The sequence below is a fragment of the Lissotriton helveticus genome, chromosome 6, assembly GCF_964261635.1.
Source record: "Lissotriton helveticus chromosome 6, aLisHel1.1, whole genome shotgun sequence".
NCBI lineage: Eukaryota > Metazoa > Chordata > Amphibia > Caudata > Salamandridae > Lissotriton > Lissotriton helveticus.
Window position 1 is genome coordinate 1,129,353,016 of NC_136067.1, and position 72,089 is coordinate 1,129,425,104.

Consider the following 72,089-nt stretch of genomic DNA (forward strand, 5'->3'; position numbering starts at 1 on the left):
AAAAATGACTTTAAACACACTTATTTTAGTTGGAAAAAGTCATAATTCATATCCAACAGTCATTTAGAGTAAAAAGATTAAATGTTAAAATTTCATCCATATTGACCATTTTGGGAACGTTCGAAAGGTCCGGAGTCATCGTTTTTCATCAGAAAAATGATTTTTTGGACTGTTCCAAAAAAGATTCAAAATGTCAATTGGATCGTGCCTCATGTTGAATAACCACTTTTTAAAATCTCACAGTAACCAAAATTGCCAATTTTTACAGAGTTGTCCTTACTCAAAAGCTACAATTTTGACCAATTTCAGGCACAGAAATGACTTTAAACACACTTATTTTAGTTGAAAAAGTCATAATTTGCACCCAACAGTCATTTACAGTCCAAAAATTAAATGTTAAAATTTCATCCATATTGACCATTTTGGGAACGTTCGACAGGTCAGGAGTCATTGTTTTCTCATCAGAAAATTGATTTTTTTGGACTGTACCAAAAAGGATTCAAAATGTAAATTGGATTGTGCCTCATGTTGAATAACCACTTTTTAAAGCCTCACAGTGACCAAAATTTCCATTTTTACAAAGTTTTGCTTACTCAAAAGCTTCAATTTTGACCAATTTCAGGCACAGAAATGACTTTAAACACACTTATTTTAGTTGAAAAAGTCATAATTCACATCCAACAGTCATTTAGAGTCAAAACATTAAATGTTAAAATTTCATCCATATTGACCATTTTGGGAACGTTCGACAGGTCCGGCCGGAGTCATCGTTTTTCATCAGAAAATTGATTTTTTGGACTGTACCAACAATGATTCAAAATGTCAATTGGATTGTGCCTCATGTTGAATAACCACATTTTAAACACTCACAGTGACCAAAATTGCCATTTTTACAGAGTTGTCCTTGCTCAAAAGCTTCAATTTTGACTAATTTCAGGCACAGAAATGACTTTCAACACACTTTTTTAGTTGAAAAAGTCATAATTTGCACCCAACAGTCATTTACAGTCCAAAAATTAAATGTTAAAATTTCATCCATATTGACCATTTTGGGAACGTTCGACAGGTCCGGAGTCATCGTTTTTCATCAGAAATTGATTTTTGGGACTGTATCAAAAATGATTCAAAATGTAAATTGGATCGTGCCTCATGTTGAATAACCACTTTTTAAACCCTCACAGTAACCGAAATTGCCATTTTTACAGAGTTTTGCTTACTCAAAAGCCTCAATTTTGACCAATTTCAGGCACAGAAATGACTTTAAACACACTTATTTTAGTTGAAAAATTCATAATTCACACCCAACAGTCATTTAGAGTCAAAAGATTAAATGTTAAAATTTCATCCATATTGACCATTTTGGGAACGTTCGACAGGTCCGGCCGGAGTCATCGTTTTTAATCAGAAAATTGATTTTTTGGACTGTACCAAAAATGATTCAAAATGTCAATTGGATCGTGCCTCATGTTGAATAACCACTTTTTAAACACTCACAGTGACCAAAATTGCCATTTTTACAGAGTTGTCCTTGCTCAAAAGCTTCAATTTTGACCAATTTCAGGCACAGAAATGACTTTAAACACACTTTTTTAGTTGAAAAAGTCATAATTTACACCCAACAGTCATTTACAGTCCAAAAATTAAATGTTAAAATTTCATCCATATTGACCATTTTGGGAACGTTCGACAGGTCCGGAGTCATCGTTTTTCATCAGAAATTGATTTTTGGGACTGTATCAAAAATGATTCAAAATGTAAATTGGATCGTGCCTCATGTTGAATAACCACTTTTTAAACCCTCACAGTAACCGAAATTGACATTTTTAAAGAGTTTTGCTTACTCAAAAGCGTCAATTTTACACAATTTCAGGCACAAAATGACTTTAAACACAGATATTTTAGTTGAAAAAGTCATAATTCACATCCACCAGTCATTTAGAGTCAAAAGATTAAATGTTAAAATTTCACCCATATTGACCATTTTGGGAACGTTCGACAGGTCCGGAGTCATCGTTTTTCATCAGAAAATTGATTTTTTGGACTGGATCAAAAATGATTCAAAATGTCAATTGGATTGTGCCTCATGTTGAATAACCACTTTTTAAACCCTCACAGTGACCAAAATTGCCATTTTTACAGGGATTTGCTTACTCAAAAGCTTCAATTTTGACCAATTTCAGGCACAGAAATGACTTTAAACACACTTATTTTAGTTGAAAAATTCATAATTCACACCCAACAGTCATTTAGAGTCCAAAAATTAAATGTTAAAATGTCATCCATATTGACCATTTTGGGAACGTTCGACAGGTCCGGAGTCATCGTTTTTCATCAGAAAATTGATTTTTTGGACTGGATCAAAAATGATTCAAAATGTCAATTGGATTGTGCCTCATGTTGAATAACCACTTTTTAAACCCTCACAGTGACCAAAATTGCCATTTTTACAGGGATTTGCTTACTCAAAAGCTTCAATTTTGACCAATTTCAGGCACAGAAATGACTTTAAACACACTTATTTTAGTTGAAAAATTCATAATTCACACCCAACAGTCATTTAGAGTCCAAAAATTAAATGTTAAAATGTCATCCATATTGACCATTTTGGGAACGTTCGACCGGTCCGGAGTCATCGTTTTTCATCAGAAAATTGATTTTTTGGACTGTACCAAAAATGATTCAAAATGTCAATTGGATTGTGCCTCATGTTGAATAACCACTTTTTAAACCCTCACAGTGACCAAAATTGCCATTTTTACAGGGATTTGCTTACTCAAAAGCTTCAATTTTGACCAATTTTAGGCACAGAAATGACTTTAAACACACTTTTTTAGTTGAAAAAGTCATAATTTGCACCCAACAGTCATTTACAGTCCAAAAATTCAATGTTAAAATTTCATCCATATTGACCATTTTGGGAACGTTCAACAGGTCCGGAGTCATCGTTTTTCATCAGAAAATTGATTTTTTGGACTGTACCAAAAATGATTCAAAATGTAAATTGGGTCGTGCCTCATGTTGAATAACCACTTTTTAAACCCTCACACTGACCAAAATTGCCATTTGTACAGGGTTGTGCTTACTCAAAAGCTTCAATTTTTACCAATTTCAGGCACAGAAATGACTTTAAACACACTTATTTTAGTTGAAAAAGTCACAATTCGCATCCAACAGTCATTTACAGTCCAAAAATTAAATGTTAAAATTTCATCCATATTGACCATTTTGGGAACATTCGACAGGTCAGGAGTCATCGGTTTTCATCAGAAAATTGATTTTTTTGGACTGTACGAAAAATGATTCAAAATGTAAATTGGATCGTGCCTCATGTTGAATAACCACTTTTTAAACGCTCACAGTGACCAGAATTGCCATTTTTAAAGAGTTTTGCTTACGCAAAAGCATCAATTTTGAACAATTTCAGGCACAGAAATGACTTTAAACACACTTATTTTAGTTGAAAAAGTTATAATTCGGATCCAACAGTCATTTACAGTCAAAAAATTAAATGTTAACATTTCATCCATATTGACCATTTTGGGAACGTTCGACAGGTCCGGAGTCATCGTTTTTCATCAGAAAAATGATATTTTGGACTGTTCCAAAAATGATTCAAAATGTCAATTGGATCGTGCCTCATGTTGAATAACCACTTTTTAAACCCTCACAATGACCAACATTGTCATTTTTACAGAGTTGTCCTTACTCAAAAGCTTCAATTTTGACCAATTTCAGGCACAGAAATAACTTTAAACACACTTTTTTAGTTGAAAAAGTCATAATTTGCACCCAACAGTCATTTACAGTGCAAAAATTAAATGTTAAAATTTCATCCATATTGACCATTTTGGGAACGTTCGACAGGTCCGGAGTCATCGTTTTTCATCAGAAAATTGATTTTTTGGACTGTACCAAAAATGATACAAAATGTAAATTGGATCGTGCCTCATGTTGAATAACCACTTTTTAAACCCTCACAGTAACCGAAATTGCCATTTTTACAGAGTTTTGCTTACTCAAAAGAGTCAATTTTGAACAATTTCAGGCACAGAAATGACTTTAAACACAGTTATTTTAGTTGAAAAAGTCATAATTCACATCCAACAGTCATTTAGAGTCAAAAGATTAAATGTTAAAATTTCACCCATATTGACCATTTTGGGAACGTTCCACAGGTCCGGAGTCATTTTTTTTCCTCAGAAAATTGATTTTTTTGGACTGTACCAAAAATGATTCAAAATGTCAAATGGATTGTGCCTCATGTTGAATAACCACTTTTTAAACCCTCACAGTGACAAAAATTGCCATTTTACAGGGTTGTGCTTACTCAGAAGCTTCAATTTTGACCAATTTCAGCACAGAAAAGACTTTAAACACACTTATTTTAGTTGGAAAAAGTCATAATTCACATCTAACAGTCATTTAGAGTAAAAAAGATTAAATGTTAAAATTTCATCCATATTGACCATTTTGGGAACGTTCGAAAGGTCCGGAGTCATCGTTTTTCATCAGAAAATTGATTTTTTGGACTGTACCAAAAATGATTCAAAATGTCAATTGGATCGTGCCTCATGTTGAATAACCACTTTTTAAACCCTCACAGTGACCAAAATTGCCATTTTTACAGAGTTTTGCTTACTCAAAAGCTTCAATTTTGACCAATTTTAGGCAATGAAATGACTTTAAACACACTTATTTTAGTTGAAATAGTTATAATTCGGATCCAACAGTCATTTACAGTCAAAAAATTAAATGTTAAAATTTCATCCATATTGACCATTTTGGGAACGTTCGACAGGTCCGGAGTCATCGTTTTTCATCAGAAATAGATTTTTTGGACTGTATCAAAAATGATTCAAAATGTAAATTGGATCGTGCCTCATGTTGAATACCCACTTTTTAAACCCTCACAGTGAACAAAATTGCCATTTGTACAGGGTTGTGCTTACTCAAAAGCTTCAATTTTGACCAATTTCAGGCACAGAAATGACTTTAAACACACTTATTTTAGTTGAAAAAGTCATAATTCACATCCAACAGTCATTTAGAGTCAAAAGATTAAATGTTAAAATTTCACCCATGTTGACCATTCTGGGAACTTCGACAGGTCCGGAGTCATCGTTTTTCATCAGAAAATTGATTTTTTTGGACTGTACCAAAAATGATTCAAAATGTCAATCGGATTGTGCCTCATATTGAATAACCACTTTTTAAACCCTCACAGTGACCAAAATTTCCATTTTTACAAAGTTTTGCTTACTCAAAAGCTTCAATTTTGACCAATTTCAGGCACAGAAATGACTTTAAACACACTTTTTTTAGTTGAAAAAGTCATAATTCACATCCAACAGTCATTTAGAGTCAAAAGATTAAATGTTAAAATTTCATCCATATTGACCATTTTGGGAACGTTCGACAGGTCCGGCCGGAGTCATCGTTTTTCATCAGAAAATAGATTTTTTGGACTGTTCCAAAAAAGATTCAAAATGTCAATTGGATCGTGCCTCATGTTGAATAACCACTTTTTAAAATCTCACAGTAACCAAAATTGCCAATTTTTACAGAGTTGTCCTTACTCAAAAGCTTCAATTTTGACCAATTTCAGGCACAGAAATGACTTTAAACACACTTATTTTAGTTGAAAAAGTCATAATTTGCACCCAACAGTCATGTACAGTCAAAAAATTAAATGTTAAAATTTCATCCATATTGACCATTTTGGGAACGTTCGACAGGTCCGGAGTCATCGTTTTTCTTCAGAAAATGGATTATTTGGACAGTACCAAAAATGATTCAAAATGTAAATTGGGTCGTGCCTCATGTTGAATAACCACTTTTTAAACCCTCACAGTGACCAAAATTGCCATTTGTACAGGGTTGTGCTTACTCAAAAGCTTAAATTTTGACCAATTTCAGGCACAGAAATGACTTTAAACACACTTATTTTAGTTGAAAAAGTCATAATTCACATCCAACAGTCATTTACAGTCCAAAAATTAAATGTTAAAATTTCATCCATATTGACCATTTTGGGAACGTTCGACAGGTCAGGAGTCATTGTTTTCTCATCAGAAAATTGATTTTTTTGGACTGTACCAAAAAGGATTCAAAATGTAAATTGGATTGTGCCTCATGTTGAATAACCACTTTTTAAAGCCTCACAGTGACCAAAATTTCCATTTTTACAAAGTTTTGCTTACTCAAAATCTTCAATTTTGACCAATTTCAGGCACAGAAATGACTTTAAACACACTTATTTTAGTTGAAAAAGTTATAATTCACATCCAACAGTCATTTAGAGTCAAAACATTAAATGTTAAAATTTCATCCATATTGACCATTTTGGGAACGTTCGACAGGTCCGGCCGGAGTCATCGTTTTTCATCAGAAATTGATTTTTGGGACTGTACCAAAAATGATTCAAAATGTAAATTTATCGTGCCTCGTGTTGAATAACCACTTTTTAAACCCTCACAGTGACCAAAATTGCCATTTTTACAGGGATTTGCTTACTCAAAAGCTTCAATTTTGACCAATTTCAGGCACAGAAATGACTTTAAACACACTTATTTTAGTTGAAAAATTCATAATTCACACCCAACAGTCATTTAGAGTCAAAAGATTAAATGTTAAAATTTCATCCATATTGACCATTTTGGGAACGTTCAACAGGTCCGGCCGGAGTCATCGTTTTTCATCAGAAAATTGATTTTTTGGACTGTACCAAAAATGATTCAAAATGTCAATTGGATTGTGCCTCATGTTGAATAACCACTTTTTAAACACTCACAGTGACCAAAATTGCCATTTTTACAGAGTTGTCCTTGCTCAAAAGCTTCAATTTTGACTAATTTCAGGCACAGAAATGACTTTCAACACACTTTTTTAGTTGAAAAAGTCATAATTTGCACCCAACAGTCATTTACAGTTCAAAAATTAAATGTTAAAATTTCATCCATATTGACCATTTTGGGAACGTTCGACAGGTCCGGAGTCATCGTTTTTCATCAGAAATTGATTTTTGGGACTGTATCAAAAATGATTCAAAATGTAAATTGGATCGTGCCTCATGTTGAATAACCACTTTTTAAACCCTCACAGTAACCGAAATTGCCATTTTTACAGAGTTTTGCTTACTCAAAAGCCTCAATTTTGACCAATTTCAGGCACAAAATGACTTTAGACACAGATATTTTAGTTGAAAAAGTCATAATTCACATCCACCAGTCATTTAGAGTCAAAAGATTAAATGTTAAAATTTCACCCATATTGACCATTTTGGGTACGTTCGACAGGTCCGGAGTCATCGTTTTTCATCAGAAAATTGATTTTTTGGACTGTACCAAAAATGATTCAAAATGTAAATTTATCGTGCCTCGTGTTGAATAACCACTTTTTAAACCCTCACAGTGACCAAAATTGCCATTTTTACAGGGATTTGCTTACTCAAAAGCTTCAATTTTGACCAATTTCAGGCACAGAAATGACTTTAAACACACTTATTTTTGTTGAAAAATTCATAATTCACACCCAACAGTCATTTAGAGTCAAAAGATTAAATGTTAAAATTTCATCCATATTGACCATTTTGGGAACGTTCGACAGGTCCGGAGTCATCGTTTTTCATCAGAAAATTGATTTTTTGGACTGTACCAAAAATGATTCAAAATGTCAATTGGATTGTGCCTCATGTTGAATAACCACTTTTTAAACCCTCACAGTGACCAAAATTGCCATTTTTACAGGGATTTGCTTACTCAAAAGCTTCAATTTTGACCAATTTCAGGCACAGAAATGACTTTAAACACACTTATTTTAGTTGAAAAATTCATAATTCACACCCAACAGTCATTTAGAGTCCAAAAATTAAATGTTAACATTTCATCCATATTGACCATTTTGGGAACGTTCGACCGGTCCGGAGTCATCGTTTTTCATCAGAAAATTGATTTTTTGGACTGTACCAAAAATGATTCAAAATGTCAATTGGATCGTACCTCATGTTGAATAACTACTTTTTAAACCCTCACAGTGACCAAAATTGCCAATTTTTACAGAGTTGTCCTTACTCAAAAGCTTCAATTTCGACAAATTTCAGGCACAGAAATGACTTCAAACACACTTATTTTAGCTGAAAAAGTCATAATTTGCACCCAACAGTCATTTACAGTCCAAAAATTAAATGTTAACATTTCATCGATATTGACCATTTTGGGAACGTTCGACAGGTCCAAAGTCATCGTTTTTCATCAGAAAATTGATTTTTTGGACTGTACCAAAAATTATTCAAAATGTCAATTGGATTGTGCCTCATGTTGAATAACCACTTTTTAAACCCTCACAGTGACCAAAATTTCCATTTTTACAGAGTTTTGCTTACTCAAAAGCTTCAATTTTGACCAATTTCAGGCACAGAAATGACTTTAAACACACTTATTTCAGTTGAAAAAGGCATAATTCACATCCAACAGTCATTTAGAGTCAAAAGATTAAATGTTAAAATTTCATCCATATTGACCATTTTGGGAACGTTCGACAGATCCGGAGTTATCGTTTTTCATCAGAAAATTGATTTTTTGGACTGTACCAAAAATGATTCAAAATGTAAATTGGGTCGTGCCTCATGTTGAATAACCACTTTTTAAACCCTCACACTGACCAAAATTGCCATTTGTACAGGGTTGTGCTTACTCAAAAGCTTCAATGTTTACCAATTTCAGGCACAGAAATGACTTTAAACACACTTATTTTAGTTGAAAAAGTCACAATTCGCATCCAACAGTCATTTACAGTCCAAAAATTAAATGTTAAAATTTCATCCATATTGACCATTTTGGGAACATTCGACAGGTCAGGAGTCATCAGTTTTCATCAGAAAATTGATTTTTTTGGACTGTACGAAAAATGATTCAAAATGTAAATTGGATCGTGCCTCATGTTGAATAACCACTTTTTAAACGCTCACAGTGACCAGAATTGCCATTTTTAAAGAGTTTTGCTTACGCAAAAGCGTCAATTTTGAACAATTTCAGGCACAGAAATGACTTTAAACACACTTATTTTAGTTGAAAAAGTTATAATTCGGATCCAACAGTCATTTACAGTCAAAAAATTAAATGTTAACATTTCATCCATATTGACCATTTTGGGAACGTTAGACAGGTCCGGAGTCATCGTTTTTCATCAGAAAATTGATTTTTTGGACTGTACCAAAAATGATACAAAATGTAAATTGGATCGTGCCTCATGTTGAATAACCACTTTTTAAACCCTCACAGTAACCGAAATTGCCATTTTTACAGAGTTTTGCTTACTCAAAAGCGTCAATTTTGAACAATTTCAGGCACAGAAATGACTTTAAACACAGTTATTTTAGTTGAAAAAGTCATAATTCACATCCAACAGTCATTTAGAGTCAAAAGATTAAATGTTAAAATTTCACCCATATTGACCATTTTGGGAACGTTCCACAGGTCCGGAGTCATTTTTTTTCCTCAGAAAATTGATTTTTTTAGACTGTACCAAAAATGATTCAAAATGTCAAATGGATTGTGCCTCATGTTGAATAACCACTTTTTAAACCCTCACAGTGACAAAAATTGCCATTTTACAGGGTTGTGCTTACTCAGAAGCTTCAATTTTGACCAATTTCAGCACAGAAAAGACTTTAAACACACTTATTTTAGTTGGAAAAAGTCATAATTCACATCTAACAGTCATTTAGAGTAAAAAAGATTAAATGTTAAAATTTCATCCATATTGACCATTTTGGGAACGTTCGAAAGGTCCGGAGTCATCGTTTTTCATCAGAAAATTGATTTTTTGGACTGTACCAAAAATGATTCAAAATGTAAATTGGATCGTGCCTCATGTTGAATAACCACTTTTTAAACCCTCACAGTGACCAAAATTGCCATTTTTACAGAGTTTTGCTTACTCAAAAGCTTCAATTTTGACCAATTTTAGGCAATGAAATGACTTTAAACACACTTATTTTAGTTGAAATAGTTATAATTCGGATCCAACAGTCATTTACAGTCCAAAAATTAAATGTTAAAATTTCATCCATATTGACCATTTTGGGAACGTTCGACAGGTCCGGAGTCATCGTTTTTCATCAGAAATTGATTTTTTGGACTGTATTAAAAATGATTCAAAATGTAAATTGGATCGTGCCTCATGTTGAATACCCACTTTTTAAACCCTCACAGTGACCAAAATTGCCATTTGTACAGGGTTGTGCTTACTCAAAAGCTTCAATTTTGACCAATTTCAGGCACAGAAATGACTTTAAACACACTTATTTTAGTTGAAAACGTCATAATTCACATCCAACAGTCATTTAGAGTCAAAAGATTAAATGTTAAAATTTCACCCATATTGACCATTCTGGAAACTTCGACAGGTCCGGAGTCATCGTTTTTCATCAGAAAATTGATTTTTTTGTAGTGTACCAAAAATGATTCAAAATGTCAATTGGATTGTGCCTCATATTGAATAACCACTTTTTAAACCCTCACAGTGACCAAAATTTCCATTTTTACAAAGTTTTGCTTACTCAAAAGCTTCAATTTTGACCAATTTCAGGCACAGAAATGACTTTAAACACACTTTTTTTAGTTGAAAAAGTCATAATTCACATCCAACAGTCATTTAGAGTCAAAAGATTAAATGTTAAAATTTCATCCATATTGACCATTTTGGGAACGTTCGACAGGTCCGGCCGGAGTCATCGTTTTTCATCAGAAAATAGATTTTTTGGACTGTACCAAAAATGATTCAAAATGTCAATTGGATTGTGCCTCATGTTGAATAACCACTTTTTAAACACTCACAGTGACCAAAATTGCCATTTTTACAGAGTTGTCCTTGCTCAAAAGCTTCAATTTTGACTAATTTCAGGCACAGAAATGACTTTAAACACACTTTTTTAGTTGAAAAAGTCATAATTTGCACCCAACAGTCACTTACAGTCAAAAAATTAAATGTTAAAATTTCATCCATATTGACCATTTTGGGAACGTTCGACAGGTCCGGAGTCATCGTTTTTCTTCAGAAAATGGATTATTTGGACAGTACCAAAAATGATTCAAAATGTAAATTGGGTCGTGCCTCATGTTGAATAACCACTTTTTAAACCCTCACAGTGACCAAAATTGCCATTTGTACAGGGTTGTGCTTACTCAAAAGCTTAAATTTTGACCAATTTCAGGCACAGAAATGACTTTAAACACACTTATTTTAGGTGAAGAAGTCATAATTCACATCCAACAGTCATTTACAGTCCAAAAATGTAATGTTAAAATTTCATCCATATTGACCATTTTGGGAACGTTCGACAGGTCAGGAGTCATTGTTTTCTCATCAGAAAATTGATTTTTTTGGACTGTACCAAAAAGGATTCAAAATGTAAATTGGATTGTGCCTCATGTTGAATAACCACTTTTTAAAGCCTCACAGTGACCAAAATTTCAATTTTTACAAAGTTTTGCTTACTCAAAATCTTCAATTTTGACCAATTTCAGGCACAGAAATGACTTTAAACACACTTATTTTAGTTGAAAAAGTTATAATTCACATCCAACAGTCATTTAGAGTCAAAACATTAAATGTTAAAATTTCATCCATATTGACCATTTTGGGAACGTTCAACAGGTCCGGCCGGAGTCATCGTTTTTCATCAGAAAATTGATTTTTTGGACTGTACCAAAAATGATTCAAAATGTCAATTGGATTGTGCCTCATGTTGAATAACCACTTTTTAAACACTCACAGTGACCAAAATTGCCATTTTTACAGAGTTGTCCTTGCTCAAAAGCTTCAATTTTGACTAATTTCAGGCACAGAAATGACTTTCAACACACTTTTTTAGTTGAAAAAGTCATAATTTGCACCCAACAGTCATTTACAGTCCAAAAATTAAATGTTAAAATTTCATCCATATTGACCATTTTGGGAACGTTCGACAGGTCCGGAGTCATCGTTTTTCATCAGAAAATTGATTTTTTGGACTGTACCAAAAATGATTCAAAATGTCAATTGGATTGTGCCTCATGTTGAATAACCACTTTTTAAACCCTCACAGTGACCAAAATTGCCATTTTTACAGGGGTTTGCTTACTCAAAAGCTTCAATTTTGACCAATTTCAGGCACAGAAATGACTTTAAACACACTTATTTTAGTTGAAAAATTCATAATTCACACCCAACAGTCATTTAGAGTCAAAAGATTAAATGTTAAAATTTCATCCATATTGACCATTTTGGGAACGTTCGACAGATCCGGAGTTATCGTTTTTCATCAGAAAATTGATTTTTTGGACTGTACCAAAAATGATTCAAAATGTCAATTGGATCGTACCTCATGTTGAATAACTACTTTTTAAACCCTCACAGTGACCAAAATTGCCAATTTTTACAGAGTTGTCTTTACTCAAAAGCTTCAATTTCGACAAATTTCAGGCACAGAAATGACTTCAAACACACTTATTTTAGCTGAAAAAGTCATAATTTGCACCCAACAGTCATTTACAGTCCAAAAATTAAATGTTAACATTTCATCCATATTGACCATTTTGGGAACGTTCGACAGATCCGGAGTTATCGTTTTTCATCAGAAAATTGATTTTTTGGACTGTACCAAAAATGATTCAAAATGTCAATTGGATCGTGCCTCATGTTGAATAACCACTTTTTAAACCCTCACAGTGACCAAAATTGCAATTTTTACAGAGTTGTCCTTACTCAAAAGCTTCAATTTTGACCAATTTTAGGCACAGAAATGACTTTAAACACACTTTTTTTAGTTGAAAAAGTCATAATTTGCACCCAACAGTCATTTACAGTCCAAAAATTAAATGTTAACATTTCATCCATATTGACCATTTTGGGAACGTTCGACAGGTCCAAAGTCATCGTTTTTCATCAGAAAATTGATTTTTTGGACTGTACCAAAAATGATTCAAAATGTCAATTGGATTGTGCCTCATGTTGAATAACCACTTTTTAAACCCTCACAGTGACCAAAATTTCCATTTTTACAGAGTTTTGCTTACTCAAAAGCTTCAATTTTGACCAATTTCAGGCACAGAAATGACTTTAAACACACTTATTTCAGTTGAAAAAGTCATAATTCACATCCAACAGTCATTTAGAGTCAAAAAATTAAATGTTAAAATTTCATCCATATTGACCATTTTGGGAACGTTCGACAGATCCGGAGTTATCGCTTTTCATCAGAAAATTGATTTTTTGGACTGTACCAAAAATGATTCAAAATGTCAATTGGATCGTGCCTCATGTTGAATAACCACTTTTTAAACCCTCACAGTGACCAAAATTGCAATTTTTACAGAGTTGTCCTTACTCAAAAGCTTCAATTTTGACCAATTTTAGGCACAGAAATGACTTTAAACACACTTTTTTAGTTGAAAAAGTCATAATTTGCACCCAACAGTCATTTACAGTCCAAAAATTAAATGTTAAAATTTCATCCATATTGACCATTTTGGGAACGTTCGACAGGTCCGGAGTCATCGTTTTTCATCAGAAAATTGATTTTTTGGACTGTACCAAAAATGATTCAAAATGTAAATTGGGTCGTGCCTCATGTTGAATAACCACTTTTTAAACCCTCACACTGACCAAAATTGCCATTTGTACAGGGTTGTGCTTACTCAAAAGCTTCAATTTTTACCAATTTCAGGCACAGAAATGACTTTAAACACACTTATTTTAGTTGAAAAAGTCACAATTCGCATCCAACAGTCATTTACAGTCCAAAAATGAAATGTTAAAATTTCATCCATATTGACCATTTTGGGAACATTCGACAGGTCAGGAGTCATCGGTTTTCATCAGAAAATTGATTTTTTTTGGACTGTACGAAAAATGATTCAAAATGTAAATTGGATCGTGCCTCATGTTGAATAACCACTTTTTAAACGCTCACAGTGACCAGAATTGCCATTTTTAAAGAGTTTTGCTTACGCAAAAGCGTCAATTTTGAACAATTTCAGGCACAGATATGACTTTAAACACACTTATTTTAGTTGAAAAAGTTATAATTCGGATCCAACAGTCATTTACAGTCAAAAAATTAAATGTTAACATTTCATCCATATTGACCATTTTGGGAACGTTCGACAGGTCCGGAGTCATCGTTTTTCATCAGAAAAATGATATTTTGGACTGTTCCAAAAATGATTCAAAATGTCAATTGTATCGTGCCTCATGTTGAATAACCACTTTTTAAACCCTCACAATGACCAACATTGTCATTTTTACAGAGTTGTCCTTACTCAAAAGCTTCAATTTTGACCAATTTCAGGCACAGAAATGACTTTAAACACACTTTTTTAGTTGAAAAAGTCATAATTTGCACCCAACAGTCATTTACAGTGCAAAAATTAAATGTTAAAATTTCATCCATATTGACCATTTTGGGAACGTTCGACAGGTCCGGAGTCATTTTTTTTCCTCAGAAAATTGATTTTTTTGGACTGTACCAAAAATGATTCAAAATGTCAAATGGATTGTGCCTCATGTTGAATAACCACTTTTTAAACCCTCACAGTGACAAAAATTGCCATTTTACAGGGTTGTGCTTACTCAGAAGCTTCAATTTTGACCAATTTCAGCACAGAAAAGACTTTAAACACACTTATTTTAGTTGGAAAAAGTCATAATTCACATCTAACAGTCATTTAGAGTAAAAAAGATTACATGTTAAAATTTCATCCATATTGACCATTTTGGGAACGTTCGAAAGGTCCGTAGTCATCGTTTTTCATCAGAAAATTGATTTTTTGGACTGTACCAAAAATGATTCAAAATGTCAATTGGATCGTGCCTCATGTTGAATAACCACTTTTTAAACCCTCACAGTGACCAAAATTGCCATTTTTACAGGGTTGTGCTTACTCAAAAGCTTCAATTTTGACCAATTTCAGGCACAGAAATGACTTTAAACACACTTATTTTAGTTGAAAAAGTCATAATTCACATCCAACAGTCATTTAGAGTCAAAAGATTAAATGTTAAAATTTCACCCATATTGACCATTCTGGGAACTTCGACAGGTCCGGAGTCATCGTTTTTCATCAGAAAATTGATTTTTTTGGACTGTACCAAAAATGATTCAAAATGTCAATTGGATTGTGCCTCATATTGAATAACCACTTTTTAAACCCTCACAGTGACCAAAATTTCCATTTTTACAAAGTTTTGCTTACTCAAAAGCTTCAATTTTGACCAATTTCAGGCACAGAAATGACTTTAAACACACTTTTTTTAGTTGAAAAAGTCATAATTCACATCCAACAGTCATTTAGAGTCAAAAGATTAAATGTTAAAATTTCATCCATATTGACCATTTTGGGAACGTTCGACAGGTCCGGCCGGAGTCATCGTTTTTCATCAGAAAATAGATTTTTTGGACTGTACCAAAAATGATTCAAAATGTCAATTGGATTGTGCCTCATGTTGAATAACCACTTTTTAAACACTCACAGTGACCAAAATTGCCATTTTTACAGAGTTGTCCTTGCTCAAAAGCTTCAATTTTGACCAATTTCAGGCACAGAAATGACTTTAAACACACTTTTTTAGTTGAAAAAGTCATAATTTGCACCCAACAGTCATTTACAGTCAAAAAACTTAAATGTTGAAATTTCATCCATATTGACCATTTTGGGAACGTTCGACAGGTCCGGAGTCATCGTTTTTCTTCAGAAAATGGATTATTTGGACAGTACCAAAAATGATTCAAAATGTAAATTGGGTCGTGCCTCATGTTGAATAACCACTTTTTAAACCCTCACAGTGACCAAAATTGCCATTTGTACAGGGTTGTGCTTACTCAAAAGCTTAAATTTTGACCAATTTCAGGCACAGAAATGACTTTAAACACACTTATTTTAGTTGAAAAAGTCATAATTCACATCCAACAGTCATTTACAGTCCAAAAATTAAATGTTAAAATTTCATCCATATTGACCATTTTGGGAACGTTCGACAGGTCAGGAGTCATTGTTTTCTCATCAGAAAATTGATTTTTTTGGACTGTACCAAAAAGGATTCAAAATGTAAATTGGATTGTGCCTCATGTTGAATAACCACTTTTTAAAGCCTCACAGTGACCAAAATTTCCATTTTTACAAAGTTTTGCTTACTCAAAAGCTTCAATTTTGACCAATTTCAGGCACAGAAATGACTTTAAACACACTTTTTTTAGTTGAAAAAGTCATAATTCACATCCAACAGTCATTTAGAGTCAAAAGATTAAATGTTAAAATTTTATCCATATTGACCATTTTGGGAACGTTCGTCAGGTCCGGCCGGAGTCATCGTTTTTCATCAGAAAATAGATTTTTTGGACTGTACCAAAAATGATTCAAAATGTCAATTGGATTGTGCCTCATGTTGAATAACCACTTTTTAAACCCTCACAGTGACCAAAATTGCCATTTTTACAGGGATTTGCTTACTCAAAAGCTTCAATTTTGACCAATTTCAGGCACAGAAATGACTTTAAACACACTTATTTTAGTTGAAAAATTCATAATTCACACCCAACAGTCATTTAGAGTCCAAAAATTAAATGTTAAAATTTCATCCATATTGACCATTTTGGGAACGTTCGACCGGTCCGGAGTCATCGTTTTTCATCAGAAAATTGATTTTTTGGACTGTACCAAAAATGATTCAAAATGTCAATTGGATCGTACCTCATGTTGAATAACTACTTTTTAAACCCTCACAGTGACCAAAATTGCCAATTTTTACAGAGTTGTCTTTACTCAAAAGCTTCAATTTCGACAAATTTCAGGCACAGAAATGACTTCAAACACACTTATTTTAGCTGAAAAAGTCATAATTTGCACCCAACAGTCATTTACAGTCCAAAAATTAAATGTTAACATTTCATCCATATTGACCATTTTGGGAACGTTCGACAGGTCCAAAGTCGTTTTTCATCAGAAAATTGATTTTTTGGACTGTACCAAAAATGATTCAAAATGTCAATTGGATTGTGCCTCATGTTGAATAACCACTTTTTAAACCCTCACAGTGACCAAAATTTCCATTTTTACAGAGTTTTGCTTACTCAAAAGCTTCAATTTTGACCAATTTCAGGCACAGAAATGACTTTAAACACACTTATTTCAGTTGAAAAAGTCATAATTCACATCCAACAGTCATTTAGAGTCAAAAGATTAAATGTTAAAATTTCATCCATATTGACCATTTTGGGAACGTTCGACAGATCCGGAGTTATCGTTTTTCATCAGAAAATTGATTTTTTGGACTGTACCAAAAATGATTCAAAATGTCAATTGGATCGTGCCTCATGTTGAATAACCACTTTTTAAACCCTCACAGTGACCAAAATTGCAATTTTTACAGAGTTGTCCTTACTCAAAAGCTTCAATTTTGACCAATTTTAGGCACAGAAATGACTTTAAACACACTTTTTCAGTTGAAAAAGTCATAATTTGCACCCAACAGTCATTTACAGTCCAAAAATTAAATGTTAACATTTCATCAATATTGACCATTTTGGGAACGTTCGACAGGTCCAAAGTCATCGTTTTTCATCAGAAAATTGATTTTTTGGACTGTACCAAAAATGATTCAAAATGTCAATTGGATTGTGCCTCATGTTGAATAACCACTTTTTAAACCCTCACAGTGACCAAAATTTCCATTTTTACAGAGTTTTGCTTACTCAAAAGCTTCAATTTTGACCAATTTCAGGCACAGAAATGACTTTAAACACACTTATTTCAGTTGAAAAAGTCATAATTCACATCCAACAGTCATTTAGAGTCAAAAGATTAAATGTTAAAATTTCATCCATATTGACCATTTTGGGAACGTTCGACAGATCCGGAGTTATCGCTTTTCATCAGAAAATTGATTTTTTGGACTGTACCAAAAATGATTCAAAATGTCAATTGGATCGTGCCTCATGTTGAATAACCACTTTTTAAACCCTCACAGTGACCAAAATTGCAATTTTTACAGAGTTGTCCTTACTCAAAAGCTTCAATTTTGACCAATTTTAGGCACAGAAATGACTTTAAACACACTTTTTTAGTTGAAAAAGTCATAATTTGCACCCAACAGTCATTTACAGTCCAAAAATTAAATGTTAAAATTTCATCCATATTGACCATTTTGGGAACGTTCGACAGGTCCGGAGTCATCGTTTTTCATCAGAAAATTGATTTTTTGGACTGTACCAAAAATGATTCAAAATGTAAATTGGGTCGTGCCTTATGTTGAATAACCACTTTTTAAACCCTCACACTGACCAAAATTGCCATTTGTACAGGGTTGTGCTTACTCAAAAGCTTCAATTTTTACCAATTTCAGGCACAGAAATGACTTTAAACACACTTATTTTAGTTGAAAAAGTCACAATTCGCATCCAACAGTCATTTACAGTGCAAAAATTAAATGTTAAAATTTCATCCATATTGACCATTTTGGGAACGTTCGACAGGTCCGGAGTCATCGTTTTTCATCAGAAAATTGATTTTTTGGACTGTACCAAAAATGATACAAAATGTAAATTGGATCGTGCCTCATGTTGAATAACCACTTTTTAAACCCTCACAGTAACCGAAATTGCCATTTTTACAGAGTTTTGCTTACTCAAAAGCATCAATTTTGAACAATTTCAGGCACAGAAATGACTTTAAACACACTTATTTTAGTTGAAAAAGTCACAATTCGCATCCAACAGTCATTTACAGTGCAAAAATTAAATGTTAAAATTTCATCCATATTGACCATTTTGGGAACGTTCGACAGGTCCGGAGTCATCGTTTTTCATCAGAAAATTGATTTTTTGGACTGTACCAAAAATGATACAAAATGTAAATTGGATCGTGCCTCATGTTGAATAACCACTTTTTAAACGCTCACAGTGACCAGAATTGCCATTTTTAAAGAGTTTTGCTTACGCAAAAGCGTCAATTTTGAACAATTTCAGGCACAGAAATGACTTTAAACACACTTATTTTAGTTGAAAAAGTTATAATTCGGATCCAACAGTCATTTACAGTCAAAAAATTAAATGTTAACATTTCATCCATATTGACCATTTTGGGAACGTTCGACAGGTCCGGAGTCATCGTTTTTCATCAGAAAAATGATATTTTGGACTGTTCCAAAAATGATTCAAAATGTCAATTGGATCGTGCCTCATGTTGAATAACCACTTTTTAAACCCTCACAATGACCAACATTGACATTTTTACAGAGTTGTCCTTATTCAAAAGCTTCAATTTTGACCAATTTCAGGCACAGAAATGACTTTAAACACACTTTTTTAGTTGAAAAAGTCATAATTTGCACCCAACAGTCATTTACAGTGCAAAAATTAAATGTTAAAATTTCATCCATATTGACCATTTTGGGAACGTTCGACAGGTCCGGAGTCATCGTTTTTCATCAGAAAATTGATTTTTTGGACTGTACCAAAAATGATACAAAATGTAAATTGGATCGTGCCTCATGTTGAATAACCACTTTTTAAACCCTCACAGTAACCGAAATTGCCATTTTTACAGAGTTTTGCTTACTCAAAAGCATCAATTTTGAACAATTTCAGGCACAGAAATGACTTTAAACACAGTTATTTTAGTTGAAAAAGTCATAATTCACATCCAACAGTCATTTAGAGTCAAAAGATTAAATGTTAAAATTTCACCCATATTGACCATTTTGGGAAGGTTCCACAGGTCCGGAGTCATTTTTTTTCCTCAGAAAATTGATTTTTTTGGACTGTACCAAAAATGATTCAAAATGTCAAATGGATTGTGCCTCATGTTGAATAACCACTTTTTAAACCCTCACAGTGACAAAAATTGCCATTTTACAGGGTTGTGCTTACTCAGAAGCTTCAATTTTGACCAATTTCAGCACAGAAAAGACTTTAAACACACTTATTTTAGTTGGAAAAAGTCATAATTCACATCTAACAGTCATTTAGAGTAAAAAAGATTACATGTTAAAATTTCATCCATATTGACCATTTTGGGAACGTTCGAAAGGTCCGTAGTCATCGTTTTTCATCAGAAAATTGATTTTTTGGACTGTACCAAAAATGATTCAAAATGTCAATTGGATCGTGCCTCATGTTGAATAACCACTTTTTAAACCCTCACACTGACCAAAATTGCCATTTTTACAGAGTTTTGCTTACTCAAAAGCTTCAATTTTGACCAATTTTAGGCAATGAAATGACTTTAAACACACTTATTTTAGTTGAAAAAGTTATAATTCGGATCCAACAGTCATTTACAGTCAAAAAATTAAATGTTAAAATTTCATCCATATTTACCATTTTGGGAACGTTCGACAGGTCCGGAGTCATTGTTTTTCATCAGAAATTGATTTTTTGGACTGTATCAAAAATGATTCAAAATGTAAATTGGAACGTGCCTCATGTTGAATACCCACTTTTTAAACCCTCACAGTGACCAAAATTGCCATTTGTACAGGGTTGTGCTTACTCAAAAGCTTCAATTTTGACCAATTTCAGGCACAGAAATGACTTTAAACACACTTATTTTAGTTGAAAAAGTCATAATTCACATCCAACAGTCATTTAGAGTCAAAAGATTAAATGTTAAAATTTCACCCATATTGACCATTCTGGGAACTTCGACAGGTCCGGAGTCATCGTTTTTCATCAGAAAATTGATTTTTTTGGACTGTACCAAAAATGATTCAAAATGTCAATTGGATTGTGCCTCATATTGAATAACCACTTTTTAAACCCTCACAGTGACCAAAATTTCCATTTTTACAAAGTTTTGCTTACTCAAAAGCTTCAATTTTGACCAATTTCAGGCACAGAAATGACTTTAAACACACTTTTTTTAGTTGAAAAAGTCATCATTCACATCCAACAGTCATTTAGAGTCAAAAGATTAAATGTTAAAATTTCATCCATATTGACCATTTTGGGAATGTTCGACAGGTCCGGCCGGAGTCATCGTTTTTCATCAGAAAATAGATTTTTTGGACTGTACCAAAAATGATTCAAAATGTCAATTGGATTGTGCCTCATGTTGAATAACCACTTTTTAAACACTCACAGTGACCAAAATTGCCATTTTTACAGAGTTGTCCTTGCTCAAAAGCTTCAATTTTGACCAATTTCAGGCACAGAAATGACTTTAAACACACTTTTTTAGTTGAAAAAGTCATAATTTGCACCCAACAGTCATTTACAGTCCAAAAATTAAATGTTAAAATTTCATCCATATTGACCATTTTGGGAACGTTCGACAGGTCCGGCCGGAGTCATCGTTTTTCATCAGAAATTGATTTTTGGGACTGTATCAAAAATGATTCAAAATGTAAGTTGGATCGTGCCTCATGTTGAATAACCACTTTTTAAACCCTCACAGTGACAAAAATTGCCGTTTTACAGGGTTGTTCTTACTCAAAAGCTTCAATTTTGACCAATTTCAGACACAGAAATGACTTTAAACACACTTATTTTAGTTGGAAAAAGTCATAATTCACATCCAACAGTCATTTAGAGTAAAAAGATTAAATGTTAAAATTTCATCCATATTGACCATTTTGGGAACGTTCGAAAGGTCCGGAGTCATCGTTTTTCATCAGAAAATTGATTTTTTTGGACTGTACCAAAAATGATTCAAAATGTCAATTGGATCGTGCCTCATGTTGAATAACCACTTTTTAAACCCTCACAGTGACCAAAATTGCCATTTTTACAGAGTTTTGCTTACTCAAAAGCTTCAATTTTGACCAATTTCAGGCACAGAAATGACTTTAAACACACTTATTTTAGTTGAGAAAGTCACAATTTGCACCCAACAGTCATTTACAGTCAAAAAACTTAAATGTTAAAATTTCATCCATATTGACCATTTTGGGAACGTTCGACAGGTCCGGCGTCATTGTTTTTCTTCAGAAAATGGATTATTTGGACAGTATCAAAAATGATTCAAAATGTAAATTGGGTCGTGCCTCATGTTGAATAACCACTTTTTAAAATCTCACAGTAACCAAAATTGGCAATTTTTACAGAGTTGTCCTTACTCAAAAGCTTCAATTTTGACCAATTTCAGGCACAGAAATGACTTTAAACACACTTATTTTAGTTGAAAAAGTCACAATTTGCACCCAACAGTCATTTACAGTCAAAAAACTTAAATGTTAAAATTTCATCCATATTGACCATTTTGGGAACGTTCGACAGGTCCGGAGTCATCGTTTTTCTTCAGAAAATGGATTATTTGGACAGTACCAAAAATGATTCAAAATGTAAATTGGGTCGTGCCTCATGTTGAATAACCACTTTTTAAACCCTCACAGTGACCAAAATTGCCATTTGTACAGGGTTGTGCTTACTCAAAAGCTTAAATTTTGACCAATTTCAGGCACAGAAATGACTTTAAACACACTTATTTTAGTTGAAAAAGTCATAATTCACATCCAACAGTCATTTACAGTCCAAAAATTAAATGTTAAAATTTCATCCATATTGACCATTTTGGGAACGTTCGACAGGTCAGGAGTCATTGTTTTCTCATCAGAAAATTGATTTTTTTGGACTGTACCAAAAAGGATTCAAAATGTAAATTGGATTGTGCCTCATGTTGAATAACCACTTTTTAAAGCCTCACAGTGACCAAAATTTCCATTTTTACAAAGTTTTGCTTACTCAAAAGCTTCAATTTTGACCAATTTCAGGCACAGAAATGACTTTAAACACACTTTTTTTAGTTGAAAAAGTCATAATTCACATCCAACAGTCATTTAGAGTCAAAAGATTAAATGTTAAAATTTTATCCATATTGACCATTTTGGGAACGTTCGTCAGGTCCGGCCGGAGTCATCGTTTTTCATCAGAAAATAGATTTTTTGGACTGTACCAAAAATTATTCAAAATGTCAATTGGATTGTGCCTCATGTTGAATAACCACTTTTTAAACACTCACAGTGACCAAAATTGCCATTTTTACAGAGTTGTCCTTGCTCAAAAGCTTCAATTTTGACCAATTTCAGGCACAGAAATGACTTTAAACACACTTTTTTAGTTGAAAAAGTCATAATTCACATCCAACAGTCATTTAGAGTCAAAAGATTAAATGTTAAAATTTCACCCATATTGACCATTCTGGGAACTTCGACAGGTCCGGAGTCATCGTTTTTCATCAGAAAATTGATTTTTTTGGACTGTACCAAAAATGATTCAAAATGTCAATTGGATTGTGCCTCATATTGAATAACCACTTTTTAAACCCTCACAGTGACCAAAATTTCCATTTTTACAAAGTTTTGCTTACTCAAAAGCTTCAATTTTGACCAATTTCAGGCACAGAAATGACTTTAAACACACTTTTTTTAGTTGAAAAAGTCATCATTCACATCCAACAGTCATTTAGAGTCAAAAGATTAAATGTTAAAATTTCATCCATATTGACCATTTTGGGAATGTTCGACAGGTCCGGCCGGAGTCATCGTTTTTCATCAGAAAATAGATTTTTTGGACTGTACCAAAAATGATTCAAAATGTCAATTGGATTGTGCCTCATGTTGAATAACCACTTTTTAAACACTCACAGTGACCAAAATTGCCATTTTTACAGAGTTGTCCTTGCTCAAAAGCTTCAATTTTGACCAATTTCAGGCACAGAAATGACTTTAAACACACTTTTTTAGTTGAAAAAGTCATAATTTGCACCCAACAGTCATTTACAGTCCAAAAATTAAATGTTAAAATTTCATCCATATTGACCATTTTGGGAACGTTCGACAGGTCCGGCCGGAGTCATCGTTTTTCATCAGAAATTGATTTTTGGGACTGTATCAAAAATGATTCAAAATGTAAGTTGGATCGTGCCTCATGTTGAATAACCACTTTTTAAACCCTCACAGTGACAAAAATTGCCGTTTTACAGGGTTGTTCTTACTCAAAAGCTTCAATTTTGACCAATTTCAGACACAGAAATGACTTTAAACACACTTATTTTAGTTGGAAAAAGTCATAATTCACATCCAACAGTCATTTAGAGTAAAAAGATTAAATGTTAAAATTTCATCCATATTGACCATTTTGGGAACGTTCGAAAGGTCCGGAGTCATCGTTTTTCATCAGAAAATTGATTTTTTTGGACTGTACCAAAAATGATTCAAAATGTCAATTGGATCGTGCCTCATGTTGAATAACCACTTTTTAAACCCTCACAGTGACCAAAATTGCCATTTTTACAGAGTTTTGCTTACTCAAAAGCTTCAATTTTGACCAATTTCAGGCACAGAAATGACTTTAAACACACTTATTTTAGTTGAGAAAGTCACAATTTGCACCCAACAGTCATTTACAGTCAAAAAACTTAAATGTTAAAATTTCATCCATATTGACCATTTTGGGAACGTTCGACAGGTCCGGCGTCATTGTTTTTCTTCAGAAAATGGATTATTTGGACAGTATCAAAAATGATTCAAAATGTAAATTGGGTCGTGCCTCATGTTGAATAACCACTTTTTAAAATCTCACAGTAACCAAAATTGGCAATTTTTACAGAGTTGTCCTTACTCAAAAGCTTCAATTTTGACCAATTTCAGGCACAGAAATGACTTTAAACACACTTATTTTAGTTGAAAAAGTCACAATTTGCACCCAACAGTCATTTACAGTCAAAAAACTTAAATGTTAAAATTTCATCCATATTGACCATTTTGGGAACGTTCGACAGGTCCGGAGTCATCGTTTTTCTTCAGAAAATGGATTATTTGGACAGTACCAAAAATGATTCAAAATGTAAATTGGGTCGTGCCTCATGTTGAATAACCACTTTTTAAACCCTCACAGTGACCAAAATTGCCATTTGTACAGGGTTGTGCTTACTCAAAAGCTTAAATTTTGACCAATTTCAGGCACAGAAATGACTTTAAACACACTTATTTTAGTTGAAAAAGTCATAATTCACATCCAACAGTCATTTACAGTCCAAAAATTAAATGTTAAAATTTCATCCATATTGACCATTTTGGGAACGTTCGACAGGTCAGGAGTCATTGTTTTCTCATCAGAAAATTGATTTTTTTGGACTGTACCAAAAAGGATTCAAAATGTAAATTGGATTGTGCCTCATGTTGAATAACCACTTTTTAAAGCCTCACAGTGACCAAAATTTCCATTTTTACAAAGTTTTGCTTACTCAAAAGCTTCAATTTTGACCAATTTCAGGCACAGAAATGACTTTAAACACACTTTTTTTAGTTGAAAAAGTCATAATTCACATCCAACAGTCATTTAGAGTCAAAAGATTAAATGTTAAAATTTTATCCATATTGACCATTTTGGGAACGTTCGTCAGGTCCGGCCGGAGTCATCGTTTTTCATCAGAAAATAGATTTTTTGGACTGTACCAAAAATTATTCAAAATGTCAATTGGATTGTGCCTCATGTTGAATAACCACTTTTTAAACACTCACAGTGACCAAAATTGCCATTTTTACAGAGTTGTCCTTGCTCAAAAGCTTCAATTTTGACCAATTTCAGGCACAGAAATGACTTTAAACACACTTTTTTAGTTGAAAAAGTCATAATTTGCACCCAACAGTCATTTACAGTCCAAAAATTAAATGTTAAAATTTCATCCATATTGACCATTTTGGGAACATTCGACAGGTCCGGCCGGAGTCATCGTTTTTCATCAGAAATTGATTTTTGGGACTGTATCAAAAATGATTCAAAATGTAAGTTGGATCGTGCCTCATGTTGAATAACCACTTTTTAAACCCTCACAGTGACAAAAATTGCCGTTTTACAGGGTTGTTCTTACTCAAAAGCTTCAATTTTGACCAATTTCAGACACAGAAATGACTTTAAACACACTTATTTTAGTTGGAAAAAGTCATAATTCACATCCAACAGTCATTTAGAGTAAAAAGATTAAATGTTAAAATTTCATCCATATTGACCATTTTGGGAACGTTCGAAAGGTCCGGAGTCATCGTTTTTCATCAGAAAATTGATTTTTTGGACTGTACCAAAAATGATTCAAAATGTCAATTGCCTCATGTTGAATAACCACTTTTTAAACCCTCACAGTGACCAAAATTGCCATTTTTACAGAGTTTTGCTTACTCAAAAGCTTCAATTTTGACCAATTTCAGGCACTGAAATGACTTTAAACACACTTATTTTAGTTGAAAAAGTTATAATTCGGATCCAACAGTCATTTACAGTCAAAAAATTAAATGTTAAAATTTCATCCATATTGACTATTTTGGGAACGTTCGACAGGTCCGGAGTCATCGTTTTTCATCAGAAAAATGATTTTTTGGACTGTTCCAAAAAGGATTCAAAATGTAAATTGGATTGTGCCTCATGTTGAATAACCACTTTTTAAAGCCTCACAGTGACCAAAATTTCCATTTTTACAAAGTTTTGCTTACTCAAAAGCTTCAATTTTGACCAATTTCAGGCACAAAAATGACTTTAAACATACTTATTTTAGTTAAAAAAGTCATAATTCACATCCAACAGTCATTTAGAGTCAAAACATAAAATGTTAAAATTTCATCCATATTGACCATTTTGGGAACGTTCGACAGGTCCGGCCGGAGTCATTGTTTTTCATCAGAAAATTGATTTTTTGGACTGTACCAAAAATGATTCAAAATGTCAATTGGATTGTGCCTCATGTTGAATAACCACTTTTTAAACACTCACAGTGACCAAAATTGCCATTTTTACAGAGTTGTCCTTGCTCAAAAGCTTCAATTTTGACTAATTTCAGGCACAGAAATGACTTTAAACACACTTTTTTAGTTGAAAAAGTCATAATTTGCACCCAACAGTCATTTACAGTCAAAAAATTAAATGTTAAAATTTCATCCATATTGACTATTTTGGGAACGTTCGACAGGTCCGGAGTCATTGTTTTTCATCAGAAAAATGATTTTTTGGACTGTTCCAAAAAAGATTCAAAATGTCAATTGGATCGTGCCTCATGTTGAATAACCACTTTTTAAACCCTCACAGTGACCAAAATTGCCATTTGTACAGGGTTGTGCTTACTCAAAAGCTTAAATTTTGACCAATTTCAGGCATAGAAATGACTTTAAACACACTTATTTTAGTTGAAAAAGTCATAATTTACATCCAACTGTCATTTACAGTCCAAAAATTAAATGTTAAAATTTCATCCATATTGACCATTTTGGGAACGTTCGACAGGTCAGGAGTCATGGTTTTCTCATCAGAAAATTGATTTTTTGGACTGTACCAAAAATGATTCAAAATGTCAATTGGATTGTGCCTCATGTTGAATAACCACTTTTTAAACCCTCACAGTGACCAAAATTGCCATTTTTACAGGGATTTGCTTACTCAAAAGCTTCAATTCTGACCAATTTCAGGCACAGAAATGACTTTAAACACACTTATTTTAGTTGAAAAATTCATAATTCACACCCAACAGTCATTTAGAGTCAAAAGATTAAATGTTAAAATTTCATCCATATTGACCATTTTGGGAACGTTCGACAGGTCCGGCCGGAGTCATCGTTTTTCATCAGAAAATTGATGTTTTGGACTGTACCAAAAATGATTCAAAATGTCAATTGGATCGTGCCTCATGTTGAATAACCACTTTTTAAACACTCACAGTGACCAAAATTGCCATTTTTACAGAGTTGTCCTTGCTCAAAAGCTTCAATTTTGACCAATTTCAGGCACAGAAATGACTTTAAACACACTTTTTTAGTTGAAAAAGTCATAATTTGCACCCAACAGTCATTTACAGTCCAAAAATTAAATGTTAAAATTTCATCCATATTGACCATTTTGGGAACGTTCGACAGGTCCGGAGTCATCGTTTTTCATCAGAAATTGATTTTTGGGACTGTATCAAAAATGATTCAAAATGTAAATTGGATCGTGCCTCATGTTGAATAACCATTTTTTAAACCCTCACAGTAACCGAAATTGCCATTTTTACAGAGTTTTGCTTACTCAAAAGCGTCAATTTTACACAATTTCAGGCACAAAATGACTTTAAACACAGATATTTTAGTTGAAAAAGTCATAATTCACATCCACCAGTCATTTAGAGTCAAAAGATTAAATGTTAAAATTTCACCCATATTGACCATTTTGGGAACGTTCGACAGGTCCGGAGTCATCAATTTTCATCAGAAAATTGATTTTTTGGACTGTACCAAAAATGATTCAAAACGTCAATTGGATTGTGCCTCATGTTGAATAACCACTTTTTAAACCCTCACAGTGACCAAAATTGCCATTTTTACAGGGATTTGCTTACTCAAAAGCTTCAATTTTGACCAATTTCAGGCACAGAAATGACATTAAACACACTTATTTTAGTTGAAAAATTCATAATTCACACCCAACAGTCATTTAGAGTCCAAAAATCAAATGTTAACATTTCATCCATATTGACCATTTTGGGAACGTTCGACCGGTCCGGAGTCATCGTTTTTCATCAGAAAATTTATTTTTTGGACTGTACCAAAAATGATTCAAAATGTCAATTGGATCGTACCTCATGTTGAATAACTACTTTTTAAACCCTCACAGTGACCAAAATTGCCAATTTTTACAGAGTTGTCTTTACTCAAAAGCTTAAATTTCGACAAATTTCAGGCACAGAAATGACTTCAAACACACTTATTTTAGCTGAAAAAGTCATAATTTGCACCCAACAGTCATTTACAGTCCAAAAATTAAATGTTAACATTTCATCCATATTGACTATTTTGGGAACGTTCGACAGGTCCAAAGTCATCGTTTTTCATCAGAAAATTGATTTTTTGGACTGTACCAAAAATGATTCAAAATGTAAATTGGATCGTGCCTCATGTTGAATAACCACATTTTAAACCCTCACAGTGACAACAATTTCCATTTTACAGGGTTTTGCTTACTCAAAAGCTTCAATTTTGACCAATTTCAGGCACTGAAATGACTTTAAACACACTTATTTTAGTTGAAAAAGTTATAATTCGGATCCAACAGTCATTTACAGTCAAAAAATTAAATGTTAAAATTTCATCCATATTGACCATTTTGGGAACGTTCGACAGGTCCGGAGTCATCGTTTTTCATCAGAAAAATGATTTTTTGGACTGTACCAAAAATGATTCAAAATGTCAATTGGATTGTGCCTCATGTTGAATAACCACTTTTTAAACCCTCACAGTGACCAAAATTTCCATTTTTACAGAGTTTTGCTTACTCAAAAGCTTCAATTTTGACCAATTTCAGGCACAGAAATGACTTTAAACACACTTATTTCAGTTGAAAAAGTCATAATTCACATCCAACAGTCATTTAGAGTCAAAAGATTAAATGTTAAAATTTCATCCATATTGACCATTTTGGGAACGTTCGACAGATCCGGATCCATCGTTTTTCATCAGAAAATTGATTTTTTGGACTGTACCAAAAATGATTCAAAATGTCAAATGGATTGTGCCTCATGTTGAATAACAACTTTTTAAACCCTCACAGTGACCAAAATTGCCATTTTTACAGAGTTTTCCTTATTCAAAAGCTTCAATTTTGACCAATTTCAGGCACAGAAATGACTTTAAACACACTTTTTTAGTTGAAAAAGTCATAATTTGCACCCAACAGTCTTTTACAGTCCAAAAATTAAATGTTAAAATTTCATCCTTATTGACCATTTTGGGAACGTTTCGACAGGTCCGGAGTCATCGTTTTTCATCAGAAATTGATTTTTGGGACTGTATCAAAAATGATTCAAAATGTAAATTGGATCGTGCCTCATGTTGAATAACCACTTTTTAAACGCTCACAGTGACAAAAATTACCATTTTACAGGGTTGTGCTTACTCAAAAGCTTCAATTTTGACCAATTTCAGACACAGAAATGACTTTAAACACACTTATTTTAGTTGAAAAAGTCCTAATTCACATCCAACAGTCATTTAGAGTCAAAAGATTAAATGTTAGAATTTCAACCATATTGACCATTTTGGGAACGTTCAACCGGTCCGGAGTCATCGTTTTTCATCAGAAAATTGATTTTTTGACTGTACCAAAAATGATTCAAAATGTCAATTGGATTGTGCGTCATGTTGAATAACCACTTTTTAAAACCTCACAGTGACCAAAATTTCAATTTTTACAGAGTTTTGCTTACTCAAAAGCTTCAATTTTGACCAATTTCAGGCACAGAAATGACTTTAAACACACTTATTTCAGTTGAAAAAGTCATAATTCACATCCAACAGTCATTTAGAGTCAAAAGATTAAATGTTAAAATTTCATCCATATTGACCATTTTGGGAACGTTCGACAGGTCCGGAGTCATCGTTTTTCATCAGAAAATTGATTTTTTGGACTGTACCAAAAATGATACAAAATGTAAATTGGATCGTGCCTCATGTTGAATAACCACTTTTTAAACCCTCACAGTAACCGAAATTGCCATTTTTACAGAGTTTTGCTTACTCAAAAGCATCAATTTTGAACAATTTCAGGCACAGAAATGACTTTAAACACACTTATTTTAGTTGAAAAAGTCACAATTCGCATCCAACAGTCATTTACAGTGCAAAAATTAAATGTTAAAATTTCATCCATATTGACCATTTTGGGAACGTTCGACAGGTCCGGAGTCATCGTTTTTCATCAGAAAATTGATTTTTTGGACTGTACCAAAAATGATACAAAATGTAAATTGGATCGTGCCTCATGTTGAATAACCACTTTTTAAACGCTCACAGTGACCAGAATTGCCATTTTTAAAGAGTTTTGCTTACGCAAAAGCGTCAATTTTGAACAATTTCAGGCACAGAAATGACTTTAAACACACTTATTTTAGTTGAAAAAGTTATAATTCGGATCCAACAGTCATTTACAGTCAAAAAATTAAATGTTAACATTTCATCCATATTGACCATTTTGGGAACGTTCGACAGGTCCGGAGTCATCGTTTTTCATCAGAAAAATGATATTTTGGACTGTTCCAAAAATGATTCAAAATGTCAATTGGATCGTGCCTCATGTTGAATAACCACTTTTTAAACCCTCACAGTGACCAAAATTGCCATTTTTACAGGGATTTGCTTACTCAAAAGCTTCAATTTTGACCAATTTCAGGCACAGAAATGACATTAAACACACTTATTTTAGTTGAAAAATTCATAATTCACACCCAACAGTCATTTAGAGTCCAAAAATCAAATGTTAACATTTCATCCATATTGACCATTTTGGGAACGTTCGACCGGTCCGGAGTCATCGTTTTTCATCAGAAAATTTATTTTTTGGACTGTACCAAAAATGATTCAAAATGTCAATTGGATCGTACCTCATGTTGAATAACTACTTTTTAAACCCTCACAGTGACCAAAATTGCCAATTTTTACAGAGTTGTCTTTACTCAAAAGCTTAAATTTCGACAAATTTCAGGCACAGAAATGACTTCAAACACACTTATTTTAGCTGAAAAAGTCATAATTTGCACCCAACAGTCATTTACAGTCCAAAAATTAAATGTTAACATTTCATCCATATTGACTATTTTGGGAACGTTCGACAGGTCCAAAGTCATCGTTTTTCATCAGAAAATTGATTTTTTGGACTGTACCAAAAATGATTCAAAATGTAAATTGGATCGTGCCTCATGTTGAATAACCACATTTTAAACCCTCACAGTGACAACAATTTCCATTTTACAGGGTTTTGCTTACTCAAAAGCTTCAATTTTGACCAATTTCAGGCACTGAAATGACTTTAAACACACTTATTTTAGTTGAAAAAGTTATAATTCGGATCCAACAGTCATTTACAGTCAAAAAATTAAATGTTAAAATTTCATCCATATTGACCATTTTGGGAACGTTCGACAGGTCCGGAGTCATCGTTTTTCATCAGAAAAATGATTTTTTGGACTGTACCAAAAATGATTCAAAATGTCAATTGGATTGTGCCTCATGTTGAATAACCACTTTTTAAACCCTCACAGTGACCAAAATTTCCATTTTTACAGAGTTTTGCTTACTCAAAAGCTTCAATTTTGACCAATTTCAGGCACAGAAATGACTTTAAACACACTTATTTCAGTTGAAAAAGTCATAATTCACATCCAACAGTCATTTAGAGTCAAAAGATTAAATGTTAAAATTTCATCCATATTGACCATTTTGGGAACGTTCGACAGATCCGGATCCATCGTTTTTCATCAGAAAATTGATTTTTTGGACTGTACCAAAAATGATTCAAAATGTCAAATGGATTGTGCCTCATGTTGAATAACAACTTTTTAAACCCTCACAGTGACCAAAATTGCCATTTTTACAGAGTTTTCCTTATTCAAAAGCTTCAATTTTGACCAATTTCAGGCACAGAAATGACTTTAAACACACTTTTTTAGTTGAAAAAGTCATAATTTGCACCCAACAGTCTTTTACAGTCCAAAAATTAAATGTTAAAATTTCATCCTTATTGACCATTTTGGGAACGTTTCGACAGGTCCGGAGTCATCGTTTTTCATCAGAAATTGATTTTTGGGACTGTATCAAAAATGATTCAAAATGTAAATTGGATCGTGCCTCATGTTGAATAACCACTTTTTAAACGCTCACAGTGACAAAAATTACCATTTTACAGGGTTGTGCTTACTCAAAAGCTTCAATTTTGACCAATTTCAGACACAGAAATGACTTTAAACACACTTATTTTAGTTGAAAAAGTCCTAATTCACATCCAACAGTCATTTAGAGTCAAAAGATTAAATGTTAGAATTTCAACCATATTGACCATTTTGGGAACGTTCAACCGGTCCGGAGTCATCGTTTTTCATCAGAAAATTGATTTTTTGACTGTACCAAAAATGATTCAAAATGTCAATTGGATTGTGCGTCATGTTGAATAACCACTTTTTAAAACCTCACAGTGACCAAAATTTCAATTTTTACAGAGTTTTGCTTACTCAAAAGCTTCAATTTTGACCAATTTCAGGCACAGAAATGACTTTAAACACACTTATTTCAGTTGAAAAAGTCATAATTCACATCCAACAGTCATTTAGAGTCAAAAGATTAAATGTTAAAATTTCATCCATATTGACCATTTTGGGAACGTTCGACAGGTCCGGAGTCATCGTTTTTCATCAGAAAATTGATTTTTTGGACTGTACCAAAAATGATACAAAATGTAAATTGGATCGTGCCTCATGTTGAATAACCACTTTTTAAACCCTCACAGTAACCGAAATTGCCATTTTTACAGAGTTTTGCTTACTCAAAAGCATCAATTTTGAACAATTTCAGGCACAGAAATGACTTTAAACACACTTATTTTAGTTGAAAAAGTCACAATTCGCATCCAACAGTCATTTACAGTGCAAAAATTAAATGTTAAAATTTCATCCATATTGACCATTTTGGGAACGTTCGACAGGTCCGGAGTCATCGTTTTTCATCAGAAAATTGATTTTTTGGACTGTACCAAAAATGATACAAAATGTAAATTGGATCGTGCCTCATGTTGAATAACCACTTTTTAAACGCTCACAGTGACCAGAATTGCCATTTTTAAAGAGTTTTGCTTACGCAAAAGCGTCAATTTTGAACAATTTCAGGCACAGAAATGACTTTAAACACACTTATTTTAGTTGAAAAAGTTATAATTCGGATCCAACAGTCATTTACAGTCAAAAAATTAAATGTTAACATTTCATCCATATTGACCATTTTGGGAACGTTCGACAGGTCCGGAGTCATCGTTTTTCATCAGAAAAATGATATTTTGGACTGTTCCAAAAATGATTCAAAATGTCAATTGGATCGTGCCTCATGTTGAATAACCACTTTTTAAACCCTCACAATGACCAACATTGACATTTTTACAGAGTTGTCCTTATTCAAAAGCTTCAATTTTGACCAATTTCAGGCACAGAAATGACTTTAAACACACTTTTTTAGTTGAAAAAGTCATAATTTGCACCCAACAGTCATTTACAGTGCAAAAATTAAATGTTAAAATTTCATCCATATTGACCATTTTGGGAACGTTCGACAGGTCCGGAGTCATCGTTTTTCATCAGAAAATTGATTTTTTGGACTGTACCAAAAATGATACAAAATGTAAATTGGATCGTGCCTCATGTTGAATAACCACTTTTTAAACCCTCACAATAACCGAAATTGCCATTTTTACAGAGTTTTGCTTACTCAAAAGCATCAATTTTGAACAATTTCAGGCACAGAAATGACTTTAAACACAGTTATTTTAGTTGAAAAAGTCATAATTCACATCCAACAGTCATTTAGAGTCAAAAGATTAAATGTTAAAATTTCACCCATATTGACCATTTTGGGAACGTTCCACAGGTCCGGAGTCATTTTTTTTCCTCAGAAAATTGATTTTTTTGGACTGTACCAAAAATGATTCAAAATGTCAAATGGATTGTGCCTCATGTTGAATAACCACTTTTTAAACCCTCACAGTGACAAAAATTGCCATTTTACAGGGTTGTGCTTACTCAGAAGCTTCAATTTTGACCAATTTCAGCACAGAAAAGACTTTAAACACACTTATTTTAGTTGGAAAAAGTCATAATTCACATCTAACAGTCATTTAGAGTAAAAAAGATTACATGTTAAAATTTCATCCATATTGACCATTTTGGGAACGTTCGAAAGGTCCGTAGTCATCGTTTTTCATCAGAAAATTGATTTTTTGGACTGTACCAAAAATGATTCAAAATGTCAATTGGATCGTGCCTCATGTTGAATAACCACTTTTTAAACCCTCACAGTGACCAAAATTGCCATTTTTACAGAGTTTTGCTTACTCAAAAGCTTCAATTTTGACCAATTTTAGGCAATGAAATGACTTTAAACACACTTATTTTAGTTGAAAAAGTTATAATTCGGATCCAACAGTCATTTACAGTCAAAAAATTAAATGTTAAAATTTCATCCATATTTACCATTTTGGGAACGTTCGACAGGTCCGGAGTCATTGTTTTTCATCAGAAATTGATTTTTTGGACTGTATCAAAAATGATTCAAAATGTAAATTGGAACGTGCCTCATGTTGAATACCCACTTTTTAAACCCTCACAGTGACCAAAATTGCCATTTGTACAGGGTTGTGCTTACTCAAAAGCTTCAATTTTGACCAATTTCAGGCACAGAAATGACTTTAAACACACTTATTTTAGTTGAAAAAGTCATAATTCACATCCAACAGTCATTTAGAGTCAAAAGATTAAATGTTAAAATTTCACCCATATTGACCATTCTGGGAACTTCGACAGGTCCGGAGTCATCGTTTTTCATCAGAAAATTGATTTTTTTGGACTGTACCAAAAATGATTCAAAATGTCAATTGGATTGTGCCTCATATTGAATAACCACTTTTTAAACCCTCACAGTGACCAAAATTTCCATTTTTACAAAGTTTTGCTTACTCAAAAGCTTCAATTTTGACCAATTTCAGGCACAGAAATGACTTTAAACACACTTTTTTTAGTTGAAAAAGTCATCATTCACATCCAACAGTCATTTAGAGTCAAAAGATTAAATGTTAAAATTTCATCCATATTGACCATTTTGGGAATGTTCGACAGGTCCGGCCGGAGTCATCGTTTTTCATCAGAAAATAGATTTTTTGGACTGTACCAAAAATGATTCAAAATGTCAATTGGATTGTGCCTCATGTTGAATAACCACTTTTTAAACACTCACAGTGACCAAAATTGCCATTTTTACAGAGTTGTCCTTGCTCAAAAGCTTCAATTTTGACCAATTTCAGGCACAGAAATGACTTTAAACACACTTTTTTAGTTGAAAAAGTCATAATTTGCACCCAACAGTCATTTACAGTCCAAAAATTAAATGTTAAAATTTCATCCATATTGACCATTTTGGGAACGTTCGACAGGTCCGGCCGGAGTCATCGTTTTTCATCAGAAATTGATTTTTGGGACTGTATCAAAAATGATTCAAAATGTAAGTTGGATCGTGCCTCATGTTGAATAACCACTTTTTAAACCCTCACAGTGACAAAAATTGCCGTTTTACAGGGTTGTTCTTACTCAAAAGCTTCAATTTTGACCAATTTCAGACACAGAAATGACTTTAAACACACTTATTTTAGTTGGAAAAAGTCATAATTCACATCCAACAGTCATTTAGAGTAAAAAGATTAAATGTTAAAATTTCATCCATATTGACCATTTTGGGAACGTTCGAAAGGTCCGGAGTCATCGTTTTTCATCAGAAAATTGATTTTTTTGGACTGTACCAAAAATGATTCAAAATGTCAATTGGATCGTGCCTCATGTTGAATAACCACTTTTTAAACCCTCACAGTGACCAAAATTGCCATTTTTACAGAGTTTTGCTTACTCAAAAGCTTCAATTTTGACCAATTTCAGGCACAGAAATGACTTTAAACACACTTATTTTAGTTGAGAAAGTCACAATTTGCACCCAACAGTCATTTACAGTCAAAAAACTTAAATGTTAAAATTTCATCCATATTGACCATTTTGGGAACGTTCGACAGGTCCGGCGTCATTGTTTTTCTTCAGAAAATGGATTATTTGGACAGTATCAAAAATGATTCAAAATGTAAATTGGGTCGTGCCTCATGTTGAATAACCACTTTTTAAAATCTCACAGTAACCAAAATTGGCAATTTTTACAGAGTTGTCCTTACTCAAAAGCTTCAATTTTGACCAATTTCAGGCACAGAAATGACTTTAAACACACTTATTTTAGTTGAAAAAGTCACAATTTGCACCCAACAGTCATTTACAGTCAAAAAACTTAAATGTTAAAATTTCATCCATATTGACCATTTTGGGAACGTTCGACAGGTCCGGAGTCATCGTTTTTCTTCAGAAAATGGATTATTTGGACAGTACCAAAAATGATTCAAAATGTAAATTGGGTCGTGCCTCATGTTGAATAACCACTTTTTAAACCCTCACAGTGACCAAAATTGCCATTTGTACAGGGTTGTGCTTACTCAGAAGCTTAAATTTTGACCAATTTCAGGCACAGAAATGACTTTAAACACACTTATTTTAGTTGAAAAAGTCATAATTCACATCCAACAGTCATTTACAGTCCAAAAATTAAATGTTAAAATTTCATCCATATTGACCATTTTGGGAACGTTCGACAGGTCAGGAGTCATTGTTTTCTCATCAGAAAATTGATTTTTTTGGACTGTACCAAAAAGGATTCAAAATGTAAATTGGATTGTGCCTCATGTTGAATAACCACTTTTTAAAGCCTCACAGTGACCAAAATTTCCATTTTTACAAAGTTTTGCTTACTCAAAAGCTTCAATTTTGACCAATTTCAGGCACAGAAATGACTTTAAACACACTTTTTTTAGTTGAAAAAGTCATAATTCACATCCAACAGTCATTTAGAGTCAAAAGATTAAATGTTAAAATTTTATCCATATTGACCATTTTGGGAACGTTCGTCAGGTCCGGCCGGAGTCATCGTTTTTCATCAGAAAATAGATTTTTTGGACTGTACCAAAAATTATTCAAAATGTCAATTGGATTGTGCCTCATGTTGAATAACCACTTTTTAAACACTCACAGTGACCAAAATTGCCATTTTTACAGAGTTGTCCTTGCTCAAAAGCTTCAATTTTGACCAATTTCAGGCACAGAAATGACTTTAAACACACTTTTTTAGTTGAAAAAGTCATAATTTGCACCCAACAGTCATTTACAGTCCAAAAATTAAATGTTAAAATTTCATCCATATTGACCATTTTGGGAACATTCGACAGGTCCGGCCGGAGTCATCGTTTTTCATCAGAAATTGATTTTTGGGACTGTATCAAAAATGATTCAAAATGTAAGTTGGATCGTGCCTCATGTTGAATAACCACTTTTTAAACCCTCACAGTGACAAAAATTGCCGTTTTACAGGGTTGTTCTTACTCAAAAGCTTCAATTTTGACCAATTTCAGACACAGAAATGACTTTAAACACACTTATTTTAGTTGGAAAAAGTCATAATTCACATCCAACAGTCATTTAGAGTAAAAAGATTAAATGTTAAAATTTCATCCATATTGACCATTTTGGGAACGTTCGAAAGGTCCGGAGTCATCGTTTTTCATCAGAAAATTGATTTTTTGGACTGTACCAAAAATGATTCAAAATGTCAATTGCCTCATGTTGAATAACCACTTTTTAAACCCTCACAGTGACCAAAATTGCCATTTTTACAGAGTTTTGCTTACTCAAAAGCTTCAATTTTGACCAATTTCAGGCACTGAAATGACTTTAAACACACTTATTTTAGTTGAAAAAGTTATAATTCGGATCCAACAGTCATTTACAGTCAAAAAATTAAATGTTAAAATTTCATCCATATTGACTATTTTGGGAACGTTCGACAGGTCCGGAGTCATCGTTTTTCATCAGAAAAATGATTTTTTGGACTGTTCCAAAAAGGATTCAAAATGTAAATTGGATTGTGCCTCATGTTGAATAACCACTTTTTAAAGCCTCACAGTGACCAAAATTTCCATTTTTACAAAGTTTTGCTTACTCAAAAGCTTCAATTTTGACCAATTTCAGGCACAAAAATAACTTTAAACATACTTATTTTAGTTAAAAAAGTCATAATTCACATCCAACAGTCATTTAGAGTCAAAACATAAAATGTTAAAATTTCATCCATACTGACCATTTTGGGAACGTTCGACAGGTCCGGCCGGAGTCATTGTTTTTCATCAGAAAATTGATTTTTTGGACTGTACCAAAAATGATTCAAAATGTCAATTGGATTGTGCCTCATGTTGAATAACCACTTTTTAAACACTCACAGTGACCAAAATTGCCATTTTTACAGAGTTGTCCTTGCTCAAAAGCTTCAATTTTGACTAATTTCAGGCACAGAAATGACTTTAAACACACTTTTTTAGTTGAAAAAGTCATAATTTTCACCCAACAGTCATTTACAGTCCAAAAATTAAATGTTAAAATTTCATCCATATTGACCATTTTGGGAACGTTCGACAGGTCCGGAGTCATCGTTTTTCATCAGAAATTGATTTTTGGGACTGTATCAAAAATGATTCAAAATGTAAATTGGATCGTGCCTCATGTTGAATAACCACTTTTTAAACCCTCACAGTAACCGAAATTGCCATTTTTACAGAGTTTTGCTTACTCAAAAGCTTCAATTTTGACCAATTTCAGGCACTGAAATGACTTTAAACACACTTATTTTAGTTGAAAAAGTTATAATTCGGATCCAACAGTCATTTACAGTCAAAAAATTAAATGTTAAAATTTCATCCATATTGACTATTTTGGGAACGTTCGACAGGTCCGGAGTCATTGTTTTTCATCAGAAAAATGATTTTTTGGACTGTTCCAAAAAAGATTCAAAATGTCAATTGGATCGTGCCTCATGTTGAATAACCACTTTTTAAACCCTCACAGTGACCAAAATTGCCATTTGTACAGGGTTGTGCTTACTCAAAAGCTTAAATTTTGACCAATTTCAGGCATAGAAATGACTTTAAACACACTTATTTTAGTTGAAAAAGTCATAATTTACATCCAACTGTCATTTACAGTCCAAAAATTAAATGTTAAAATTTCATCCATATTGACCATTTTGGGAACGTTCGACAGGTCAGGAGTCATTGTTTTCTCATCAGAAAATTGATTTTTTTGGACTGTACCAAAAAGGATTCAAAATGTAAATTGGATTGTGCCTCATGTTGAATAACCACTTTTTAAAGCCTCACAGTGACCAAAATTTCCATTCTTACAAAGTTTTGCTTACTCAAAAGCTTCAATTTTGACCAATTTCAGGCACAGAAATGACTTTAAACACACTTATTTTAGTTGAGAAAGTCACAATTTGCACCCAACAGTCATTTACAGTCAAAAAACTTAAATGTTAAAATTTCATCCATATTGACCATTTTGGGAACGTTCGACAGGTCCGGCGTCATTGTTTTTCTTCAGAAAATGGATTATTTGGACAGTATCAAAAATGATTCAAAATGTAAATTGGGTCGTGCCTCATGTTGAATAACCACTTTTTAAAATCTCACAGTAACCAAAATTGGCAATTTTTACAGAGTTGTCCTTACTCAAAAGCTTCAATTTTGACCAATTTCAGGCACAGAAATGACTTTAAACACACTTATTTTAGTTGAAAAAGTCACAATTTGCACCCAACAGTCATTTACAGTCAAAAAACTTAAATGTTAAAATTTCATCCATATTGACCATTTTGGGAACGTTCGACAGGTCCGGAGTCATCGTTTTTCTTCAGAAAATGGATTATTTGGACAGTACCAAAAATGATTCAAAATGTAAATTGGGTCGTGCCTCATGTTGAATAACCACTTTTTAAACCCTCACAGTGACCAAAATTGCCATTTGTACAGGGTTGTGCTTACTCAAAAGCTTAAATTTTGACCAATTTCAGGCACAGAAATGACTTTAAACACACTTATTTTAGTTGAAAAAGTCATAATTCACATCCAACAGTCATTTACAGTCCAAAAATTAAATGTTAAAATTTCATCCATATTGACCATTTTGGGAACGTTCGACAGGTCAGGAGTCATTGTTTTCTCATCAGAAAATTGATTTTTTTGGACTGTACCAAAAAGGATTCAAAATGTAAATTGGATTGTGCCTCATGTTGAATAACCACTTTTTAAAGCCTCACAGTGACCAAAATTTCCATTTTTACAAAGTTTTGCTTACTCAAAAGCTTCAATTTTGACCAATTTCAGGCACAGAAATGACTTTAAACACACTTTTTTTAGTTGAAAAAGTCATAATTCACATCCAACAGTCATTTAGAGTCAAAAGATTAAATGTTAAAATTTTATCCATATTGACCATTTTGGGAACGTTCGTCAGGTCCGGCCGGAGTCATCGTTTTTCATCAGAAAATAGATTTTTTGGACTGTACCAAAAATTATTCAAAATGTCAATTGGATTGTGCCTCATGTTGAATAACCACTTTTTAAACACTCACAGTGACCAAAATTGCCATTTTTACAGAGTTGTCCTTGCTCAAAAGCTTCAATTTTGACCAATTTCAGGCACAGAAATGACTTTAAACACACTTTTTTAGTTGAAAAAGTCATAATTCACATCCAACAGTCATTTAGAGTCAAAAGATTAAATGTTAAAATTTCACCCATATTGACCATTCTGGGAACTTCGACAGGTCCGGAGTCATCGTTTTTCATCAGAAAATTGATTTTTTTGGACTGTACCAAAAATGATTCAAAATGTCAATTGGATTGTGCCTCATATTGAATAACCACTTTTTAAACCCTCACAGTGACCAAAATTTCCATTTTTACAAAGTTTTGCTTACTCAAAAGCTTCAATTTTGACCAATTTCAGGCACAGAAATGACTTTAAACACACTTTTTTTAGTTGAAAAAGTCATCATTCACATCCAACAGTCATTTAGAGTCAAAAGATTAAATGTTAAAATTTCATCCATATTGACCATTTTGGGAATGTTCGACAGGTCCGGCCGGAGTCATCGTTTTTCATCAGAAAATAGATTTTTTGGACTGTACCAAAAATGATTCAAAATGTCAATTGGATTGTGCCTCATGTTGAATAACCACTTTTTAAACACTCACAGTGACCAAAATTGCCATTTTTACAGAGTTGTCCTTGCTCAAAAGCTTCAATTTTGACCAATTTCAGGCACAGAAATGACTTTAAACACACTTTTTTAGTTGAAAAAGTCATAATTTGCACCCAACAGTCATTTACAGTCCAAAAATTAAATGTTAAAATTTCATCCATATTGACCATTTTGGGAACGTTCGACAGGTCCGGCCGGAGTCATCGTTTTTCATCAGAAATTGATTTTTGGGACTGTATCAAAAATGATTCAAAATGTAAGTTGGATCGTGCCTCATGTTGAATAACCACTTTTTAAACCCTCACAGTGACAAAAATTGCCGTTTTACAGGGTTGTTCTTACTCAAAAGCTTCAATTTTGACCAATTTCAGACACAGAAATGACTTTAAACACACTTATTTTAGTTGGAAAAAGTCATAATTCACATCCAACAGTCATTTAGAGTAAAAAGATTAAATGTTAAAATTTCATCCATATTGACCATTTTGGGAACGTTCGAAAGGTCCGGAGTCATCGTTTTTCATCAGAAAATTGATTTTTTTGGACTGTACCAAAAATGATTCAAAATGTCAATTGGATCGTGCCTCATGTTGAATAACCACTTTTTAAACCCTCACAGTGACCAAAATTGCCATTTTTACAGAGTTTTGCTTACTCAAAAGCTTCAATTTTGACCAATTTCAGGCACAGAAATGACTTTAAACACACTTATTTTAGTTGAGAAAGTCACAATTTGCACCCAACAGTCATTTACAGTCAAAAAACTTAAATGTTAAAATTTCATCCATATTGACCATTTTGGGAATGTTCGACAGGTCCGGCGTCATTGTTTTTCTTCAGAAAATGGATTATTTGGACAGTATCAAAAATGATTCAAAATGTAAATTGGGTCGTGCCTCATGTTGAATAACCACTTTTTAAAATCTCACAGTAACCAAAATTGGCAATTTTTACAGAGTTGTCCTTACTCAAAAGCTTCAATTTTGACCAATTTCAGGCACAGAAATGACTTTAAACACACTTATTTTAGTTGAAAAAGTCACAATTTGCACCCAACAGTCATTTACAGTCAAAAAACTTAAATGTTAAAATTTCATCCATATTGACCATTTTGGGAACGTTCGACAGGTCCGGAGTCATCGTTTTTCTTCAGAAAATGGATTATTTGGACAGTACCAAAAATGATTCAAAATGTAAATTGGGTCGTGCCTCATGTTGAATAACCACTTTTTAAACCCTCACAGTGACCAAAATTGCCATTTGTACAGGGTTGTGCTTACTCAAAAGCTTAAATTTTGACCAATTTCAGGCACAGAAATGACTTTAAACACACTTATTTTAGTTGAAAAAGTCATAATTCACATCCAACAGTCATTTACAGTCCAAAAATTAAATGTTAAAATTTCATCCATATTGACCATTTTGGGAACGTTCGACAGGTCAGGAGTCATTGTTTTCTCATCAGAAAATTGATTTTTTTGGACTGTACCAAAAAGGATTCAAAATGTAAATTGGATTGTGCCTCATGTTGAATAACCACTTTTTAAAGCCTCACAGTGACCAAAATTTCCATTTTTACAAAGTTTTGCTTACTCAAAAGCTTCAATTTTGACCAATTTCAGGCACAGAAATGACTTTAAACACACTTTTTTTAGTTGAAAAAGTCATAATTCACATCCAACAGTCATTTAGAGTCAAAAGATTAAATGTTAAAATTTTATCCATATTGACCATTTTGGGAACGTTCGTCAGGTCCGGCCGGAGTCATCGTTTTTCATCAGAAAATAGATTTTTTGGACTGTACCAAAAATTATTCAAAATGTCAATTGGATTGTGCCTCATGTTGAATAACCACTTTTTAAACACTCACAGTGACCAAAATTGCCATTTTTACAGAGTTGTCCTTGCTCAAAAGCTTCAATTTTGACCAATTTCAGGCACAGAAATGACTTTAAACACACTTTTTTAGTTGAAAAAGTCATAATTTGCACCCAACAGTCATTTACAGTCCAAAAATTAAATGTTAAAATTTCATCCATATTGACCATTTTGGGAACATTCGACAGGTCCGGCCGGAGTCATCGTTTTTCATCAGAAATTGATTTTTGGGACTGTATCAAAAATGATTCAAAATGTAAGTTGGATCGTGCCTCATGTTGAATAACCACTTTTTAAACCCTCACAGTGACAAAAATTGCCGTTTTACAGGGTTGTTCTTACTCAAAAGCTTCAATTTTGACCAATTTCAGACACAGAAATGACTTTAAACACACTTATTTTAGTTGGAAAAAGTCATAATTCACATCCAACAGTCATTTAGAGTAAAAAGATTAAATGTTAAAATTTCATCCATATTGACCATTTTGGGAACGTTCGAAAGGTCCGGAGTCATCGTTTTTCATCAGAAAATTGATTTTTTGGACTGTACCAAAAATGATTCAAAATGTCAATTGCCTCATGTTGAATAACCACTTTTTAAACCCTCACAGTGACCAAAATTGCCATTTTTACAGAGTTTTGCTTACTCAAAAGCTTCAATTTTGACCAATTTCAGGCACTGAAATGACTTTAAACACACTTATTTTAGTTGAAAAAGTTATAATTCGGATCCAACAGTCATTTACAGTCAAAAAATTAAATGTTAAAATTTCATCCATATTGACTATTTTGGGAACGTTCGACAGGTCCGGAGTCATCGTTTTTCATCAGAAAAATGATTTTTTGGACTGTTCCAAAAAGGATTCAAAATGTAAATTGGATTGTGCCTCATGTTGAATAACCACTTTTTAAAGCCTCACAGTGACCAAAATTTCCATTTTTACAAAGTTTTGCTTACTCAAAAGCTTCAATTTTGACCAATTTCAGGCACAAAAATGACTTTAAACATACTTATTTTAGTTAAAAAAGTCATAATTCACATCCAACAGTCATTTAGAGTCAAAACATAAAATGTTAAAATTTCATCCATATTGACCATTTTGGGAACGTTCGACAGGTCCGGCCGGAGTCATTGTTTTTCATCAGAAAATTGATTTTTTGGACTGTACCAAAAATGATTCAAAATGTCAATTGGATTGTGCCTCATGTTGAATAACCACTTTTTAAACACTCACAGTGACCAAAATTGCCATTTTTACAGAGTTGTCCTTGCTCAAAAGCTTCAATTTTGACTAATTTCAGGCACAGAAATGACTTTAAACACACTTTTTTAGTTGAAAAAGTCATAATTTGCACCCAACAGTCATTTACAGTCAAAAAATTAAATGTTAAAATTTCATCCATATTGACTATTTTGGGAACGTTCGACAGGTCCGGAGTCATTGTTTTTCATCAGAAAAATGATTTTTTGGACTGTTCCAAAAAAGATTCAAAATGTCAATTGGATCGTGCCTCATGTTGAATAACCACTTTTTAAACCCTCACAGTGACCAAAATTGCCATTTGTACAGGGTTGTGCTTACTCAAAAGCTTAAATTTTGACCAATTTCAGGCATAGAAATGACTTTAAACACACTTATTTTAGTTGAAAAAGTCATAATTTACATCCAACTGTCATTTACAGTCCAAAAATTAAATGTTAAAATTTCATCCATATTGACCATTTTGGGAACGTTCGACAGGTCAGGAGTCATGGTTTTCTCATCAGAAAATTGATTTTTTGGACTGTACCAAAAATGATTCAAAATGTCAATTGGATTGTGCCTCATGTTGAATAACCACTTTTTAAACCCTCACAGTGACCAAAATTGCCATTTTTACAGGGATTTGCTTACTCAAAAGCTTCAATTCTGACCAATTTCAGGCACAGAAATGACTTTAAACACACTTATTTTAGTTGAAAAATTCATAATTCACACCCAACAGTCATTTAGAGTCAAAAGATTAAATGTTAAAATTTCATCCATATTGACCATTTTGGGAACGTTCGACAGGTCCGGCCGGAGTCATCGTTTTTCATCAGAAAATTGATGTTTTGGACTGTACCAAAAATGATTCAAAATGTCAATTGGATCGTGCCTCATGTTGAATAACCACTTTTTAAACACTCACAGTGACCAAAATTGCCATTTTTACAGAGTTGTCCTTGCTCAAAAGCTTCAATTTTGACCAATTTCAGGCACAGAAATGACTTTAAACACACTTTTTTAGTTGAAAAAGTCATAATTTGCACCCAACAGTCATTTACAGTCCAAAAATTAAATGTTAAAATTTCATCCATATTGACCATTTTGGGAACGTTCGACAGGTCCGGAGTCATCGTTTTTCATCAGAAATTGATTTTTGGGACTGTATCAAAAATGATTCAAAATGTAAATTGGATCGTGCCTCATGTTGAATAACCATTTTTTAAACCCTCACAGTAACCGAAATTGCCATTTTTACAGAGTTTTGCTTACTCAAAAGCGTCAATTTTACACAATTTCAGGCACAAAATGACTTTAAACACAGATATTTTAGTTGAAAAAGTCATAATTCACATCCACCAGTCATTTAGAGTCAAAAGATTAAATGTTAAAATTTCACCCATATTGACCATTTTGGGAACGTTCGACAGGTCCGGAGTCATCAATTTTCATCAGAAAATTGATTTTTTGGACTGTACCAAAAATGATTCAAAACGTCAATTGGATTGTGCCTCATGTTGAATAACCACTTTTTAAACCCTCACAGTGACCAAAATTGCCATTTTTACAGGGATTTGCTTACTCAAAAGCTTCAATTTTGACCAATTTCAGGCACAGAAATGACTTTAAACACACTTATTTTAGTTGAAAAATTCATAATTCACACCCAACAGTCATTTAGAGTCCAAAAATCAAATGTTAACATTTCATCCATATTGACCATTTTGGGAACGTTCGACCGGTCCGGAGTCATCGTTTTTCATCAGAAAATTTATTTTTTGGACTGTACCAAAAATGATTCAAAATGTCAATTGGATCGTACCTCATGTTGAATAACTACTTTTTAAACCCTCACAGTGACCAAAATTGCCAATTTTTACAGAGTTGTCTTTACTCAAAAGCTTAAATTTCGACAAATTTCAGGCACAGAAATGACTTCAAACACACTTATTTTAGCTGAAAAAGTCATAATTTGCACCCAACAGTCATTTACAGTCCAAAAATTAAATGTTAACATTTCATCCATATTGACTATTTTGGGAACGTTCGACAGGTCCAAAGTCATCGTTTTTCATCAGAAAATTGATTTTTTGGACTGTACCAAAAATGATTCAAAATGTAAATTGGATCGTGCCTCATGTTGAATAACCACATTTTAAACCCTCACAGTGACAACAATTTCCATTTTACAGGGTTTTGCTTACTCAAAAGCTTCAATTTTGACCAATTTCAGGCACTGAAATGACTTTAAACACACTTATTTTAGTTGAAAAAGTTATAATTCGGATCCAACAGTCATTTACAGTCAAAAAATTAAATGTTAAAATTTCATCCATATTGACCATTTTGGGAACGTTCGACAGGTCCGGAGTCATCGTTTTTCATCAGAAAAATGATTTTTTGGACTGTACCAAAAATGATTCAAAATGTCAATTGGATTGTGCCTCATGTTGAATAACCACTTTTTAAACCCTCACAGTGACCAAAATTTCCATTTTTACAGAGTTTTGCTTACTCAAAAGCTTCAATTTTGACCAATTTCAGGCACAGAAATGACTTTAAACACACTTATTTCAGTTGAAAAAGTCATAATTCACATCCAACAGTCATTTAGAGTCAAAAGATTAAATGTTAAAATTTCATCCATATTGACCATTTTGGGAACGTTCGACAGATCCGGATCCATCGTTTTTCATCAGAAAATTGATTTTTTGGACTGTACCAAAAATGATTCAAAATGTCAAATGGATTGTGCCTCATGTTGAATAACAACTTTTTAAACCCTCACAGTGACCAAAATTGCCATTTTTACAGAGTTTTCCTTATTCAAAAGCTTCAATTTTGACCAATTTCAGGCACAGAAATGACTTTAAACACACTTTTTTAGTTGAAAAAGTCATAATTTGCACCCAACAGTCTTTTACAGTCCAAAAATTAAATGTTAAAATTTCATCCTTATTGACCATTTTGGGAACGTTTCGACAGGTCCGGAGTCATCGTTTTTCATCAGAAATTGATTTTTGGGACTGTATCAAAAATGATTCAAAATGTAAATTGGATCGTGCCTCATGTTGAATAACCACTTTTTAAACGCTCACAGTGACAAAAATTACCATTTTACAGGGTTGTGCTTACTCAAAAGCTTCAATTTTGACCAATTTCAGACACAGAAATGACTTTAAACACACTTATTTTAGTTGAAAAAGTCCTAATTCACATCCAACAGTCATTTAGAGTCAAAAGATTAAATGTTAGAATTTCAACCATATTGACCATTTTGGGAACGTTCAACCGGTCCGGAGTCATCGTTTTTCATCAGAAAATTGATTTTTTGACTGTACCAAAAATGATTCAAAATGTCAATTGGATTGTGCGTCATGTTGAATAACCACTTTTTAAAACCTCACAGTGACCAAAATTTCAATTTTTACAGAGTTTTGCTTACTCAAAAGCTTCAATTTTGACCAATTTCAGGCACAGAAATGACTTTAAACACACTTATTTCAGTTGAAAAAGTCATAATTCACATCCAACAGTCATTTAGAGTCAAAAGATTAAATGTTAAAATTTCATCCATATTGACCATTTTGGGAACGTTCGACAGGTCCGGAGTCATCGTTTTTCATCAGAAAATTGATTTTTTGGACTGTACCAAAAATGATACAAAATGTAAATTGGATCGTGCCTCATGTTGAATAACCACTTTTTAAACCCTCACAGTAACCGAAATTGCCATTTTTACAGAGTTTTGCTTACTCAAAAGCATCAATTTTGAACAATTTCAGGCACAGAAATGACTTTAAACACACTTATTTTAGTTGAAAAAGTCACAATTCGCATCCAACAGTCATTTACAGTGCAAAAATTAAATGTTAAAATTTCATCCATATTGACCATTTTGGGAACGTTCGACAGGTCCGGAGTCATCGTTTTTCATCAGAAAATTGATTTTTTGGACTGTACCAAAAATGATACAAAATGTAAATTGGATCGTGCCTCATGTTGAATAACCACTTTTTAAACGCTCACAGTGACCAGAATTGCCATTTTTAAAGAGTTTTGCTTACGCAAAAGCGTCAATTTTGAACAATTTCAGGCACAGAAATGACTTTAAACACACTTATTTTAGTTGAAAAAGTTATAATTCGGATCCAACAGTCATTTACAGTCAAAAAATTAAATGTTAACATTTCATCCATATTGACCATTTTGGGAACGTTCGACAGGTCCGGAGTCATCGTTTTTCATCAGAAAAATGATATTTTGGACTGTTCCAAAAATGATTCAAAATGTCAATTGGATCGTGCCTCATGTTGAATAACCACTTTTTAAACCCTCACAATGACCAACATTGACATTTTTACAGAGTTGTCCTTATTCAAAAGCTTCAATTTTGACCAATTTCAGGCACAGAAATGACTTTAAACACACTTTTTTAGTTGAAAAAGTCATAATTTGCACCCAACAGTCATTTACAGTGCAAAAATTAAATGTTAAAATTTCATCCATATTGACCATTTTGGGAACGTTCGACAGGTCCGGAGTCATCGTTTTTCATCAGAAAATTGATTTTTTGGACTGTACCAAAAATGATACAAAATGTAAATTGGATCGTGCCTCATGTTGAATAACCACTTTTTAAACCCTCACAATAACCGAAATTGCCATTTTTACAGAGTTTTGCTTACTCAAAAGCATCAATTTTGAACAATTTCAGGCACAGAAATGACTTTAAACACAGTTATTTTAGTTGAAAAAGTCATAATTCACATCCAACAGTCATTTAGAGTCAAAAGATTAAATGTTAAAATTTCACCCATATTGACCATTTTGGGAACGTTCCACAGGTCCGGAGTCATTTTTTTTCCTCAGAAAATTGATTTTTTTGGACTGTACCAAAAATGATTCAAAATGTCAAATGGATTGTGCCTCATGTTGAATAACCACTTTTTAAACCCTCACAGTGACAAAAATTGCCATTTTACAGGGTTGTGCTTACTCAGAAGCTTCAATTTTGACCAATTTCAGCACAGAAAAGACTTTAAACACACTTATTTTAGTTGGAAAAAGTCATAATTCACATCTAACAGTCATTTAGAGTAAAAAAGATTACATGTTAAAATTTCATCCATATTGACCATTTTGGGAACGTTCGAAAGGTCCGTAGTCATCGTTTTTCATCAGAAAATTGATTTTTTGGACTGTACCAAAAATGATTCAAAATGTCAATTGGATCGTGCCTCATGTTGAATAACCACTTTTTAAACCCTCACAGTGACCAAAATTGCCATTTTTACAGAGTTTTGCTTACTCAAAAGCTTCAATTTTGACCAATTTTAGGCAATGAAATGACTTTAAACACACTTATTTTAGTTGAAAAAGTTATAATTCGGATCCAACAGTCATTTACAGTCAAAAAATTAAATGTTAAAATTTCATCCATATTTACCATTTTGGGAACGTTCGACAGGTCCGGAGTCATTGTTTTTCATCAGAAATTGATTTTTTGGACTGTATCAAAAATGATTCAAAATGTAAATTGGAACGTGCCTCATGTTGAATACCCACTTTTTAAACCCTCACAGTGACCAAAATTGCCATTTGTACAGGGTTGTGCTTACTCAAAAGCTTCAATTTTGACCAATTTCAGGCACAGAAATGACTTTAAACACACTTATTTTAGTTGAAAAAGTCATAATTCACATCCAACAGTCATTTAGAGTCAAAAGATTAAATGTTAAAATTTCACCCATATTGACCATTCTGGGAACTTCGACAGGTCCGGAGTCATCGTTTTTCATCAGAAAATTGATTTTTTTGGACTGTACCAAAAATGATTCAAAATGTCAATTGGATTGTGCCTCATATTGAATAACCACTTTTTAAACCCTCACAGTGACCAAAATTTCCATTTTTACAAAGTTTTGCTTACTCAAAAGCTTCAATTTTGACCAATTTCAGGCACAGAAATGACTTTAAACACACTTTTTTTAGTTGAAAAAGTCATCATTCACATCCAACAGTCATTTAGAGTCAAAAGATTAAATGTTAAAATTTCATCCATATTGACCATTTTGGGAATGTTCGACAGGTCCGGCCGGAGTCATCGTTTTTCATCAGAAAATAGATTTTTTGGACTGTACCAAAAATGATTCAAAATGTCAATTGGATTGTGCCTCATGTTGAATAACCACTTTTTAAACACTCACAGTGACCAAAATTGCCATTTTTACAGAGTTGTCCTTGCTCAAAAGCTTCAATTTTGACCAATTTCAGGCACAGAAATGACTTTAAACACACTTTTTTAGTTGAAAAAGTCATAATTTGCACCCAACAGTCATTTACAGTCCAAAAATTAAATGTTAAAATTTCATCCATATTGACCATTTTGGGAACGTTCGACAGGTCCGGCCGGAGTCATCGTTTTTCATCAGAAATTGATTTTTGGGACTGTATCAAAAATGATTCAAAATGTAAGTTGGATCGTGCCTCATGTTGAATAACCACTTTTTAAACCCTCACAGTGACAAAAATTGCCGTTTTACAGGGTTGTTCTTACTCAAAAGCTTCAATTTTGACCAATTTCAGACACAGAAATGACTTTAAACACACTTATTTTAGTTGGAAAAAGTCATAATTCACATCCAACAGTCATTTAGAGTAAAAAGATTAAATGTTAAAATTTCATCCATATTGACCATTTTGGGAACGTTCGAAAGGTCCGGAGTCATCGTTTTTCATCAGAAAATTGATTTTTTTGGACTGTACCAAAAATGATTCAAAATGTCAATTGGATCGTGCCTCATGTTGAATAACCACTTTTTAAACCCTCACAGTGACCAAAATTGCCATTTTTACAGAGTTTTGCTTACTCAAAAGCTTCAATTTTGACCAATTTCAGGAACAGAAATGACTTTAAACACACTTATTTTAGTTGAGAAAGTCACAATTTGCACCCAACAGTCATTTACAGTCAAAAAACTTAAATGTTAAAATTTCATCCATATTGACCATTTTGGGAACGTTCGACAGGTCCGGCGTCATTGTTTTTCTTCAGAAAATGGATTATTTGGACAGTATCAAAAATGATTCAAAATGTAAATTGGGTCGTGCCTCATGTTGAATAACCACTTTTTAAAATCTCACAGTAACCAAAATTGGCAATTTTTACAGAGTTGTCCTTACTCAAAAGCTTCAATTTTGACCAATTTCAGGCACAGAAATGACTTTAAACACACTTATTTTAGTTGAAAAAGTCACAATTTGCACCCAACAGTCATTTACAGTCAAAAAACTTAAATGTTAAAATTTCATCCATATTGACCATTTTGGGAACGTTCGACAGGTCCGGAGTCATCGTTTTTCTTCAGAAAATGGATTATTTGGACAGTACCAAAAATGATTCAAAATGTAAATTGGGTCGTGCCTCATGTTGAATAACCACTTTTTAAACCCTCACAGTGACCAAAATTGCCATTTGTACAGGGTTGTGCTTACTCAAAAGCTTAAATTTTGACCAATTTCAGGCACAGAAATGACTTTAAACACACTTATTTTAGTTGAAAAAGTCATAATTCACATCCAACAGTCATTTACAGTCCAAAAATTAAATGTTAAAATTTCATCCATATTGACCATTTTGGGAACGTTCGACAGGTCAGGAGTCATTGTTTTCTCATCAGAAAATTGATTTTTTTGGACTGTACCAAAAAGGATTCAAAATGTAAATTGGATTGTGCCTCATGTTGAATAACCACTTTTTAAAGCCTCACAGTGACCAAAATTTCCATTTTTACAAAGTTTTGCTTACTCAAAAGCTTCAATTTTGACCAATTTCAGGCACAGAAATGACTTTAAACACACTTTTTTTAGTTGAAAAAGTCATAATTCACATCCAACAGTCATTTAGAGTCAAAAGATTAAATGTTAAAATTTTATCCATATTGACCATTTTGGGAACGTTCGTCAGGTCCGGCCGGAGTCATCGTTTTTCATCAGAAAATAGATTTTTTGGACTGTACCAAAAATTATTCAAAATGTCAATTGGATTGTGCCTCATGTTGAATAACCACTTTTTAAACACTCACAGTGACCAAAATTGCCATTTTTACAGAGTTGTCCTTGCTCAAAAGCTTCAATTTTGACCAATTTCAGGCACAGAAATGACTTTAAACACACTTTTTTAGTTGAAAAAGTCATAATTTGCACCCAACAGTCATTTACAGTCCAAAAATTAAATGTTAAAATTTCATCCATATTGACCATTTTGGGAACATTCGACAGGTCCGGCCGGAGTCATCGTTTTTCATCAGAAATTGATTTTTGGGACTGTATCAAAAATGATTCAAAATGTAAGTTGGATCGTGCCTCATGTTGAATAACCACTTTTTAAACCCTCACAGTGACAAAAATTGCCGTTTTACAGGGTTGTTCTTACTCAAAAGCTTCAATTTTGACCAATTTCAGACACAGAAATGACTTTAAACACACTTATTTTAGTTGGAAAAAGTCATAATTCACATCCAACAGTCATTTAGAGTAAAAAGATTAAATGTTAAAATTTCATCCATATTGACCATTTTGGGAACGTTCGAAAGGTCCGGAGTCATCGTTTTTCATCAGAAAATTGATTTTTTGGACTGTACCAAAAATGATTCAAAATGTCAATTGCCTCATGTTGAATAACCACTTTTTAAACCCTCACAGTGACCAAAATTGCCATTTTTACAGAGTTTTGCTTACTCAAAAGCTTCAATTTTGACCAATTTCAGGCACTGAAATGACTTTAAACACACTTATTTTAGTTGAAAAAGTTATAATTCGGATCCAACAGTCATTTACAGTCAAAAAATTAAATGTTAAAATTTCATCCATATTGACTATTTTGGGAACGTTCGACAGGTCCGGAGTCATCGTTTTTCATCAGAAAAATGATTTTTTGGACTGTTCCAAAAAGGATTCAAAATGTAAATTGGATTGTGCCTCATGTTGAATAACCACTTTTTAAAGCCTCACAGTGACCAAAATTTCCATTTTTACAAAGTTTTGCTTACTCAAAAGCTTCAATTTTGACCAATTTCAGGCACAAAAATAACTTTAAACATACTTATTTTAGTTAAAAAAGTCATAATTCACATCCAACAGTCATTTAGAGTCAAAACATAAAATGTTAAAATTTCATCCATATTGACCATTTTGGGAACGTTCGACAGGTCCGGCCGGAGTCATTGTTTTTCATCAGAAAATTGATTTTTTGGACTGTACCAAAAATGATTCAAAATGTCAATTGGATTGTGCCTCATGTTGAATAACCACTTTTTAAACACTCACAGTGACCAAAATTGCCATTTTTACAGAGTTGTCCTTGCTCAAAAGCTTCAATTTTGACTAATTTCAGGCACAGAAATGACTTTAAACACACTTTTTTAGTTGAAAAAGTCATAATTTTCACCCAACAGTCATTTACAGTCCAAAAATTAAATGTTAAAATTTCATCCATATTGACCATTTTGGGAACGTTCGACAGGTCCGGAGTCATCGTTTTTCATCAGAAATTGATTTTTGGGACTGTATCAAAAATGATTCAAAATGTAAATTGGATCGTGCCTCATGTTGAATAACCACTTTTTAAACCCTCACAGTAACCGAAATTGCCATTTTTACAGAGTTTTGCTTACTCAAAAGCTTCAATTTTGACCAATTTCAGGCACTGAAATGACTTTAAACACACTTATTTTAGTTGAAAAAGTTATAATTCGGATCCAACAGTCATTTACAGTCAAAAAATTAAATGTTAAAATTTCATCCATATTGACTATTTTGGGAACGTTTGACAGGTCCGGAGTCATTGTTTTTCATCAGAAAAATGATTTTTTGGACTGTTCCAAAAAAGATTCAAAATGTCAATTGGATCGTGCCTCATGTTGAATAACCACTTTTTAAACCCTCACAGTGACCAAAATTGCCATTTGTACAGGGTTGTGCTTACTCAAAAGCTTAAATTTTGACCAATTTCAGGCATAGAAATGACTTTAAACACACTTATTTTAGTTGAAAAAGTCATAATTTACATCCAACTGTCATTTACAGTCCAAAAATTAAATGTTAAAATTTCATCCATATTGACCATTTTGGGAACGTTCGACAGGTCAGGAGTCATTGTTTTCTCATCAGAAAATTGATTTTTTTGGACTGTACCAAAAAGGATTCAAAATGTAAATTGGATTGTGCCTCATGTTGAATAACCACTTTTTAAAGCCTCACAGTGACCAAAATTTCCATTCTTACAAAGTTTTGCTTACTCAAAAGCTTCAATTTTGACCAATTTCAGGCACAGAAATGACTTTAAACACACTTATTTTAGTTGAAAAAGTCATAATTCACATCCAACAGTCATTTAGAGTCAAAACATTAAATGTTAAAATTTCATCCATATTGACCATTTTAGGAACGTTCGACAGGTCCGGCCGGAGTCATCGTTTTTCATCAGAAAATTGATTTTTTGGACTGTACCAAAAATGATTCAAAATGTCAATTGGATTGTGCCTCATGTTGAATAACCACTTTTTAAACCCTCACAGTGACCAAAATTGCCATTTTTACAGGGATTTGCTTACTCAAAAGCTTCAATTCTGACCAATTTCAGGCACAGAAATGACTTTAAACACACTTATTTTAGTTGAAAAATTCATAATTCACACCCAACAGTCATTTAGAGTCAAAAGATTAAATGTTAAAATTTCATCCATATTGACCATTTTGGGAACGTTCGACAGGTCCGGCCGGAGTCATCGTTTTTCATCAGAAAATTGATGTTTTGGACTGTACCAAAAATGATTCAAAATGTCAATTGGATCGTGCCTCATGTTGAATAACCACTTTTTAAACACTCACAGTGACCAAAATTGCCATTTTTACAGAGTTGTCCTTGCTCAAAAGCTTCAATTTTGACCAATTTCAGGCACAGAAATGACTTTAAACACACTTTTTTAGTTGAAAAAGTCATAATTTGCACCCAACAGTCATTTACAGTCCAAAAATTAAATGTTAAAATTTCATCCATATTGACCATTTTGGGAACGTTCGACAGGTCCGGAGTCATCGTTTTTCATCAGAAATTGATTTTTGGGACTGTATCAAAAATGATTCAAAATGTAAATTGGATCGTGCCTCATGTTGAATAACCATTTTTTAAACCCTCACAGTAACCGAAATTGCCATTTTTACAGAGTTTTGCTTACTCAAAAGCGTCAATTTTACACAATTTCAGGCACAAAATGACTTTAAACACAGATATTTTAGTTGAAAAAGTCATAATTCACATCCACCAGTCATTTAGAGTCAAAAGATTAAATGTTAAAATTTCACCCATATTGACCATTTTGGGAACGTTCGACAGGTCCGGAGTCATCAATTTTCATCAGAAAATTGATTTTTTGGACTGTACCAAAAATGATTCAAAACGTCAATTGGATTGTGCCTCATGTTGAATAACCACTTTTTAAACCCTCACAGTGACCAAAATTGCCATTTTTACAGGGATTTGCTTACTCAAAAGCTTCAATTTTGACCAATTTCAGGCACAGAAATGACTTTAAACACACTTATTTTAGTTGAAAAATTCATAATTCACACCCAACAGTCATTTAGAGTCCAAAAATCAAATGTTAACATTTCATCCATATTGACCATTTTGGGAACGTTCGACCGGTCCGGAGTCATCGTTTTTCATCAGAAAATTTATTTTTTGGACTGTACCAAAAATGATTCAAAATGTCAATTGGATCGTACCTCATGTTGAATAACTACTTTTTAAACCCTCACAGTGACCAAAATTGCCAATTTTTACAGAGTTGTCTTTACTCAAAAGCTTCAATTTTGACCAATTTCAGACACATAATTGACTTTAAACACACTTATTTTAGTTGAAAAAGTCATAATTCACATCCAACAGTCATTTACAGTCCAAACATTAAATGTTAAAATTTCATCCATATTGACCATTTTGGGAAAATTTGACAGGTCAGGAGTCATCGTTTTTCATCAGAAAATTGATTTTTTTTGACTGTACAAAAAAATGATTCAAAATGTAAATTGGATCGTGCCTCATGTTGAATAACCACTTTTTAAACGCTCACAGTGACCAAAATTGCCATTTTTACAGAGTTTTGCTTACTCAAAAGCTTCAATTTTGACCAATTTCAGGCACTGAAATGACCTTAAACACACTTATTTCAGTTGAAAAAGTTATTATTCGGATCAAACAGTCATTTACAGTCAAAAAAATTAATGTTAAAATTTTATCCATATTGACCATTTTGGGAACGTTCGACAGGTCCGGAGTCATCGTTTTTCATCAGAAAAATGATTTTTTGGACTGTATCAAAAATGATTCAAAATGTAAATTGGATCGTGCCTCATGTTGAATAACCACTTTTTAAGCGCTCACAGTGACAAAAATTGCCATTTTAACAGGGTTGTGCTTACTCAAAAGCTTCAATTTTGACCAATTTCAGACACAGAAATGACTTTAAACACACTTATTTTAGTTGAAAAAGTCATAATTCACATCCAACAGTCATTTACAGTCCAAAAATTAAATGTTAAAATTTCATCCATATTGACCATTTTGGGAAAATTTGACAGGTCAGGAGTCATCGTTTTTCATCAGAAAATTGATTTTTTTTGACTGTACAAAAAAATGATTCAAAATGTAAATTGGATCGTGCCTCATGTTGAATAACCACTTTTTAAACGCTCACAGTGACCAAAATTGCCATTTTTACAGAGTTTTGCTTACTCAAAAGCTTCAATTTTGACCAATTTCAGGCACAGAAATGACTTTAAACACACTTATTTTAGTTGAAAAAGTCATAATTTGCACCCAACAGTCATTTAGAGTCAAAAAATTAACTGTTAAAATTTCATCCATATTGACCATTTTGGGAACGTTCGACAGGTCCGGAGTCATCGTTTTTCATCAGAAAATTGATTTTTTGGACTGTACCAAAAATGATTCAAAATGTAAATTGGGTCGTGCCTCATGTTGAATAACCACTTTTTAAACCTTCACAGTGACCAAAATTGCCAATTTTTACAGAGTTGTCTTTACTCAAAAGCTTCAATTTCGACAAATTTCAGGCACAGAAATGACTTTAAACACACTTTTTTAGTTGAAAAAGTCATAATTTGCACCCAACAGTCATTTACAGTCCAAAAATTAAATGTTAAAATTTCATCCATATTGACCATTTTGGGAACGTTCGACCGGTCCGGAGTCATCGTTTTTCATCAGAAAATTGATTTTTATGACTGTACCAAAAATTATTCAAAATATCAATTGGATCGTACCTCATGTTGAATAACTACTTTTTAAACCTTCACAGTGACCAAAATTGCCAATTTTTACAGAGTTGTCTTTACTCAAAAGCTTCAATTTCGACAAATTTCAGGCACAGAAATGACTTCAAACACACTTATTTTAGCTGAAAAAGTCATAATTTGCACCCAACAGTCATTTACAGTTCAAAAATTAAATGTTAACATTTCATCCATATTGACCATTTTGGGAACGTTCGACAGGTCCGGAGTCATCGTTTTTCATCAGAAATTGATTTTTGGGACTGTATCAAAAATGATTCAAAATGTCAATTGGATCGTGCCTCATGTTGAATAACCACTTTTTAAACACTCACAGTGACCAAAATTGCCATTTTTACAGAGTTGTCCTTGCTCAAAAGCTTCAATTTTGACCAATTTCAGGCACAGAAATGACTTTAAACACACTTTTTTAGTTGAAAAAGTCATAATTTGCACCCAACAGTCATTTACAGTCCAAAAATTAAATGTTAACATTTCATCCATATTGACCATTTTGGGAACGTTCGACAGGTCCGGAGTCATCGTTTTTCATCAGAAATTGATTTTTGGGACTGTATCAAAAATGATTCAAAATGTAAATTGGATCGTGCCTCATGTTGAATAACCATTTTTTAAACCCTCACAGTAACCGAAATTGCCATTTTTACAGAGTTTTGCTTACTCAAAAGCGTCAATTTTACACAATTTCAGGCACAAAATGACTTTAAACACAGATATTTTAGTTGAAAAAGTCATAATTCACATCCACCAGTCATTTAGAGTCAAAAGATTAAATGTTAAAATTTCACCCATATTGACCATTTTGGGAACGTTCGACAGGTCCGGAGTCATCAATTTTCATCAGAAAATTGATTTTTTGGACTGTACCAAAAATGATTCAAAACGTCAATTGGATTGTGCCTCATGTTGAATAAACACTTTTTAAACCCTCACAGTGACCAAAATTGCCATTTTTACAGGGATTTGCTTACTCAAAAGCTTCAATTTTGACCAATTTCAGGCACAGAAATGACTTTAAACACACTTATTTTAGTTGAAAAATTCATAATTCACACCCAACAGTCATTTAGAGTCCAAAAATCAAATGTTAACATTTCATCCATATTGACCATTTTGGGAACGTTCGACCGGTCCGGAGTCATCGTTTTTCATCAGAAAATTTATTTTTTGGACTGTACCAAAAATGATTCAAAATGTCAATTGGATCGTACCTCATGTTGAATAACTACTTTTTAAACCCTCACAGTGACCAAAATTGCCAATTTTTACAGAGTTGTCTTTACTCAAAAGCTTCAATTTTGACCAATTTCAGACACATAATTGACTTTAAACACACTTATTTTAGTTGAAAAAGTCATAATTCACATCCAACAGTCATTTACAGTCCAAACATTAAATGTTAAAATTTCATCCATATTGACCATTTTGGGAAAATTTGACAGGTCAGGAGTCATCGTTTTTCATCAGAAAATTGATTTTTTTTGACTGTACAAAAAAATGATTCAAAATGTAAATTGGATCGTGCCTCATGTTGAATAACCACTTTTTAAACGCTCACAGTGACCAAAATTGCCATTTTTACAGAGTTTTGCTTACTCAAAAGCTTCAATTTTGACCAATTTCAGGCACTGAAATGACCTTAAACACACTTATTTCAGTTGAAAAAGTTATTATTCGGATCAAACAGTCATTTACAGTCAAAAAAATTAATGTTAAAATTTTATCCATATTGACCATTTTGGGAACGTTCGACAGGTCCGGAGTCATCGTTTTTCATCAGAAAAATGATTTTTTGGACTGTATCAAAAATGATTCAAAATGTAAATTGGATCGTGCCTCATGTTGAATAACCACTTTTTAAGCGCTCACAGTGACAAAAATTGCCATTTTAACAGGGTTGTGCTTACTCAAAAGCTTCAATTTTGACCAATTTCAGACACAGAAATGACTTTAAACACACTTATTTTAGTTGAAAAAGTCATAATTCACATCCAACAGTCATTTACAGTCCAAAAATTAAATGTTAAAATTTCATCCATATTGACCATTTTGGGAAAATTTGACAGGTCAGGAGTCATCGTTTTTCATCAGAAAATTGATTTTTTTTGACTGTACAAAAAAATGATTCAAAATGTAAATTGGATCGTGCCTCATGTTGAATAACCACTTTTTAAACGCTCACAGTGACCAAAATTGCCATTTTTACAGAGTTTTGCTTACTCAAAAGCTTCAATTTTGACCAATTTCAGGCACAGAAATGACTTTAAACACACTTATTTTAGTTGAAAAAGTCATAATTTGCACCCAACAGTCATTTAGAGTCAAAAAATTAACTGTTAAAATTTCATCCATATTGACCATTTTGGGAACGTTCGACAGGTCCGGAGTCATCGTTTTTCATCAGAAAATTGATTTTTTGGACTGTACCAAAAATGATTCAAAATGTAAATTGGGTCGTGCCTCATGTTGAATAACCACTTTTTAAACCTTCACAGTGACCAAAATTGCCAATTTTTACAGAGTTGTCTTTACTCAAAAGCTTCAATTTCGACAAATTTCAGGCACAGAAATGACTTTAAACACACTTTTTTAGTTGAAAAAGTCATAATTTGCACCCAACAGTCATTTACAGTCCAAAAATTAAATGTTAAAATTTCATCCATATTGACCATTTTGGGAACGTTCGACCGGTCCGGAGTCATCGTTTTTCATCAGAAAATTGATTTTTATGACTGTACCAAAAATTATTCAAAATATCAATTGGATCGTACCTCATGTTGAATAACTACTTTTTAAACCTTCACAGTGACCAAAATTGCCAATTTTTACAGAGTTGTCTTTACTCAAAAGCTTCAATTTCGACAAATTTCAGGCACAGAAATGACTTCAAACACACTTATTTTAGCTGAAAAAGTCATAATTTGCACCCAACAGTCATTTACAGTTCAAAAATTAAATGTTAACATTTCATCCATATTGACCATTTTGGGAACGTTCAACAGGTCCAAAGTCATCGTTTTTCATCAGAAAATTGATTTTTTGGACTGTACCAAAAATGATTCAAAATGTAAATTGGATCGTGCCTCATGTTGAATAACCACATTTTAAACCCTCACTGTGACACAAAATGCCATTTTACAGGGTTGTGCTTACTCAAAAGCTTCAATTTTGATCAATTTCAGACACAGAAATGACTTTAAACACACTTATTTTAGTTGAAAAAGTCATAATTCACATCCAACCGTCATTTACAGTCCAAAAATTAAATGTTAAAATTTCAACCATATTGACCATTTTGGGAAAATTTGACAGGTCAGGAGTCATCGTTTTTCATCAGAAAATTGATTTTTTTGGACTGTACGAAAAATGATTCAAAATGTAAATTGGATCGTGCCTCATGTTGAATAACCACTTTTTAAACGCTCACAGTGACCACAATTGCCATTTTTACAGAGTTTTGCTTACTCAAAAGCTTCAATTTTGACCAATTTCAGGCAATGAAATGACTTTAAACACACTTATTTTAGTTGAAAAAGTTATAATTCGGACCCAACAGTCATTTACAGTCAAAAAATTAAATGTTAAAATTTCATCCATATTGACCATTTTGGGAACGTTCGACAGGTCCGGAGTCATCGTTTTTCATCAGAAAAATGATTTTTTGGACTGTACCAAAAATGATTCAAAATGTCAATTGGATCGTGCCTCATGTTGAATAACCACTTTTTAAACCCTCACAGTGACCAAAATTGCCATTTTTACAGAGTTGTCCTTACTCAAAAGCTTCAATTTTGACCAATTTCAGGGACAGAAATTACTTTAAACACACTTATTTAGTTGAAAAACTTATAATTCACATCCAACAGTCATTTACAGTCAAAAAATTAAATGTTAAAATTTCATCCATATTGACCATTTTGGGAACGTCCGACAGGTCCGGAGTCATCGTTTTTCATCAGAAAATTGTTTTTTTTGACTGTACCAAAAATGATTCAAAATGTTAACTTATCGTGCCTCATGTTGAATAACAACTTTTTAAACCCTCACAGTGACCAAAATTGCCATTTTTACAGAGTTTTGCTTACTCAAAAGCTTCAATTTTGACGGATTTCAGGCACAGAAATGACTTTAAACAAACTTATTTTACTTGAGAAAGTCATAATTCGCATCCACAGTCATTTACAGTCAAAAATTTAAAGGTAAACATTTCATCAATATTGATCATTTTGGGAACGTTCGACAGGTCCGGAGTCATCGTTTTTCATCAGAATTTTAATTTTTTGGACTGTACCAAAAATGATTCAAAATGTAAATTTATCGTGCCTCATGTTGAATAACCACTTTTTAAACCCTCACAGTGGCCAAAATTGCCATTTTTACAGAGATTTGCTTACTCAAAAGCTTAAATTTTGACCAATTTCAGGCACAGAAATGACTTTAAACACACTTCTTTGGTTGAAAAAGTCATAATTTGCACCCAACAGTCATTTACAGTGCAAAAATTAAATGTTACAATTTCATCCATATTGACCATTTTGGGAACGTTCGACAGGTCAGGAGTCATCGTTTTTCATCAGAAAAATGATTTTTTTGGACTGTACCAAAAATGATTCAAAATGTCAAATGGATGGTGCCTCATGTTGAATAACCACTTTTTAAACCCTCACCGTGACCAAAATTGCCATTTGTACAGGGTTGTGCTTACTCAAAAGCTTAAATTTTGACCAATTTCAGGCACAGAAATGACTTTAAACACACTTATTATAGTTGAAAAAGTCATAATTCGCACCCAACAGTCATTTAGATTCAAAATATTAAATGTTAAAATTTTAACCATATTGACCATTTTGGGAACGTTCGACAGGTCCGGAGTCATTGTTTTTCATCAGAAAATTGAGTTTTTTGGACTGTACCAAAAATGATTCAAAATGTCAATTGGATCGTCCCTATTGTTGAATAATGACAGCAGGCAAGAGGTGGTGAGAAGCATTATTGTAAGTCATTTGGACTACTGTAATGCCCTTTTTCTCGGAGCACCAGCTACCCTGATAGGAAAATTGCAACGGGTGCAAAATCTTGCAGCCAAATTAGCGCTAGACCGTCGTCGTTTTGACTCCTCATCCCAGGCACTAAGGGACCTCCACTGGTTACCGGTCCTTCAGCGGATTGATTATAAATCGTTATGTATTGTATTCAGGGCTCTTCATGGACAAGGCCCAATGCCATTACAGAATATGTTTCATTGGTATACTCCGTCCAGATCCCTTCGCTCGGCTTCTGCCTACCTTGCTGTGGTGCCTAAAGTTCTGAGATCACGATTGGGTGGCCGATCTTTTAGCTTTACGGCAGCTAGGCTATGGAATGCTCTTCCACTGGGATTGAGAAGCACGAATGATCTCAATTCTTTTAAGAAAAACTTAAAAACCCATCTGTTTCCTAAGGCTGCGATACATTAGTTTCTTTTAATCAGCACGATGTGAAGCAGGTTCCTTTAAGTCAAAGCGCCAGGATACCCGTTGGGTGACAGACACCGCTATAAAAGTATACCAATACCAATACATAACCACTTTTTAAACCCTCACAGTGACCAAAATTTCCATTTTACAGAGTTTTGCTTACTCAAAAGCTTCAATTTTGACCAATTTCAGGCACAGAAATGACTTTAAACACACTTATTTTAGTTGAAAAAGTCATAATTCACATCCAATTGTCATTTAGAGTCAAAAGATTAAATGTAAAAATGTCATCCATATTGACCATTTTGGGAACGTTCGACAGGTCCGAAGTCATCGTTTTTCATCAGAAAATAGATTTTTTGGACTGTATCAAAAATGATTCAAAATGTCAATTGGATCGTGCCTCATGTTGAATAACCACATTTAAACCCTCACAGTGACAAAAATTGCCATTTTAGAGGGTTGTGCTTACTCAAAAGCTTCAATTTTGACCAATTTCAGGCACAGAAATGACTTTAAACACACTTATTTTAGTTGAAAAAGTCATCATTTGCACCAACAGTCATTTACAGTCAAAAAAATTAATGTTAAAATTTTATCCATATTGACCATTTTGGGAACGTTCGACAGGTCCGGAGTCATCGTTTTTCATCAGAAAAATGATTTTTTGGACTGTACGAAAAATTATTCAAAATGTAAATTGGATCGTGCCTCATGTTGAATAACCACTTTTTAAACGCTCACAGTGACCAAAATTGCCATTTTTACAGAGTTTTGCTTACTCAAAAGCTTCAATTTTGACCAATTTCAGGCACAGAAATGACTTTAAACACACTTATTTTAGTTGAAAAAGTCATAATTTGCACCCAACAGTCATTTAGAGTCAAAAAATTAAATGTTAAAATTTCATCCATATTGACCATTTTGGGAACGTTCGACAGGTCCGGAGTCATCGTTTTTCATCAGAAAATTGATTTTTTGGACTGTACCAAAAATGATTCAAAATGTCAATTGGATTGTGCCTCATGTTGAATAACCACTTTTTAAACCCTCACCGTGACCAAAATTGCCATTTTTACAGAGTTTTCCTTATTCAAAAGCTTCAATTTTGACCAATTTCAGGCACAGAAATTACTTTAAACACACTTTTTTAGTTGAAAAAGTCATAATTTGCACCCAACAGTCATTTACAGTCCAAAAATTAAATGTTAAAATTAAATCCTTATTGACCATTTTGGGAACGTTCGACAGGTCCGGAGTCATCGTTTTTCATCAGAAATTGATTTTTGGGACTGTATCAAAAATGAATCAAAATGTAAATTGGATCGTGCCTCATGTTGAATAACCATTTTTTAAATGCTCACAGTGACCAAAATTGCCATTTTTACAGAGTTTTGCTTACTCAAAAGCTTCAATTTTGACCAATTTCAGGCACTGAAATGACCTTAAACACACTTATTTCAGTTGAAAAAGTTATTATTCGGATCAAACAGTCATTTACAGTCAAAAAAATTAATGTTAAAATTTTATCCATATTGACCATTTTGGGAACGTTCGACAGGTCCGGAGTCATCGTTTTTCATCAGAAAAAGGATTTTTTGGACTGTACGAAAAATTATTCAAAATGTAAATTGGATCGTGCCTCATGTTGAATAACCACTTTTTAAACGCTCACAGTGACCAAAATTGCCATTTTTACAGAGTTTTGCTTACTCAAAAGCTTCAATTTTGACCAATTTCAGGCACAGAAATGACTTTAAACACACTTTTTTAGTTGAAAAAGTCATAATTTGCACCCAACAGTCATTTACAGTCCAAAAATTAAATGTTAAAATTTCATCCATATTGACCATTTTGGGAACGTTCGACTGGTCCGGAGTCATCGTTTTTCATCAGAAAATTGATTTTTTGGACTGTACCAAAAATTAATCAAAATATCAATTGGATCGTACCTCATGTTGAATAACTACTTTTTAAACCCTCACAGTGACCAAAATTGCCATTTGTACAGAGTTGTGCTTCAATTTTGACCAATTTCAGGCACAAAAATGACTTTAAACACACTTTTTTAGTTGAAAAAGTCATAATTTGCACCCAACAGTCATTTACAGTCCAAAAATTAAATGTTAAAATTTCATCCATATTGACCATTTTGGGAACGTTCGACTGGTCCGGAGTCATCGTTTTTCATCAGAAAATTGATTTTTTGGACTGTACCAAAAATTAATCAAAATATCAATTGGATCGTACCTCATGTTGAATAACTACTTTTTAAACCTTCACAGTGACCAAAATTTCCAATTTTTACAGAGTTGTCTTTACTCAAAAGCTTCAATTTCGACAAATTTCAGGCACAGAAATGACTTCAAACACACTTATTTTAGCTGAAAAAGTCATAATTTACACCCAACAGTCATTTACAGTTCAAAAATTAATTGTTAACATTTCATCCATATTGACCATTTTGGGAACGTTCGACAGATCCGGAGTCATCGTTTTTCATCAGAAAATTGATTTTTTGGACTGTACCAAAAATGATTCAAAATGTCAATTGGATCGTGCCTCGTGTTGAATAACCACTTTTTAAACCCTCACAGTGACCAAAATTGCCATTTTTACAGAGTTGTCCTTCCTCAAAAGCTTTAATTATGACCAATTTCAGGCACAGAAATGACTTTAAACACACTTTTTTAGTTGAAAAAGTCATAATTCACATCCAACAGTCATTTACAGTCCAAAAATTAAATGTTAAAATTAAATCCTTATTGACCATTTTGGGAACGTTCCACAGGTCAGGAGTCATCGTTTTTCATCTGAAATTGATTTTTGGGACTGTATAAAAAATGATTCAAAATGTAAATTGGATCGTGCCTCATGTTGAATAACCACTTTTTAAACGCTCACAGTGACCAAAATTGCCATTTTTACAGAGTTTTGCTTACTCAAAAGCTTCAATTTTGACCAATTTCAGGCACTGAAATGACTTTAAACACACGTATTTCAGTTGAAAAAGTTATAATTCGGATCAAACAGTCATTTACAGTCAAAAAAATTAATGTTAAAATGTTATCCATATTGACCATTTTGGGAACGTTCGACAGGTCCGGAGTCATCGTTTTTCATCAGAAAAATGATTTTTTGGACTGTACCAAAAATGATTCAAAATGTAAATTGGATCGTGCCTCATGTTGAATAACCACATTTTAAACCCTCACAGTGACACAAATTGACATTTTACAGGGTTGTGCTTACTCAAAAGCTTCAATTTTGACCAATTTCAGACACAGAAATGACTTTAAACACACTTATTTTAGTTGAAAAAGTCATAATTCACATCCAACAGTCATTTACAGTCCAAAAATTAAATGTTAAAATTTCATCCATATTGACCATTTTGGGAAAATTTGACAGGTCAGGAGTCCTCGTTTTTCATCAGAAAATTGATTTTTTTGGACTGTACGAAAAATGATTCAAAATGTAAATTGGATCGTGCCTCATGTTGAATAACCACTTTTTAAACGCTCACAGTGACCCCAATTGCCATTTTTACAGAGTTTTGCTTACTCAAAAGCTTCAATTTTGACCAATTTCAGGCACTGAAATGACTTTAAACACACTTATTTTAGTTGAAAAAGTTATAATTCGGATCCAACAGTCATTTACAGTCAAAAAATTAAATGTTAAAATTTCATCCATATTGACCATTTTGGGAACGTTCGACAGGTCCGGAGTCATCGTTTTTCATCAGAAAAATGATTTTTTGGACTGTACCAAAAATGATTCAAAATGTCAATTGGATCGTGCCTTATGTTGAATAACCACTTTTTAAACCCTCACAGTGACCAAAATTGCCATTTTTACAGAGTTGTCCTTACTCAAAAGCTTCAATTTCGACCAATTTCAGGCACAGAAATGACTTTAAACACACTTATTTTAGTTGAAAAAGTCATAATTCGCATCCAACAGTCATTTAGAGTCAAAAGATTAAATGTTAGAATTTCAACCATATTGACCATTTTGGGAACGTTCAACAGGTCCGGAGTCATCGTTTTTCATCAGAAATTGATTTTTGGGACTGTATCAAAAATGATTCAAAATGTAAATTGGATCGTGCCTCATGTTGAATAACCACTTTTTAAGCACTCACAGTGACAAAAATTGCCATTTTAACAGGGTTGTGCTTACTCAAAAGCTTCAATTTTGACCAATTTCAGACACAGAAATGACTTTAAACACACTTATTTTAGTTAAAAAAGTCATAATTCACATCCAACAGTCATTTATAGTCCAAAAATTAAATGTTAAAATTTCATCCATATTGACCATTTTGGGAAAATTTGACAGGTCAGGAGTCATCGTTTTTCATCAGAAAATTGATTTTTTTTGACTGTACAAAAAAATGATTCAAAATGTAAATTGGATCGTGCCTCATGTTGAATAACCACTTTTTAAACGCTCACAGTGACCAAAATTGCCATTTTTACAGAGTTTTGCTTACTCAAAAGCTTCAATTTTGACCAATTTCAGGCACTGAAATGACCTTAAACACACTTATTTCAGTTGAAAAAGTTATTATTCGGATCAAACAGTCATTTACAGTCAAAAAAATTAATGTTAAAATTTTATCCATATTGACCATTTTGGGAACGTTCGACAGGTCCGGAGTCACCGTTTTTCATCAGAAAAATGATTTTTTGGACTGTACGAAAAATTATTCAAAATGTAAATTGGATCGTGCCTCATGTTGAATAACCACTTTTTAAACGCTCACAGTGACCAAAATTGCCATTTTTACAGAGTTTTGCTTACTCAAAAGCTTCAATTTTGACCAATTTCAGGCACAGAAATGACTTTAAACACACTTATTTTAGTTGAAAAAGTCATAATTTGCACCCAACAGTCATTTAGAGTCAAAAAATTAAATGTTAAAATTTCATCCATATTGACCATTTTGGGAACGTTCGACAGGTCCGGAATCATCGTTTTTCATCAGAAAATTGATTTTTTGGACTGTACCAAAAATGATTCAAAATGTAAATTGGGTCGTGCCTCATGTTGAATAACCACTTTTTAAACCCTCACAGTGACCAAAATTGCCATTTGTACAGAGTTGTGCTTCAATTTTGACCAATTTCAGGCACAAAAATGACTTTAAACACACTTTTTTAGTTGAAAAAGTCATAATTTGCACCCAACAGTCATTTACAGTCCAAAAATTAAATGTTAAAATTTCATCCATATTGACCATTTTGGGAACGTTCGACCGGTCCGGAGTCATCGTTTTTCATCAGAAAATTGATTTTTTGGACTGTACCAAAAATTATTCAAAATATCAATTGGATCGTACCTCATGTTGAATAACTACTTTTTAAACCTTCACAGTGACCAAAATTGCCAATTTTTACAGAGTTGTCTTTACTCAAAAGCTTCAATTTCGACAAATTTCAGGCACAGAAATGACTTCAAACACACTTATTTTAGCTGAAAAAGTCATAATTTGCACCCAACAGTCATTTACAGTTCAAAAATTAAATGTTAACATTTCATCCATATTGACCATTTTGGGAACGTTCAACAGGTCCAAAGTCATCGTTTTTCATCAGAAAATTGATTTTTTGGACTGTACCAAAAATGATTCAAAATGTAAATTGGATCGTGCCTCATGTTGAATAACCACATTTTAAACCCTCACAGTGACACAAATTGCCATTTTACAGGGTTGTGCTTACTCAAAAGCTTCAATTTTGATCAATTTCAGACACAGAAATGACTTTAAACACACTTATTTTAGTTGAAAAAGTCATAATTCACATCCAACCGTCATTTACAGTCCAAAAATTAAATGTTAAAATTTCAACCATATTGACCATTTTGGGAAAATTTGACAGGTCAGGAGTCATCGTTTTTCATCAGAAAATTGATTTTTTTGGACTGTACGAAAAATGATTCAAAATGTAAATTGGATCGTGCCTCATGTTGAATAACCACTTTTTAAACGCTCACAGTGACCACAATTGCCATTTTTACAGAGTTTTGCTTACTCAAAAGCTTCAATTTTGACCAATTTCAGGCAATGAAATGACTTTAAACACACTTATTTTAGTTGAAAAAGTTATAATTCGGACCCAACAGTCATTTACAGTAAAAAAATAAAATGTTAAAATTTCATCCATATTGACCATTTTGGGAACGTTCAACAGGTCCGGAGTCATCGTTTTTCATCAGAAAATTGATTTTTTGGACTGTACCAAAAATGATTCAAAATGTAAATTGGGTCGTGCCTCATGTTGAATAACCACTTTTTAAACCTTCACAGTGACCAAAATTGCCAATTTTTACAGAGTTGTCTTTACTCAAAAGCTTCAATTTCGACAAATTTCAGGCACAGAAATGACTTTAAACACACTTTTTTAGTTGAAAAAGTCATAATTTGCACCCAACAGTCATTTACAGTCCAAAAATTAAATGTTAAAATTTCATCCATATTGACCATTTTGGGAACGTTCGACCGGTCCGGAGTCATCGTTTTTCATCAGAAAATTGATTTTTATGACTGTACCAAAAATTATTCAAAATATCAATTGGATCGTACCTCATGTTGAATAACTACTTTTTAAACCTTCACAGTGACCAAAATTGCCAATTTTTACAGAGTTGTCTTTACTCAAAAGCTTCAATTTCGACAAATTTCAGGCACAGAAATGACTTCAAACACACTTATTTTAGCTGAAAAAGTCATAATTTGCACCCAACAGTCATTTACAGTTCAAAAATTAAATGTTAACATTTCATCCATATTGACCATTTTGGGAACGTTCAACAGGTCCAAAGTCATCGTTTTTCATCAGAAAATTGATTTTTTGGACTGTACCAAAAATGATTCAAAATGTAAATTGGATCGTGCCTCATGTTGAATAACCACATTTTAAACCCTCACTGTGACACAAAATGCCATTTTACAGGGTTGTGCTTACTCAAAAGCTTCAATGTTGATCAATTTCAGACACAGAAATGACTTTAAACACACTTATTTTAGTTGAAAAAGTCATAATTCACATCCAACCGTCATTTACAGTCCAAAAATTAAATGTTAACATTTCATCCATATTGACCATTTTGGGAACGTTCAACAGGTCCAAAGTCATCGTTTTTCATCAGAAAATTGATTTTTTTGGACTGTACGAAAAATGATTCAAAATGTAAATTGGATCGTGCCTCATGTTGAATAACCACTTTTTAAACGCTCACAGTGACCACAATTGCCATTTTTACAGAGTTTTGCTTACTCAAAAGCTTCAATTTTGACCAATTTCAGGCAATGAAATGACTTTAAACACACTTATTTTAGTTGAAAAAGTTATAATTCGGACCCAACAGTCATTTACAGTCAAAAAATTAAATGTTAAAATTTCATCCATATTGACCATTTTGGGAACGTTCGACAGGTCCGGAGTCATCGTTTTTCATCAGAAAAATGATTTTTTGGACTGTACCAAAAATGATTCAAAATGTCAATTGGATCGTGCCTCATGTTGAATAACCACTTTTTAAACCCTCACAGTGACCAAAATTGCCATTTTTACAGAGTTGTCCTTACTCAAAAGCTTCAATTTTGACCAATTTCAGGGACAGAAATTACTTTAAACACACTTATTTAGTTGAAAAACTTATAATTCACATCCAACAGTCATTTACAGTCAAAAAATTAAATGTTAAAATTTCATCCATATTGACCATTTTGGGAACGTCCGACAGGTCCGGAGTCATCGTTTTTCATCAGAAAATTGTTTTTTTGGACTGTACCAAAAATGATTCAAAATGTTAACTTATCGTGCCTCATGTTGAATAACAACTTTTTAAACCCTCACAGTGACCAAAATTGCCATTTTTACAGAGTTTTGCTTACTCAAAAGCTTCAATTTTGACGGATTTCAGGCACAGAAATGACTTTAAACAAACTTATTTTACTTGAGAAAGTCATAATTCGCATCCACAGTCATTTACAGTCAAAAATTTAAAGGTAAACATTTCATCAATATTGATCATTTTGGGAACGTTCGACAGGTCCGGAGTCATCGTTTTTCATCAGAATTTTAATTTTTTGGACTGTACCAAAAATGATTCAAAATGTAAATTTATCGTGCCTCATGTTGAATAACCACTTTTTAAACCCTCACAGTGGCCAAAATTGCCATTTTTACAGAGATTTGCTTACTCAAAAGCTTAAATTTTGACCAATTTCAGGCACAGAAATGACTTTAAACACACTTCTTTGGTTGAAAAAGTCATAATTTGCACCCAACAGTCATTTACAGTGCAAAAATTAAATGTTACAATTTCATCCATATTGACCATTTTGGGAACGTTCGACAGGTCAGGAGTCATCGTTTTTCATCAGAAAATTGATTTTTTTGGACTGTACCAAAAATGATTC